Raw genomic sequence first — 72,089 nt, 5'->3', positions numbered from 1 at the left:
ACTCGGGGACTCACTGGGATTCTATCACACACACTCGGGGACACTCTGGTATTCCCTATCTCTCACACACACTCCGGGATTCCCTGTATCTCACACACACTCGGGGATTCCCCATCTCTCACACACACTCGGGGACTCGTTGGGATTCCGTACCTCTCACACACACTCGGTAGCTCTCTGGGATTCTCTATCTCTCACCCAGGCTCGGGGATTCCCTATCTCTCACCCAGACTCGGGGATTCCCTTACTCTCGCACTCTCTCGGGGATTCCCTATCTCTCACACTCGGGGACTCAATGGGATACCCTATCTCTCACGCACACTCGGGGACTCTCTGGGATTCCCTATCTCTCACACACAGTTGGGGACACTCTGGGATTCCCAATCTCTCACACACTCTCAGGGACTATCTGGGATTCTATCACACACACTCGGGGACTCTCTGGGTTTCCCTATTTCTCACACACACTCGGGAACTCTCTGGGATTCCCTATCTCTCAGACACACTCGAGGACTCTCTGGGATTCCCTATTTCTCACACACACTCGGGGACACTCTAGGATTCCCTATCTCTCATACACACTCGGGGACACGCTGGGATTCCCTAGCTCTCACACACTCGGGGACTCACTGGGATTCTATCACACACACGCAGGGACACTCTGGGATTCCCTATCTCTCACACACACTGGGGGACTCTCTGGGATTCTATATCTCACACACACTCGGGGACTCACTGGGATTCTATCGCACACACTCGGGGATTCCCTATCTCTCACACGCACTCTGGGATTCCCTATCGCTCACACACACTCGGGGACTCGCTGAGATTCCCTACCTCTCACGCACACTCGGGGACACTCTGGGATTCCCTATCTCTCACACACTCTCGGGGACACTCTGGGATTCCCTATCTCTCAGGTATACTCGGGAACGCTCTGGAATTTTCTATCTCTCATTTTATTCGGGAACTCTCTGGAATTCCCTATCTCTCACACACACTCGGGGATCCCCTATCTCACACACACACTCGGGGACTCCCTGGGATTCCCTATCTCTCACAAAGACTCGGGAACTCTCTGGAATAGCCTATCTCTCACACATACTCTTGGACTCTCTGGGATTCCCTATCACTCACACACAATCTGGGACACTCTGGGATTCCCTAGCTCTCACACACTCGGGGACTCACTGGGATTCTATCACACACACTCAGGGACACTCTGGGTTTCCCTATCTCTCACACACACTCTGGGATTCCCTATATCTCACACACACTCTGGGATTCACTATCTCTCAGCCAGGCTCAGGGATTCACTATCTCTCAGCCCCACTCGGGGATTCCGTTTCTCTCGCACACACTCGGGGACTCTCTGCGATTCCGTATCTCTCACACACACTCGTGGACTCTCTGGGATTCCCTATCTCTCACACACACTCCAGGACACTCTGGAAATCCCTATCTCCATCACACACTCGGGGACTCACTGGGATTGTATCACACACACTCAGGGACACTCTGGGATTCCCTATCTCTCACACACACTGGGGGATTCTCTGGGATTCTGTATCTCACACACACTCGGGGACTCACTGGGATTCTATCACACACACTCGGGGACAATCTGGGTTTCCCTATCTCTCTCACACACTCGGGGATTCCCTATCTCTCACACACACTCGGGGACTCGCTGGGATTCCCTATCTCTCACACACACTCTGGGATTCACTATCTCTCAGCCAGGCTCGGGGATTCACTATCTCTCAGCCCGACTCGGGGATTCCGTTTCTCTCGCACACACTCGGGGACTCTCTGCGATTCCCTATCGCTCACACACACTCCAGGACACTCTGGGATTCCCTATCTCCATCACACACTCGGGGACTATCTGGGATTCTGCATCTCACACACACTCGGAGACTCACTGGGATTGTATCACACACACTCGGGGACACTCTGGGATACACTATCTCTGACACACACTCGGGGATTCCCTCTCTCACACACTTGGGGTTTCCCTATATCTCACACACACTCAGAGAATCCCTATCTCTCACACACACTCAGGGACACTCTGGGATTCAATCACACACGCTCTCACACACATTCGGGGACACTCTGGGATTCCCTATCTCTCACACACACTCGGGGACACTCTGGGATTCCCTATCTCTCACACACACTCAGGGCCAATCTGGGATTCTCTCTCACACACTCGGGGAATCTGTGGGGTCCCTATCTCTCAGACACAATCGGGGACTCTCTGGCATTCCCTATCTTTCACACACACGCGGGGACTATCTAGGATTCTATCACGCACACTCGGGGACATTCTGGGATTCCCTACCTCTCACACACACTCGGGGACTCTCTGGGATTCTATCACACACACCGGGACTCCCTGGTATACCCTATCAATCTCACACACTCGGGGATTCCCTATCTCTCACACACACTCGGGGATTCCCTATCTCTCACACACACTCGGGGATTCCCCATCTCTCACACACACTCGGGGATTCCCCATCTCTCACACACACTCGGGGATTCCCCATCTCTCACACACACTCGGGGACAGTCTGGGATTCTGTATCTCACACACACTCGTGGACTCTCTGGGATTTTATCACACACTCCGGGACTCTCTGGGATACCATATCTCTCAAACACACTCTGGGATTCCCTATCTTTCACACACTCTCGGGAACTCTCACTCACTATCTCTCACCCAGGCTCTGCGATTCACGACCTCTCACCCAGACCCGGGGATTCCCTTTCTCTCGGACAAACTCGGGGATTCCCTTTCTCTCGCACACACTCGGGGGATTCCCTTTCTCTCACAACACTCTGGGATTCCCTTTCTCTCGCACACACTCTGGGATTCCCTTTCTCTCACATACATTCGGGGACACTCTGGGATTCCCTATATCTCACACACACACCGGGACACTCGGATTCCCTATATCTCACACACACACCGGGACACTCTGGGATTCCCTATATCTCACACACACACCGGGACACTCTGGGATTCCCTATATCTCACACACACACCAGGACACTCTGGGATTCCCTATCTCTCACACACACTCGGGGATTCCCTATCTCTCACACACACTCAGGGACTCTCTGGGATTCAATCACACACACTCGGTGACACTCTGTGATTCCCTATCTCTCACACACACTCAGGGATTCCCTATCTCTCACACACACTCGGGGACTCTCTGGGATTCCCTATCTCTCACACACACTCGGGGACATTATGGGATTCCATATCTCTTACACACACTCGGGGATTCCCTTACGCTCGCACACACTCGCGGATTCCCTATCTCTCACACACACTCGAGACTCTGTGGGATTCAATCACACACACTCGGGGACACCCTGCGATTCCCTACCACTCACACACACTCGGGGTCACTATGGGAATCCCTATCTCTCACCCACACTCGGTGACTCTCTGGGATTCCCTATTTCTCTCACACACTCGGGGACACTCTGGGATTCCCTATCTCTCACACACACTCGGGGACACTCTGGGATTCCCTATCTCTCACATATACACGGGAACGCTCTGGAATTCCCTATCTCTCACACACACTCGGGGATCCCCGATCTCACACACACACTCGGGGACTCTCTGGGATTCCCTATCTCTCACATATACTCGGAAAATCTCTGGAATTCCCTATCTCTCACACATACTCCGGGACACGCTGGGATTCCCTTGCTCTCACACATTCGGGGACTCACTGGGATTCTATCACACACACTCGGGGACACTCTGGGATTCCCTATCTCTCACACACACTCTGGGATTCCCTATCTCTCACACACACTTTGGGATTCCCTATCTCTCACACGCACTCCGGGATTCCCTGTATCTCACACACACTCCGGGATTCCCTGTATCTCACACACACTCCGGGATTCCCTATCTCTCACACACACTCGGGGAATCGCTGGGATTCCCTACCTCTCACACACACTCGGTAGCTCTCTGGGATTCCCTATCTCTCACACACACACTCTGGGATTCACTATCTCTCACCCAGGCTCGGGGATTCCCTATCTCTCACCCAGACTCGGGGATTCCCTTACTCTCGCACTCTCTCGGGGATTCCCTATCTCTCACACGCGCACAGGGATTCCCTATCTCTGACACACACTCTGGGATTCCCTATCTCTCACACACACACGGGGACTCTCTGGGATTCCCTATCTCTCACACACACTCGGGGACGCTTTGGGATTCTATCACACACACTCGGGGACTCTCTGGGATTCTATCACACACACTCGGGGACTCTCTGGGATTCTATCACACACACTCGGGGACTCTCTGGCATTCCCTATCTCTCACGCACACTCGGGAACTCTCTGGGATTCCCTATCTCTCACGCACACTCGGGGACTCTCTGCGATTCCCTATTTCTCACACACATTCGGGAACACTCTGGCATTCCCTATCTCTCACGCACACTCGGGAACTCTCTGGGATTCCCTATCTCTCACGCACACTCGGGGACTCTCTGCGATTCCCTATTTCTCACACACACTCGGGAACACTCTGGGATTCCCTATCTCTCACACTCACTCGGGGACTCTCTGGGATTCCCTATTTCTCACACACACTCGGGGACACTCTGGGATTCTATCACACACACTCGGGGACTCTCTGGGATTCCCAATCTCTCACACACACTCCGGGACACGCTGGGATTCCCGAGCTCTCACACACTCGGGGACTCACTGGGATTCTATCACGCACATTCGGGGACTTTCTGGGATTCCCTCTCTCTCTCACACACTGGGGGACTCTCTAGGATTCTGTATCTCGCACACACTCGGGGACTCACTGGGATTCTATCACACACACTCGGGGACACTCGGGGATTCCCTATCTCTCACACACACTCTGGGATTGCCTATCGCTCACACACACTCGGGGACTCGCTGAGATTCCCTACCTCTCACACACACTCGGTAACTCTCTGGGATTCCCTATCTCTCACACACACTCTGAGATTCACTATTTCTCACTCAGGCTCGGGGATTCACTATCTCTCACCCAGAATCGGGGATTCCCTATCTCTCACACACACTCGGGGACAGTCTGGGATTCCCTACCTCGCACACACACTCGGGGACACTCTGGAATTCCCTATCTCTCATTATATTCGAGAACTCTCTGGAATTCCCTATCTCCATCACACACTCGGGGACTATCTGGGATTCTGCATCTCACACACACTCGGAGACTCACTGGGATTGTATCACACACACTCGGGGACACTCTGGGATACACTATCTCTGACACACACTAGGGGATTCCCTCTCTCACACACTTGGGGTTTCCCTATATCTCACACACACTCAGAGAATCCCTATCTCTCACACACACTCAGGGACACTCTGGGATTCAATCACACACACTCTCACACACATTCGGGGACACTCTGGGATTCCCTATCTCTCACACACACTCGGGGACACTCTGGGATTCCCTATCTCTCACACACACTCAGGGCCAATCTGGGATTCTCTCTCACACACTCGGGGAATCTGTGGGGTCCCTATCTCTCAGACACAATCGGGGACTCTCTGGCATTCCCTATCTTTCACACACACGCGGGGACTATCTAGGATTCTATCACGCACACTCGGGGACATTCTGGGATTCCCTACCTCTCACACACACTCGGTGACTCTCTGGGATTCCCTACCTCTCACACACACTCGGGGACTCTCTGGGATTCTATCACACACTCCGGGACTCCCTGGGATACCCTATCAATCTCACATACTCTGGGATTCCCTATCTCTCACACACACAGTCGGGGATTCCCTGTCGCTCACACTCACTCGGGGATTCCCTGTCGCTCACACTCACTCGGGGATTCCCTGTCGCTCACACACACTCGGGGATTCCCTGTCGCTCACACACACTCGGGGATTCCCTATCTCTCACACACACTCGGGGATTCCCCATCTCTCACACACACTCGGGGATTCCCCATCTCTCACACACACTCGGGGACAGTCTGGGATTCTGTATCTCACACACACTCGTGGACTCTCTGGGATTTTATCACACACTCCGGGACTCTCTGGGATACCCTATCTCTCACACACACTCTGGGATTCCCTATCTTTCACACACTCTCGGGAACTCTCTGGGATTCACTATCTCTCACCCAGGCTCTGCGATTCACGACCTCTCACCCAGACCCGGGGATTCCCTTTCTCTCGGACAAACTCGGGGATTCCCTTTCTCTCGCAACACTCTGGGATTCCCTTTCTCTCGCACACACTCTGTGATTCCCTTTCTCTCACACACACTCGGGGACACTCTGGGATTCCCTATATCTCACACACACACCGGGACACTCTGGGATTCCCTATATCTCACACACACACCGGGACACTCTGGGATTCCCTATCTCTCACACACACTCGGGGATTCCCTGTCTCTCAGACACACTCGCGGACTCTCTGTCATTCCCTATCTCTCACACACACTCGAGACTCTGTGGGATTCAATCACATACACTCGGGGACACCCTGGGATTCCCTACCACTCACACACACTCGGGGTCACTATGGGATTCCCTATCTATCACACACACTCGGGGCCTCTCTGGGATTCCCTATCTCTCACACACACTCGGGAATCTCTGGGATTCTCTCACACACACTCGGGGACAGTCTGAGATTCCCTACCTCTCACACACACTCGGCGACTCTCTGGGATTCTGTATCTCACACACACTCGGCGACTCTCTGGGATTCTGTATCTCTCACAAACTCGGGGACTCTCTGGGATTCTATCACACACTCCGGGACTCCCTGGGATACCCTATCAATCCCACATACTCTGGGATTCCCTATCTCTCACACACTCGGGGATTCCCTATCGCTCACACACACTCGGGGACAGTCTGGGATTCTGTATCTCACACACACTCGGGGACAGTCTGGGATTCTGTATCTCACACACACTCTGGGACTCTCTGGGATTTTATCACACACTTCGGGACTCTCTGGGATACCCTATCTCTCACACACACTCTGGGATTCACTATCTCTCACCCAGGCTCTGGGATTCACAATCTCTCACCCACCCGGGCATTCCCTTTCTCTCGCACACACTCGGGGATTCCCTTTTTCTCGCACACACTCGGGGGATTCCCTTTCTCTCGCACACACTCTGGGATTCCCTTTCTCGCGCACACACTCTGGGATTCCCTTTCTCGCGCACACACTCTGGGATTCCCTATCTCTCACACACATTCGGGGACACTCTGGGATTCCCTATCTCTCACAAACATTCGGGGACACTCTGGGATTCCCTATCTCTCACACATACTCCGGGACACTCTGGGATTCCCTATCTCTCACACACACTCTGGGATTCACTATCTCTCAACCAGACTCGGGGATTCCCGTTCTCTCGCACATCCGGAGATTCCTTTACGCTCGCACACACTCGGGGATTCCCTGTCTCTCAGACACACTCGAGACTCTCTGGGATTCCCTATCTATCACACACACTCGGAGACTCTCTGGGATTCTGTATCTCTCATAAACTCGGGGACTCTCTGTGATTCTATCACACACTCCGGGACTCCCTGGGATTCCCTATCTCTCTCACACACACTCGGGGATTCCCTATCTCTCTCACACACACTCGGGGATTCCCTATCTCTCTCACACACACTCGGGGATTCCCTATCACTCACACACACTCGGGGATTCCCTATCTGTCACACACTCGGGGACTCTCTTGGATTCCCTATCTGTCACACACTCGGGGACTCTCTTGGATTCGGGGACTCTCTGGGATTCCCTGTCTCTCACCCAGGTTCTGGGATTCCCTGTCTCTCACCCAGGTTCTGGGATTCCCTGTCTCTCACCCAGGTTCTGGGATTCCCTGTCTCTCACCCAGGTTCTGGGATTCCCTGTCTCTCACCCAGGTTCTGGGATTCCCTGTCTCTCACCCAGGTTCTGGGATTCCCTATCTCTCACCCAGGTCCTGGGATTCACTATCTCTCACCCAGGTTCAGGGATTCACTATCTCTCAAGAGACTCGGGGATTCCTTTTCTCTCGCACACTCGGGGATTCCCTTTCTCTCGGACACACTCGCGGACACTCTGACATTCCTTATCTCTTACACACACTCGAGACTCTCTGGGATTCAATCACACACACTCGGGGTCACTATCGGATTCCCTGTCTATCACACACACTCGGGGACTCTCTGGGATTCTATCACACACACTCGGGGACATTCTGAGATTTCCTACCTCTCACACACACGCTTGGATTCCCTATCTCTCACACTCGGGGACTCTATGGGAGTCTCTATCTCTCATGCACACTCGGGAACTCTCTGGGATTCCCTATCTCTCAGACACACTCGGGGACTCTCTGGGATTCCGTATCTCTCACACACACTCGGGGACTCTCTGCGAATCCCTACCTCACACACACACTCCGGGATTCCCTATCTCTCTCACACACGCGGGGACTCTCTGGGATTCTATCACACACATTCGTGGAAACCGTGGGATTTCCTATCTCTCACACACACTCCGGGACACTCTGGGATTCCCTATCTCTCACACACTCGGGGACTCACTGGGATTCTATCACACACACTTGGGGACTCTCTCGGATTCCCTATCTCTCACACACTCTCGGGGATTTCCTATCTCTCACACACACTTAGGGATTCCCTATCTCTCACACACACTCGGGGATTCTCTGCGATTCCCTATCTCTCACATATATTCGGGAACTCTCTGGAATTCCCGATCTCTCACACACACTCGGGGCATCTCTGGGATTCCCTATCTCTAACACACACTCGGGGACATGCTGGGATTCCATATCTCTCACACACACTCGGGGATTCCCTATCTCTCCGACACACTCGGGGACTCTCTGGCATTCCCTATCTCTCACACACACTCGGGGACTCTCTGGCATTCCCTATCTCTCACACACACTCGGGGACACTCTGGGATTCCCTATCTCTCACACAAACTCGGGGACTCTCGAGGATACCCAATCTCTCATACACACTCCGGGACTCTCTGGGATTCTATCACACACACTCCAGGACACTCGGGGATTCCCTATCTCTCACACACACTCGGGGATTCCCTATCTCTCACACACACTCGGGGATTCCCTATCTCTCACACACACTCTGGCATTCACTATCTCTCACCCAGGCTCTGGGATTCACTATCTCTCAAGAGACTCGGGGATTCCCTTTCTCTCGCACACTCGGGGATTCACTGCCTCTCAGACACACTCGCGGACTCTTTGGCATTCCCTATCTCTCACACACACACGGGGACTCTCTGGGATTCCTAATCTCTCACACACACTCGGGGAGTCTCTGGGATTCCCTATCTCTCACACACTCTCGGGGACACTCCAGGATTCCCTATCTCTCGCACACACTCGGGGACACTCTGGGATTCCCAATCTCTTACTCAACTTCGGGGATTCCATATCTCTCACACGCACACTCGGGGACTCTCTGGAATTCCCTATCTCTCCGACACACTCTGGGACACTCTGGGATTCCCTATCTCTCACACCCACTCGGCGCCTCTATGGGATTCCCTATCTCTCACGCACACTCGGGAACTCTCTGGGAATCCCTAACTCTCACGCACACTCTGGATCACTCTGGGATTCCCCATCTCTCTCACACACTCGGGGATTCGCTATCTCTCACACACACTCGGGTCACTCCCGGATTCCCTATCTCTCACACACTCTCGGGGACACCCCGGGATTCCGTATCTCTCACGCACACTCGGGGACACTCTGGGATTCCCTATCCCCCTCACACACTCGGGGATCCCTATCTCTCACACACACTCGGGGACACTCCGGAATTCCCTATCACTCACGCACACTCGGGGACTCTCTGGGATTCCCTATCTCTCACACACACTCGGGGACACTCTGGGATTCCCTATCTCTGACACACTCGGGTCACTCAGGGATTCCCTATCTCTGACACACTCGGGGACACTCAGGGATTCCTATCTCTGACACACTCGGTGACACTCAGGGATTCCCTATCTCTCACAAACACTCGGGGACTTTCTGGGATTCAATCACACACACTCGGGGACACTCTGGGACTCCCCATCTCTCACACACACTCGGGGATTCGCTATCTCTCACACACATTCGGGTAACTCCGGGATTCCCTATCTCTCACGCACACTCGGGGACACTCTGGGATTCCCTATGTCTCTCAGACACTCGGGGACACTCCGGGATTCCCTATCTCTCACACACTCTCGGGGACACTCCGGGATTCCCTATCTCTCACGCACACTCGGGGACACTCTGGGATTCCCTCTGTCTCTCACACACTCGGGGACACTCTGGGATTCCCTATCTCTCACACACACTCGGGGACAGTCTGGGATTCCCTCTCTCACACACACTCGGGGATTCCCTATCTCTCACGCACACTCGGGAACTCTCTGGGAATCCCTAACTCTCACGCACAACCGGGGACACTCTGGGACTCCCCATCTCTCACACACACTCGGGGATTCGCTATCTCTCACACATGCTCGGGTCACTCCGGGATTCCCTACCTCGCACACACTCTCGGGGACACTCCGGGATTCCCTATCTCTCACACACTCTCGGGGACCCTCCAGGATTCCCTATCTCTCACACATACTCGGGGACACTCTGGGATTCCGAATCTCTTACTCACCCTCGGGGATTCCGTATCTCTCACACACACTCGGGGACTCTCTGGGATTCCCTATCTCTTACACACTCTCGAGGACACTCTGGGATTCCCTATCTCTCACACACACTCGGGGACTCTCTGGGATTCCCTATCTCTCACACACTCTCGAGAACACTCTGGGATTCCCTATCTCTGACACACTCGGGGACACTCAGGGATTCCCTATCTCTGACACACTCGGGGACACTCAGGGATTCCCTATCTCTCACACACACTCGGGGACTCTCTGGGATTCCCTATCTCTCACACACACTCGGGGACTCTCTGCGAATCCCTAACTCTCACGCACACTTGGGCACACTCTGGGATTTCCCATCTCTCACACACACTCGGGGATTCCCTATCTCTCTCACACACACTCGGTTACACTCCGGGATTCCCTATCTCTCACACAGTCGGGGACACTCCTGGATTCCCTAACTCTCACACACACTCGAGGACACTCTGGGATTCCCTATCTCTCACACACACTCGGGGACATTCTGGGATTCCCGATCTCTGACACACTGGGGACACTCTGGGATTCCCTATCTCTCACACACACTCGGGAACTCTCTGAAATTCCCTATCTCTCATGCACAGTCGGGAACTCTCTGGGAATCCCTAACACTCACTCACACTCGGGGACATTCTGGGATTCCCTATCTCTCACACACACTCGGGGATTCCCTATCTCTCACACACACTCAGGGCATTCCGGGATTCCCTATCTCTCACACACGCTCGGGGACACTCCGGGATTCCATATCTCACTCACACACTCGGGGATCCCCATCTCTCAGAGCCACTCGGGGACTCTCTGGGATTCCCCATCTCTCACACACACTCGGGCACTCGCTGGGATTCCCTACCTCTCACCCACATTCTGGGATTCCCTCTCTCTCGCACACACTCGGGGACTCTCTGGGATTCTCTATCTCTGACACACTCGGGGACACGCTGGGATTCCCTCTCTCTCACACACACTCGGGGACAGTCTGGGATTCCCTTCCTCACACACTCGGGGATTTCCTATCTCTCACACACACTCGGGGACACTCTGGGATTCCCAAACTCTCACTCACCTTCGGGATTCCCTATCTCTCACACACACTCGCGGACAGTATGGGATTCCCTCTCTCACACACACTCGGGGACTCTCTGAAATTCCCTATCTCTCACGCACAGTCGGGAACTCTCTGGGAATCCCTAACACTCACACACACTTGGGGACACTCCGGGATTCTCGATCTCTCACACACTCTCGCGGACACTTCAGGATTCCCTATCTCTCACACACTCTCGGGGACACTCCAGGATTCCCTATCTCTCACACACTCTCGGGGACACTTCAGGATTCCCTATCTCTCACACACTCTCGGGGACCCTCCAGGATTCCCTATCTCTCGCACACACTCGGGGACACTCTGGGATTCCCAATCTCTTACTCAACTTCGGGGAATCCATATCTCTCACACCCACTCGGCGACTCTCTGGGAATCCCTATCTCTCACGCACACTTGGGAACTCTCTGGGAATCCCTCACTCTCACGCAGACTCGGGGACACTCTGGGATTCCCTATCTCTCACACACAATCGGGGATTCGCTATCTCTCACACACATTCGGGTAACTCCGGGATTCCCTATCTCTCACGCACACTCGGGGACACTCTGGGATTCCCTATCTCTCACGCACACTCGGGGACACTCCGGGATTCCCAATCTCTTACTCAACTTCGGGGATTCCATATCTCTCACACACACTCGGGGACACTCTGGGATTCCCTATCTCTCACACACACTCGGGGACAGTCTGGGATTCCCTCTCTCACACACACTCGGGGATTCCCTATCTCTCACGCACACTCGGGGACTCCCCATCTCTCACACACACTCGGGGATTCGCTATCTCTCACACATGCTCGGGTCACTCCGGGATTCCCTACCTCGCACACACTCTCGGGGACACTCCGGGATTCCCTATCTCTCACGCACACTCGGGGACACTCCGGGATTCTCTATATCTCACACACTCTCGGGGACACTCCAGGATTCCGTATCTCTCACACACTCTCGGGGACCCTCCAGGATTCCCTATCTCTCACACATACTCGGGGACACTCTGGGATTCCGAATCTCTTACTCACCCTCGGGGATTCCGTATCTCTCACACACACTCGGGGACTCTCTGGGATTCCCTATCTCTTACACACACTCGGGGACTCTCTGGGATTCCCTATCTCTCACACACTCTCGAGAACACTCTGGGATTCCCTCTCTCTGACACACTCGGGGACACTCAGGGATTCCCTATCTCTGACACACTCGGGGACACTCAGGGATTCCCTATCTCTCACACACACTCGGGCATCTCTGGGATTCCCTATCTCTCACAAACACTCGGGGACTTTCTGGGATTCAATCACACACACTCGGGGACACTCTGGGACTCCCCATCTCTCACACACACTCGGGGATTCGCTATCTCTCACACACATTCGGGTAACTCCGGGATTCCCTATCTCTCACGCACACTCGGGGACACTCTGGGATTCCCTATGTCTCTCAGACACTCGGGGACACTCCGGGATTCCCTATCTCTCACACACTCTCGGGGACACTCCGGGATTCCCTATCTCTCACACACTCTCGGGGACACTCCGGGATTCCCTATCTCTCACGCACACTCGGGGACACTCTGGGATTCCCTCTGTCTCTCACACACTCGGGGACACTCTGGGATTCCCTATCTCTCACACACACTCGGGGACAGTCTGGGATTCCCTCTCTCACACACACTCGGGGATTCCCTATCTCTCACGCACACTCGGGAACTCTCTGGGAATCCCTAACTCTCACGCACACTCGGGGACACTCTGGGACTCCCCATCTCTCACACACACTCGGGGATTCGCTATCTCTCACACATGCTCGGGTCACTCCGGGATTCCCTACCTCGCACACACTCTCGGGGACACTCCGGGATTCCCTATCTCTCACACACTCTCGGGGACCCTCCAGGATTCCCTATCTCTCACACATACTCGGGGACACTCTGGGATTCCGAATCTCTTACTCACCCTCGGGGATTCCGTATCTCTCACACACACTCGGGGACTCTCTGGGATTCCCTATCTCTCACACACACTTGGGGATACTCTGGGATTCCCTATCTCTCACACACACTCGGGGACTCTCTGGGATTCCCTATCTCTCACACACTCTCGAGAACACTCTGGGATTCCCTATCTCTGACACACTCGGGGACACTCAGGGATTCCCTATCTCTGACACACTCGGGGACACTCAGGGATTCCCTATCTCTCACACACACTCGGGGACTCTCTGGGATTCCCTATCTCTCACACACACTCGGGGACTCTCTGCGAATCCCTAACTCTCACGCACACTTGGGCACACTCTGGGATTTCCCATCTCTCACACACACTCGGGGATTCCCTATCTCTCTCACACACACTCGGTTACACTCCGGGATTCCCTATCTCTCACACAGTCGGGGACACTCCTGGATTCCCTAACTCTCACACACACTCGAGGACACTCTGGGATTCCCTATCTCTCACACACACTCGGGGACATTCTGGGATTCCCGATCTCTGACACACTGGGGACACTCTGGGATTCCCTATCTCTCACACACACTCGGGAACTCTCTGAAATTCCCTATCTCTCATGCACAGTCGGGAACTCTCTGGGAATCCCTAACACTCACTCACACTCGGGGACATTCTGGGATTCCCTATCTCTCACACACACTCGGGGATTCCCTATCTCTCACACACACTCAGGGCATTCCGGGATTCCCTATCTCTCACACACGCTCGGGGACACTCCGGGATTCCATATCTCACTCACACACTCGGGGATCCCCATCTCTCAGAGCCACTCGGGGACTCTCTGGGATTCCCCATCTCTCACACACACTCGGGCACTCGCTGGGATTCCCTACCTCTCACCCACATTCTGGGATTCCCTCTCTCTCGCACACACTCGGGGACTCTCTGGGATTCTCTATCTCTGACACACTCGGGGACACGCTGGGATTCCCTCTCTCTCACACACACTCGGGGACAGTCTGGGATTCCCTTCCTCACACACTCGGGGATTTCCTATCTCTCACACACACTCGGGGACACTCTGGGATTCCCAAACTCTCACTCACCTTCGGGATTCCCTATCTCTCACACACACTCGCGGACAGTATGGGATTCCCTCTCTCACACACACTCGGGGACTCTCTGAAATTCCCTATCTCTCACGCACAGTCGGGAACTCTCTGGGAATCCCTAACACTCACACACACTTGGGGACACTCCGGGATTCTCGATCTCTCACACACTCTCGCGGACACTTCAGGATTCCCTATCTCTCACACACTCTCGGGGACACTCCAGGATTCCCTATCTCTCACACACTCTCGGGGACACTTCAGGATTCCCTATCTCTCACACACTCTCGGGGACCCTCCAGGATTCCCTATCTCTCGCACACACTCGGGGACACTCTGGGATTCCCAATCTCTTACTCAACTTCGGGGAATCCATATCTCTCACACCCACTCGGCGACTCTCTGGGAATCCCTATCTCTCACGCACACTTGGGAACTCTCTGGGAATCCCTAACTCTCACGCAGACTCGGGGACACTCTGGGATTCCCTATCTCTCACACACAATCGGGGATTCGCTATCTCTCACACACATTCGGGTAACTCCGGGATTCCCTATCTCTCACGCACACTCGGGGACACTCTGGGATTCCCTATCTCTCACGCACACTCGGGGACACTCCGGGATTCCCAATCTCTTACTCAACTTCGGGGATTCCATATCTCTCACACACACTCGGGGACACTCTGGGATTCCCTATCTCTCACACACACTCGGGGACAGTCTGGGATTCCCTCTCTCACACACACTCGGGGATTCCCTATCTCTCACGCACACTCGGGAACTCTCTGGGAATCCCTAACTCTCACGCACACTCGGGGACTCCCCATCTCTCACACACACTCGGGGATTCGCTATCTCTCACACATGCTCGGGTCACTCCGGGATTCCCTACCTTGCACACACTCTCGGGGACACTCCGGGATTCCCTATCTCTCACGCACACTCGGGGACACTCCGGGATTCTCTATATCTCACACACTCTCGGGGACACTCCAGGATTTGGTTTTACAAACAAATTGTGCACGTCAGAAAACACAAATTTGAACGTCCCAGTCCCGTGTTTGCAGTAAATGAGGAATTGCCTCAGCGCGGCTGCAGGCCTGAGTGAGCGCCGACATCTTTATTCGGGACAACGATTCACTGGAAACCTGCGCGGCCGCCATCTTTGTAGGGGGCAAGGTGCAGCCAGGCGCATGTGCAGACTTTCTCTGGTATAGAGTCATTGGGCTCATAGCAGCCAATACTGCTCTGATTCACCTCTGGGCTCCCTCACTACCACTTTTGTCAATATCTAGCTTCCTCAGTCTCGAACCATGGGTGTATTTTTGGTCTGTTTACTACTGTATTATTACTTTTATAGACCTTTGCAAATGAGTTTTTCGCTGCGGCCCAGCCCCTGACCATGTGCTGCTAGATTATCAGATTACTTTTTTCTTGAATATTTTTGACAGTCAAGAATTCTTTTTTCCAAAAAGCAAGTGTATTTTCCTTCCATTTCTGGCTGTCAAATTCTGCACCATTTTCATTCCCTGTAATCCATTTTGCACTCCATGAAACATCAACTGTGTTTCTCCTTCCACAGATACCAGTGATTAATGCCAAAGCCCTGTTGCTTGTGGAGAGGGTGATGTTTGACTTTCTTGTACAGCTGCAGTTTGTGTGGTGAAGGTGCTCCTACAATGTGGTTGGGTAAGAGACATTACAGAGTATTCATTACAGCAACAGTGATGATTTGAAAATAATGTCAAATCAACAACAGTTTGTATTTTTATTATCATGCTTATAATTTCACAAAAATACTATTGAGAACTTTAGACATAAGGCCAGAGATGGAGATATTAGGTCAGGTGACCAAAAGTAGGTTTTGAGGGATGTCTTAAAGGTGGCAAACAGACCTGTGAGATTTTGGTTGCGAATTTTAGACCATGCTGCTTCAGCAACTGTAGAAACAGCCACACAGATGAAGTAATGAATTAACAAATTGTTGGGAGTCTCAAAGAAAATGGGTTGTCGAGGTCTCAAAGTGTGTGTGGTGCAGGGAGCTAGGGATTATCACAGCCAGGAATTAAATCAAGTGTGAGAAATTTAAATTGAGGGATATTGGCCACATGCTGGCAGGTGAGACTAGATTGGGTTGGGATATCTGTTTGGCATGGATGGGTTGGACCGAAGGGTCTGTTTCCATGCTGTGCATCTCTATGACTCTATGTTGTTGCTTATGAATAGGAGACTTTTGATGAATCAACAAGCAGATATTTAGATGTTCTTGAGATTACAGGGAGGTTGAATGTGGGAAGCTGGCCAGGGAGTGAGTTTGGATAATGAAGTCTAGAGATAGCTCATATACTTTCATCACATTGTGTTGAGACAAGGGTGAAATCAGCTCGAAATAGTGATCTTGGAGTGGGGCTGAGCTATCACCCTCACCTCACCTCTGGGATTCAGCTGGTTGTCAGTTTGTGAATCAGGCCGTGACACAATCGTGAGCTCATTGGCCCTGGTGGAGCCTAAAGTGAGTGTCGCTCAGCTGGCTGTTGAAGAGCAGCTGTTGCTTGGTAGCCCTGGTGATGACATCTTCCATCACTTTACTGCTGATCGAGTGTGGACTGATAGATGGAAATTGCCTGGGTTGGATTGCCCTGTGTTTTTGTGTTGAACATCCCTGGGCAATGTTCCACATTGTCGGTAGATGCCAGTGCTGGAGCGGTACGTGGCTCGATGGGTGGCAAGTTCTAGAGCACAAGCCATCAGCATGATTGCCAGAATATTGGCAGGGCCAGTAGCCTTTACACTACTTAACCATTTCTTGATGTGATTCAAACTGAATCGAACTGGTTTAAAACTCACATCTGTGATGTTAGAAACCACTGGAGAAGGCTGAGATGGATCATCCCACTTTGCACTTCTGGCTGCAGATTGCTGCAAATGCTGTCATCTTATCTGGTGCATGGATGTGTGAGGCCCCTCCATCAGTAAAGGTGGGGATATCTGTGATGCTTCCCCCAGTGAGTTGTTTAATTGTCCATCACCGTTTACAACTGGATGTGGCAGAACTGCAGAGTTCCGATCTGTTCCATTGGATGTTGGATCACTTAGCTCTGTTGCTTGCTGCTGATGCTGTTTGATATGCAGGTAATTCTGTTTGATAGCTTCACCAGATTAGCACTTCATTTTTAGGTATGCCTGGTGCTGCTCTTGGCAAGCCCTCCTTTACTGTCCATTGTGATGGGTGAGAGCAGGATTTACAAACCCATGAGATTACAGATTGTGCTGGAGTACAGTTCTGCTGCTGTTGATGTCCCACAGTACCTTATAGATACCCTATTTGAGATTCTACATCTCTTCGAAGTCTGTCCCATTTAGAACGGTGATAGTGCCACTCAACACAGCGGAGGTTTTCTCAACTTTAAGGCAAGGCATTGTCTCCAAAAGGAACATGTGATGGTCGTTCTTACCGATAACTGTCATGGCCAGGCGTATCTGCACCTTGTCACCTGCACCATAACAATGAGATCAAGTATGTTTTTTTCCTTCTTGTTGGTTCCCTCACCACCCGCTGCAGACTCAGTTGAGCAGCTATGTCCTTTAGGACCTGGCCAGCTCAGTAAGTAATTCTGTTGCAGAGCCAGTCTCGATTGTGGACATTGAAATCCTGTACCCAGAGTATGTTTGACACCATTTTGTTGCCTCAGTGCTTCCTCCAAATGTTGTTCAATACGAAGGAGAACTGATCCATCAGCCAAGGGAGGACGGTACATGGTAATCAGCAGGAGCCATGAGACTCCCAGGGCGAATCCTCCCTGTCTGTACACCACTGTGCCACCACCTCTGTCTGGTCTGTGCTACCGGTGGGACAGGACATATCCAGAAATTTTAGGAGAAATTGAAGACTGCAGATGCTGGAGGTCAGAGTCGATAGTGTGGTGCTGGAAAAGCACACCAGATCAGACTGATGAAGGGCTGAGGCTCAAAACGTCGATTCTCCTGCTCCTCTGATGCTGCCTGACTGTTGTGCTCTTCCAGCACCACACTCTCGATATCTAGGATGGTGAAAGTGGTGTCTGGTCATTGTCTGTAAGGGATGATTCCGTGAATATGACTGTCAGGCTGTTTCTTGACTAGTCTGAGGTACAGCTCTCCACATTTTGGCATCAAAAACTAGATGTTAGTGAGGAGGACTTTGCACCATCGAGAGGGCTGATTCTGTGGTTGTAATTTCTGGTGCCTTGTTAGATGCCACATGGTCCATCCAGTTTCATTCCTGTGTTGAGACTTTGCAGTGATTAGTACAGTGAGTAGCTGGCTGGGCTGCTGTCAGGTTGGCAGGATTTTTTTTACCATTGACAATGGTTTCATGGAAATCAGGAGATTCCTAATTCCAGTTATTTTTTCGTGAATTCAGATTCCACCATCTGCCAAGATGGGATTCGAACCAGGACTTCAGTCGTTTGTTTTAATATTCTGGATAAAAGCTAAACACATCAGGTTTGTTCACTCATTTTAAATATCACTAACCCTGGATTTGTTTTTTTGTAAAACACTGTCCATCATCCTGTCTCCTCTATACTCCCCTCCAATAACATGAGTGAGGAGCACATGGAGTTTCTCTGTCACCATGACTGAGATAATCCGATCTGCTGCTTCCCTCCCTCCCACTAGCCCACCGAGCCAAACTGCCTCACGTGGTGTTCCTGGTTTTTGTCCTAAACCTACATCTTTCTCCAGTCTCTTGTTAAGCCTTATCAGAGCTCATCTTTACAATTTACCCAAAGCTTGCTAAACCACAGACTTTCCAACACTCTGTCTCCTCCTCCTCCTCACCGATTCACAGATATTGTTCCTTGTTCTGGCTGTCTGTCTTTTCTGGTTATGCCCTTCTCTCCCCTTCTTTGAAAAACTTCCTTTTGACCTCACGGTTTTTGGAAAATCCTGCTCCATTTCCACTCTCTCTTTCCTTTCTGAATTCCTTGCATTTGGTGTCCCTCCAGTATCTATCCTTGCTCTCTCCTGTATCTCACCTACATACTGCCAGGAGTTGACATTGTGAAAAAGCACCATGTTAGGTTTCACATGTACACTGACACTGCCCAGCTCTCCCTCCCCACCATCCCTCTCCATTGTTCCACTGTTACTCAGTTACCAAACTGCTTATCACATTCCCACTACTTGATTAGCTGCAGTTTCCTCCAATGAAACATTGTAACAGTTAAACCCATTGCCTTCAGTTGTTATTCCAAACTCCTTTCTCTTACTGCTGAGCCTCTCCCTCTCCCTGGTAACTGTCTGAGGCAGAAATACGTTCTTCACAATATTGCTGTTATATTTGACCCTAAGGTGACCTTCTGATCAGACATCTGCACAATCCCAAACACCATGGAATTCCAATCTCTGAAACATTGTTTGTCTCCACCTCACCCCAGCTCCATTGCTACTGAAACCCCTTACCCGCCTCTGTGTCGCCTTAAACTTGACGAATCTGAAGCAGAACCCTTGATTCCGCGACTGACCCAGAATCTGGTTCCAGACTCCCTTTTCAGTATTAACACTCGGAAACATCCACTCAGTATTTATCCTGTCAAACCCCTTAAGAATCCCATCTGTCTCAATGAGATCACCTCTCTTTCTCCAAAATCCAGTGAGTAGAGTCCCAACCTGTTCAGCCTTTATTTAAAAGATAATCTCTCCAAACCAGGGATCATCCCAGTGAATCTTCCCTGCTGAAAAATGTGTTGCTGGAAAAGCACAGCAGGTCAGGCAGCATCCAAGGAGCAGGAGAATCAATGTTTCGGGCATAAGCCCTTCTTCAGCTTATGCCCAAAACGTTGATTCTCCTTCTGCTTGGATGCTGTCTGACCTGCTGCGCTTTTCCAGCAACACATTTTTCAGCTCTGATCTCCAGCATCTGCAGTCCGCACTTTCTACGAGTGAATCTTCCCTGAAATGCCTCCAATAAAGTGACACATTTCCTTATCTAAAGGGACCAAAACTGCTCACATTACTCCAGATATGGTGGTCTCACCACCACTTCCTCACGTTACTCTCAGGTATATACTCCAAACTCTCATACTGAAAACCCTCTAAACAAAACATTCCATTCCCCTTCCTGATGACCTGTTGTAACTATGTACAGTAATCCTGCGCCACGAGGAGGGGATGGTGTGGGTTTCTAACTTGAACTGAGAGTGACAGATTTTATAAACTTGTATTACAGGATATTACAGGTGGACATTCAGATGGTAATCTCAGTAAATGTTCTGCCAAACTCTGAATTACTCAGTACATCAGGACCTGGATATTCGCATTGTGAGTATTGCGTTCCAGATCAATCCCTTTTGTTGCTTAAAAATTCTTCTTTGAATCATCACATTCTCTCAAAAGGTCTCCCCAAACCATCATGTGTCATGTAATCCTTTTATAATGATGTGATGAGTGTAAGGTTTATTATTCGAATGTGTAATTTTTGTACAAGGATGTCTCAGAGAGGGAGCTGAATATTCTTAAAGGGGAGAATAACCATTTTGAGGGGAGGCTGTTGTTTATTGGTATCAATGACACAGGAATAGAAGAGTTCACATTGTTGGATCATTCAAATCTCTTGTGGGGTAGAATTGACCTTCATTGTACCTGCACTGAAAGGGAAGAGTTGCTAGTTCTATTCAGGAGGCATTAAACCAGTGAAGGAATGGAGGTAAACTCAAAAGAGTGAGGAAAGAGCCAAGTCTGCGGCTGGTACAGTTCAGGCGTCAAACAGTCAAGGCAGGCAAGGGCAAGGCACAGAATGAGGTAGGACTGAGCAGTTACACTGCATTTATTTCAATGCAGGAGGCCCGATAGGTCAGGCAGAGGAGCTCAGGGTATGGTTTTGAACATGGCACTGGGATATTACAGCAATTACAGAGGTATGACTTAGGAATGGTTAGGACCAGCAGCTTAATGTTCCAAGGTATAGATGCTATAGCAAAGATAGAAAGGGGGCAACAGAGCAGGGGGGTGAGATGGTTTTGATGAGGGATAACATTATGGCTGGGCTTCAGGAGGATAATCCTGGAAGTACATCCAGGCAAGTTGTACAGGTGGAACTGAGAAATAAATAGCCAGCCGGGAATTGAGAAGCAAATTTACTAACAGATCACTTATCTGTAAGAATAGTATGATTGTATACAAGACTTGACCTTTTTTAATTCATTCACAGGATGAGGGTGTCACTGGCTGGGCCTCAAGGGCAGTTAAGATTCAACCATGTTGCTGTGGGTCTGGAGTCACATGCAGGCCAGACCAGGTAAGGATGGCAGATTCCTTCCCTGAAGGATATTGGTGAATCTCATTGTTTTTTTTTTGCAACAATCAACAATGGATTCATGGTCTTTAATAGATTCTTACTTCCAAATTTTTATTGAATTCACATTCCACTGTCTGCTGTGACGGGATCCAAACGCTGGGACCCAGAACGTTATCTGGGTGTCTGGATTATCCATCTAGCGATAGTATCACTAGACCATTGGGAAGGGTGAGTGACTGAGGTATCAGTGGGGCAGCACATCAGCACCAAATATCCCATGGTCTCTGTGGAACATAGAAAGGGCTGGGGAGGGAAATATATGCCTGGTGGTGGGGTCTGACTGTAGGTAGCGGAAATTGCAGAGGTTAATGCGTTGTATCTGGAGATTCGTGGGGTGGCAGGTGAGGACCGGTGGATTATATTCTTATTGTGGTTGGAGGGGTGGGGGGGAAGGTGGAGGTACGGGAAGTGGAGGATATGCATTGGAGGGAATTTTTGATCACGTGGGAGGGAAATGCAGTCCTTGAAATAGGAATCCTTTCTGGGATGTCCTGGAGTGGAATTGCTTTTCCTGGAAGCAGATATGGCAGAGGCGGAGGAATTGGGAGTAGAGGTTCATGTTTTTACAGGAATATACTCAAGGGAAATCAGATGAGCAAAAAGGGAACATGAAATATCTCTAGGAAATGGTTTAAGTAGAATCCAAAGCGCTTCTACAAATATATCAAGGATAAAAGAAAAAATAGACAAAGAATACAACTTCTTAAAGATCAAGAAGGCCATCTATGGAACAACAGGAGGTGGGAGAGATACTATGCTACTCTTTTCTGGAGAGTTTGGAGAACTTGATACTTAACAACAGTGATAACTTGAAAAGTGTCCATGTTACAGAGGAGGTGGTACTGGATGTCTTAAATCACATCAAGATGGATAAATCCCTGGGTCCTGATCAGGTGTATCCCAGAAATTTGTGGAAAGCTCGGAAAGCAGTGCCCCTCCCTGAGGTATTTATATCATCGTTTGTGACAGGTGAGGTGCTGGAAGACAAGTGTTGTTATTTTAAAAAGGTGGTAAGGAAAGGCCAGGGAACAAGAGAACAGGCAGCCTGAAGTCAGTGGTAGACAATTTGTTGGAAGGGATTCTGAGGGATAGGATTTACATGTATTTGGAAAGACCAGGAAAGATTAAGGATAGTCAACATGACTTTGTGTGAGTAATTCTCTCTTTCTAACTTGATTGAGTTTTTTTGAAGATGTGACAAAGATGATTGATGAAGGCAGACTGTGGACGTTGTCTATATGGACACTGAACGATGTTCCACAAAGCAGACTGGTTAGCAAGGTTAGATAACATGGAATGTTGGGAGAACGAGCCATTGGAATACAAACTGGCTTGAAGGGAGGAGGCAGAGGGTGGTGGTGGAGGGTTGCTTTGCGGACTGGAGGCGTGTGAGCAGCAGTGTGCTGCAGGAATGGATATTCGGTCCTCAAATAAATGACTTGGATGTAAATATGAGATATAGTCAGTGTGTTTACAGAAGACACCAAAATTGGAGGTGTAGTGGACAGCGAAGAAGGTTAGTTCAGATTACAACAGGATCTTGATCAGATGGGCCATTGGAGCAAAGAATAGCAGACGGTGTTCAATTTAGACAAATGCGAGGTGCTGCATTTTGGAAAGGCAAATCAGGGCAGGATTTATACACTTAATGGTAAAGTCCTTCGGAGTGTTGCTGAACAAAGAGACCATGGAGTTCAGATTCATTGTTCGTTGAAAGTAGAGTCGCAGATAGGCAGACTAGTGAAGGTGGTGTTTGGTCTGCTTATATTTATTGGTCGATGCATTGAATACAGAAGCTGGGACATCATATTGTGGCTGGACAGGACATTGATTAATCCATTTCAGGAATTCTGTTTTAAGTTCAAAATCCCCTGTTCTGGGAAGGATGTTCTGAATCTTGAAAGAGTTCAGACAAGATTGACAAAGACTTTGCCAGGGTTGGAGGATTTGGGCTACAGGGAGAGGCTGGGGGTAATTTCCCTGGAGAGTCAAAGATTGAGAGGTGACTTCATGTAGATTTGTAAAATCATGAGGGGCATGGATAAGGTGAACAGCCAGGGTCTTTCCCCCCAGGTTAGGTGGTTCCAAAACAAGATCACATGGGCTTAAGTCAAGAGAGCAAAGATTTAAAAGGGATCTGAGGAGCAAAGTTTTCAAGCTGTGTGTGGTGTGTGTATTGGATGAGCTGCCAGATGAAGTAGTGGAGGCTGATACAATTACAACATTTGAAAGGCATCTGATTGGGTACATGAATAGGAACGGTTTCGAGGGATACGGATCAATAGCTGGGAATAGAATTCCATTAGTTTAGGATTCCTAGTTGGCATGGACAAATTGGACCAAAGGTCTGTTTCTGTGCTGTACATCTCTATGACACGAATAAATGAAAATAAGATGTGTTCCTCTTTTGTAGAGAGCTATCAGAAGCACTGTCCTTGGAGCTGAGAAGGTTAAGCAGTGAGTTTGACCAGCTGCAAATTTGTGTCTAGGATATTTAATTTGCAGAGAGAAGGGAATTGTGAACAATGTCACAATTTTAGTAACTATTTTCAGGTAATTGGCAAATAATATGTGAACAATATTTTATTCAGTAAGGTCTGAGCATCTGGAACAGTCTGATTGGCAGCTGGACACAGACTCAGCAGTTATTCATAAACAGATTTGGAATTTTACTTTTTAGGGGAAGATTTGGGGGGCTATGGGCAAATGGGAAGGGAATTGCAGCATCTCCAGAGGGAGAGAGTACAGCCCCAATGGGCTGAATAGCCCCAGCCCCTGTGCTCTGTGATACTGCCCCATTCACTGTGAATGATGAACCTCATCCCATGCAAGAGAGAGGGAGGATCCCACCACTCACCTCACAATGGGTCTCGTGTGATTGATGTCAGCGCAGGCCAATAGGGGGCAGAGGGCAGTACTAGAGGACCAGGTCGTACCAGTTTGTCTTCCAACCAATCGGAGTGAATGAGGGCATCATCAAGGCTGGAACTAAAGAAAGGCACATATCGCAGAGATTTGAGAAACTGGAGGACATGAGATAGGGAGCGTTCTGTGGCTGGTGAGGAATTATATAAATAAGGAAGAGTTGTGAGGCTGGATAAGGTGACAGTGATCAGGAGAGTTGAGGATGGAGGAATTTAGAGTTAGTGAGGATTACAGTCATAATGTTATCCAGCAAGGAAACAGGCCCTGTGGTCCAACCAGTCCATGCCAACCATAATTCCAAACTGAACTAATTGTACCTGCCTCCGCTTGGTCCACATCCATCCAAATATTTCCTATTTATGTACTTACCTGAATGTATTTTAAATATTGTAACTGTATTCACAGCTACCACTTCCTCTGGAAATTCATTCCACACGTATAATTTTTTTTTAAACCCTAATGTCTTTTCTCAAACCTTTCTCATTTCTTTTCAAAATGAATGCACCCGAGTTTTGAATCCCCCTCTCCCCCGGCTATTCACCTTATCTACACTCTTTCTGATTTTATAAACCTCTAATAAGGTCACCCCTCAACCTCGTGCACTGCAGTGGAAAAAATTCCCAGCCTCCCCTTAGAACACAATCCCTCAATTCATGGCAACATGCTGGTAAATCTCTTCTGAACCTGCTCCAATTTAATAATATCCTTCCTATAACAGCACAACCAGAACTGGACAGAGTATTCCAGAAGAGGCCTCTCCAACATCCTGTACATTCTCAACATAACGTCCCACCTCCTGTATTCAAAGGTCTGAACAATGACGGTAAGTGTGCTAAGCACCTTCTTAACCACCCTGTCTACATGTAACACACACTTCCAAGACGTGAAGCCCTCTGTCTCTTCGTTCCCATATCACTACTCAAGGTCCTACTTTTAGTGAGTGTAAGTCCTACCCTGGTTTGTTTTATCAAGATGTAATATTTTGCATTTATTCCAATCCAAAAAATTTTCAAGTATAAAGGCAGTAGGAGTATAATTAAGAGGGAAATCAGGAGGCAAAAAGGGGGCGTGAGATTGCTTTGCCGAATAGGGTTAAGGATAATCCAAAGGGCTTTTATAAATACATTAAGAACAAAAGGCTAACTAGGAGAAAATAGAGATCAGCAAGGCAGTCTTTGTGTGGGGCTTCAGGCGATGGGTGAGATAGGGAAACAAGTACTTTGAATCAGTGTTTACTGTGAAGAAGTACATGGGAGATATAGAATGTGGGGAAATAAATGGTGACATCTTGAAAAATGTCCATATTACAGAGGAGGAGGTGCTGGATGAGTGGCTAAGGAGCTGGTGCAGGGGAAAATGATTCACATTTTTGCATCATTGTGATCTCCTCTGGAGTAGAGTTGACCTGCATAAGAAGGATGGATTGTACCTGATTTGGAAGGTGTCTAATATCTGGGCAGGGAGATTTGTTAATGCGACTCAGGAGGCATTAAACCAGTGAGGGAGTCGGTGTGATTGCAAATAGATAGTGAGAAAAGAGGTATGTCTGAGGCTGGTGCAGTTCTGAGGTCAAATAGTCAAGGCAGACAAGGGCAAAGCAGAGAATGAGGTCAGACTGAGCAGTTACACTGCATTTATTTCAATGCAAGAGGCCTGACAGGGAAGGCAGATGGGCTTAGGGTATGGTTTTGAACATGGCACTGGGATATCATGGGTATTACAGAAACGTGGCTCAGGGATGGATAGGACTGGCAGCTTAATGTTTCAGAGTATAGATGCTATAGGAAGAATAGAAACGGGGCCAAGAGAGGAGGGAGAGTAGCGTTTTTGATTAGGGATAGCATTATGTTTGTGCTTAGGGAGGATATTCATGGGAGTACGCCCAGTGAAGTTATTTGGATGGAACTGGGAAATAAGAAAGGGATGATCACCTTATTGGGGTTGTCTGCATGGATTTCATCCGGGTTCTCTGGTTTCCTCCCACAGTCCAAAGATGTGCAGGGTAGATTGGATTATCCAGGCTGAATTGCCCGTAGTGTTCAGGGATGTGTAGGTTGGGTGGCCCTGGAAAATGCAACGTTACAGGGGGAGGTTAGGAGGCTCTGAGCGTCAGTATCGATGTGATGGGCCGAATGGTCTCATTCCACACTGTTGGGATTCTGGGATTCTCGGATAATTCTACTAGTTTTAAAATAGTTACAGAAAATAATAGACCAGATTGTCCAATTTAGAAACTTAACTTTTCAAAGGTCAATTTTGATGGCACAAGGCAAAAACTTTCATCTGACCCCTCAAACCTGCTCTGCCATTCAATAAGATCAGAGTTGATCTTTTCATGGCCTCAGCTCCACATTCCTGCTCTCTCACCATAACCCTTAATTCCTTTCCTGTTCACAAATCTACCTTTTGCCTTAAAGGAAATAAAGTTGATAGCTCAACTGCTTCACTCAGCAGGGAATTCCACAGATTCACAACCCTTTAGCTGAAGAAGTTACTCCTGAACTCAGTCCTAAATCTGCTCCACCTTATTTTGACGCTATGTTCTCTATTTTCACCCACCCCTGGTGAAAATAAACTCCCTGCTTCTATCTTACTTACTCCCTTCATAATTTTGTTTTTTTACCCCATCCAACCTCCCATTCTTCTAAATTACAATGAGTATAGAACCAGTTTTCTCAATCTCTCCACATACACCAACCCTCTCAACTCCAGGCCCAAACTAGTGACCCTCCTCTGCACCCCCTCCAGTGCTAGTACATCCTTGCTGAAGTAAGGAGATCAAACCTGTACACAGTACTCCAGGTGTGGCCTGTACAGCTGCAGCATAACCATCCCTCGAGCAATGAAGCACAATATTCCGTTCATTGCCTTAATTACCTGCTGCACCTGCAAACCAATTCCTGTGAGTCATGCACAAGGACACCCAGCTCCCTCTGCACAGCAGCATGCTGCAGGTTTTCACCATTTCATCATCCAGTTTGCTGTTAGTTCAACCAAAGTGGATGACCCCACATTTCCCAACATTGTCCTCCATCTGCCAGATCCTTACCCACTCACTCAACCTATCTGTATCCCTGTGCAGACTTACGGTGGCCTCTGCACACATTGCTCTACCTCATCTTTGTATCAAATGTGAACTCTGACACCGTACACTTGGTCCTCAACTCCAAAACATTTGTGTAAATTGTAAACAGTTGTAGTGCCAACACCAATCCAAACACTCATTTATCCCCATTCTTTACTTTTTGTTGGTTAACCCATCCTGTATCCATGCTAATACATTACCCATAACGCCGTGCAGCCTTTATCTTATACAGCAGCCTTTCATGTGGCAACTTGTCGATTACTTTCTGGAAATCCAGATACACCACATCCACCGGGTCCCCCTTGTCCAACGCATTTGTGATGTCCTCAAATAGTTCAAGTAAATGCGTTAAACATGAGCTGCCTTTCATGAATCCATGCTTTGTCTGCTCAATGGGATAGTTTCTGCCCAGATAACTCGCTACTACTTCCTTGAGAGGTTCAAGCATTTTCCCCACTACAGAAGTTAAACTAATGGGTGTTTTTTTTTTAAAATAGTGGCATCACATTTGCAGCTTTCCAATCTGTCAGATACGTCCCAGAGTCCAGCAAATTTTCACGAATTATCATGAACACATTTGCTATTTTCCCGGCCATCTCTTTTAGCTCCTGGGATGCATTCCATCACGGCCAGGCACCCTTTTTACCTTTAGGCTGTTACCTTTCCCAACACTTCCTCTTTACTGAGAATGATTGATTCTCTGTCCATATCTGCCATTGCCTCCATAGACCTGTAAAAATGAGACAATGAGAGTACACAGACAGTATGTTCCTGTTAAGGGCAAGGCTGGGAGGCGTAGAGAATGCTGCCTGTCAAGAGAAATTGAGGCTCTGGTCAAGAAAATGAAGGAGGGATATGACAGGTACAGACAGCTGGGTTTGAGTGGATCCCTGGAGGAGTATAGAGACAGTAGGAGAATACTTGAGGGAAACCAGGAGGGCAAAAAGGGGACAAGCGATGGCTTTGGGAAATAGGTTTAAGGAGAATCCAAAGAGATTCTAGAAATACACTAAGGACAAAGAGTGACCAGGCAGAGAATAGGGACCCTCAAAGATCAACAAGACTGACTATGGAACCGCAGGAGGTTGGATAGATTCTATATGAATATTACACATTGGTTTTTACTGAAAAACGATATGGAAGCTAGAGAATTTGCACAAATAAATAGCGATAACTTGGCAAGTGTCCATGTTACAGAGGAGGATACCCTGAATGTCTTAAAATGGATAAAGGTGGATAAATCCCTGGGACCTGATCAGATGTATCCCAGAAATTTGTGGGAAGCTAGGGAAGTGATTGTTGGGCCCCTCCCTGAGATATTTGTGTCATCAATAACTACAGGTGAGGTGCTGGAAGATGTGTGCCATTATTTGAGAAAGGTGGTAAGGAAAAGCCAGCGAACTATAGACCGGTGAGCCTGAAGTCAGTGGCAGGCAAGTTGTTGGAAGGGATTCTAAGGGACAGGATTTGCATGTAATTGGAAAGGCAAATAATTGGGGAGAATCAGCATGGCTTTGTGCATGGACATCGTTAACTCGGACTTCAGGAAGACACAATGTTCCACATAACAACAGACTGGTTAGCAAGTTCAACATCATAGAATACGGGGAGAACTAGCTATTTGGATTTTTAAAAAAATGGCTGAAAGGTCATTCATCACAGAGATATACAGCACAGAAACAGACCCTTCGGTCCAACCCATCCATGCCAACCAGATATTCCAGCCCAATCTATACCACCTTCCAGCACCCGGCCCATATCCCTCCAAATCTTCCCTATTCATATACGTATCTAGATGCCTTTTAAATGTTGCAATTGTACTAGCCTCCACCACTTCCTCTGGAAACTCATTCCATACACGTACCACCCTCTGCGTGTAAACGTTGCCCCTCAGGTCTCTTTTATATCTTTCCCCTCCCACCCTAAACCTATGCCCTCTAGTTCTGGAAGCCCCCACTCCAGGGAGGAGACTTTGTCTATTTATCTTATTTATCCTATCCATGCCGCTCATGATTTTATGTACCTCTGTGAGGTCACCCCTCAGCCTCCGACACTCCAGGGAAAACAGCCCCAGCCTATTCAACCTCCCCTTGTCGTGATTTCGACCAGGAGCAGATTTGTCTCCAGGATATTTAGTTGACAGAGAGGGAAAGTAGAAATTTTGTCACAATTTTTAGTAACTGCATTCATGTAACTGGCAAATAATGCAAGGTAAAAATGTGAAGATTATTTTACTGAGTCAGTTCTGAGCATCTGGAACAGTTTGAACAACAGCTGAATGCAGATTCAACAGTTACTGTCAAAACAAATTTGGAATTCAACTTTTTAAGGAAAGATTTGGAGGGCTATGGATAGATGGGAGGGGAGTTGGGACAGATTTGCAGCATCTGCAGAGGGAGAAAGTACAGCTCAAATGGGCTGAATAGCCCCCAGCTCTTGTACTCTGTGATAATGCCCCATTCACTGTGAATGATGAAGCTCATCCCACCGCAGAGCCATCGAGCCATAGAGATGTACTGCACAGAAACAGACCCTTCGGTCAAACTCGTCCATGCTGACCAGATGTCTTAACCTAATCAAGTCCTATTTGCCAGCACTTGGCATATATCCCTCTATACCTTTCCTATTCATATACCCATTCAGATGCGTTTCAGATGGTGTAATTGTACCAGGCTCCACCACTTGTCCTGACCGAAAATTCCATGCATGCAGCATCCTCTGATTGACAGAAGTTGCCCCTTAGGTCCCTTTTAAATATTTTCCCTGTCAACTTAAACCTATGCCCTCTCGTTCTGGACCTGTCTATTTATCCCATTCATGCCCCTCATGGTTTTATAAAACTCAATGAGGTCACCCTTCAGCCTCCAACACTTATGGGAGGATCCCACCAACATGACACAATGGGGCCCAGGTGATTGACAGCAGCTGCAGACCAATAGGAGAGTTGGCGTGATCCTCCAGCCAATAGAGGTGAATGAGGGGTGTGGCCAGCAGGCCAACACGTGACCATGAGCTGTGCAGGCGCAGTGTCACTGTGAGGGGGGGACTCAGTGAGTGTGATGGGAGTGGCATAGACTGGGAGAAAAATGGAGTTTGCGGGTACTGGGGCGGTTTATAAACACACGGTGTAGGCTGCTTGACATGAATTACAAGCTCCCGCTAAATAAAAACCAGAAAAAACTGTGGATGATGGAAATGATAAACAACAACCAGAAAGTGCTGGAAAAGCTCAGCAGGTCTGGCAGCATCTGTGAAGACAAGTCATAGTTAACATTTCTGATCCTATGAACCTTCCTCAGAACTGATGTGACTGAGGAAAAAATGTTGGTTTATATGCAGAAGGTATAGGTTAAAGAGTAAATGATTGGGAATAGAGCCCAAAGAGAGAGAGAGGAGAAATTGGACAAAGGAGTGTATATCGATCTGGCTGGGGGAGGGTGAATAGTTGTTTATGGGGACTGTTAGTGGCTAATCACAGATAGTGTGTAATAGCAGGCTATGTAATAACAAGGCCTGGTGTGTGAGGTAGGGGGCTAGGATGCTAGGACGTGGGAGAGTTCAGGATCTAAAATTATTGAATTTGATATTGAGGCCAAAGGGCTGAAGGGTCCCCGGTTATGAGGTTTTCTTCTTCCAGCTTCATTAACATGTGGCACTGGAAACGCACAGCAGGTCAGGCAGCATCCAAGTAGCTGGAGAATCGACATTTTAGGTATATGCCCTTCATCAGGAATGTGCGGTGTGGGAAAGAGTGCTGAGAAATAAATAGGAGGGGGTGTGTAGGTTGGGGGGGAAGGGAGCTAGGAAGGCAATAGGTAGATGCAGATGGGAGGTAATGGTGAGAGGGTGGAGTGGATAATGGGGAAGGAAGATGGACAGATGGGTCAGTTCAAGAGGCCAGTGCCGAGTTGGAGGGTTGGAGCTAGGATAAGGTGGGGTGAGGGGAGATGAGGAAACATTGATGCTGTGTGGTTGAAGGGTCCCAAGGCGGACAATGAGGTGTTATTCCTCCAGGCTTCGGATGGGTCGATTTGGCGATGGAGGCAGCCCAGAATCTGCATGTCCTTGGCGGAGTGGGAGGGGCCGTTGAAGTTGTCGGCCACAGGGCAGTGTGGTTGGTTGGTACGTGTCCCAGAAATGTTCCCTGAAATATTCCGCAAGTTGGCGTCCTGTCTCCCCACTGTAGAGGAGACCACATCGAGAGCAAAGGACTCAATAGGTGAAATGTTTGAATGTAAGAACTATCTCTGCTGAATGTGGAAGGATCCTGTGGTGCCTTGGATGGAGGTGAGGGGAAGGTGTGGGCACAGGTTTTCCACCTCTTGCTATGGCGAGCGAAGATGCTGGGAGTAGAGGATGGGTTGGTGGGGAGCGTGGATCTAACAAGGAAGTCACAGAGAGAATGGTCTCTGAGGAATGCTGAAAGGACTGGGGAGGGAAATATATCTCTGATGGGGTCTGATTGTAGGTGGTGGAAATGGTGGAGGATGATGTGTTGTACCTGCATGGAATGTGAGGACTTGGGGGATTCTATCCTTGTTGCAGTTGAAGGAGTTGGGTTCAAGGGCGGAGGTGTGGGAAGTAGAGGAGATATGGTGGAGGGTATTGTTGACCACATGGGAGAGCAAATTGCTGTAATTAAAATAAGGAGCCATTTGCTATGTTCTGGAGTGTTCTGCCAGTTTGTATCAAGCTTCACTGGAACATTGCAGTAAGTATGAGACAGGGATGTTGGCCAGGGAACAGGCCCGTGTGTTGAAGTGGCAGGCAACTGGAAGCTCAGGGTCTTTTTTGCGGCAGAACGTACATCAGCCACCATTTCCATCCCATCCACTGAGATGCTGCCAGACACCGGTTCCTGTTCCCTCCATTAACAGCTATGCACTCTCCCAGCCAGATCGCTATCCAGTCCTTTTTCTTTCCAGATGTTCCTTCGGGCTCTGTCCCCAACTATTATTCACTCTTTAACCCCTATCTCCTTTGCCATTGCACTGGGAGCTAAATTGCCCATAGTTTTCAGAGATGTGTAGGTTAGGTGCAAGATAAATATTTGTCTTTACTATTCATCCTGCACTGACTGTGAGTGTTGTTGTGTGAATTCATTTTATGGGATATTAATTGAGACTGGGATCTCAAAAACAGGTTTTTACAGTCAGCAGAGACATCAGGACCTGAATATAATTGGCATTTAACTGTGGAAACAGAAAGGTTTGTCTGTTATGTCTGTGAGAAAATATCTTCAATACTTTTGTCAAGCAAAAATCAGAGAGATGGACAAATTTGTGGCTGGATCACCCTTTGGGTGTGTGCTCTTTTCTGGGCCCTGCAGCTGAGGAAGGAGATATTGGCCTGAGAGGGAGCACAGATTTATCCAAATTGCACCTCATCTCTTTGCAGGAACTGTCAGATTTAGTCCCCAATCACCCACTTCGTAATGTTAACCTGTAAACTCCTTATTTTCAATTCTCTGCAAATTACCCATTAAAATTCCTTGTGGACTAAAATTCCAGCATCTTTTCAGGTGGAATGTTCCAGATTCTGACAACTGAAAATGACAGGGCTGCACTGAGAGTGCTGCTTGGCTCAGTGAGTGTGTTTTGGAGTTGGGTGAAAACAATGAGGTGAGACAGGGAGAAGGTGAAGCTGAAACTCTGGTTTAATTCAGGCCATTCAGAAATTCACATGGCCCCAATGGGAATAGCCAATTTTTATGAGATATCTGCTGAATATTTTGTAACAGATTTTAAAGTATAACATATCAGCTTAAGTAAAGGTCGGGGCTTCAGATTATAATGGACATGCTTGAAGTGAAGAAAGGCTGCTAGCTCATTTAAGTTCTCGCGATAGGAGAGCTAGCTGAATCTAGAGAGACATTGTTACAGGAGACCTCAGATCCGCGGTGTTCTCCTCTTGTACAATGTGGGAAATAAGGGATGCTTCCAGTGTCCCTGGCGACAATATGTGCAGGAAGTGTGCCCATCTGCAGTTACTGGGAAACTGCTTTTCAGATCTGAAGCTGTGAGTGGACTCACTGTAGCTCATCTGCAATACTGAGGATGTTATGGACAGCACGTTCAGTGAGTTAGGAAAGGGAATGGATGACTATCAGATCAAATAAAAGGCTCAGGAAGGAAATGCAGGAGTTCCCAGTGATCATCCCGTTATCAAACAGATACTGTATCCCGCTTTGGATTCTGCACAGAGCAGGAGGAAAGAGAGTGACGGGGATTCAATAGTCAGGGGTACAGACAGGCACTTCTGTGGCCACAGGCATGAATCCAGGATAGTATGTTACCTCCCTGGTGCCAGGATCCGCGATAGCATGGATAGGTTATTGGACATTGTGGAGCTGGAGGGTAAACAGCCAGTGGTGGTGGAATCCTCTCACTGTGCAGACCGTGTATCATTTACATTCTCCACTGCTTCTCACTCATGTCTGCTTCAAAAAGAGGGAATCACTGAGAAACACGGAATAAAATGGGGTCAGAGTCTCTGGTATTAAACTGTTGAACACAATGCCCCCATCTTATCCATATTGGTCATCAATCTCACATGCCCGCTGCGATCATCTAATACCTTTTTGATATTAGAATAGATGATAGATGATTGGTTAATGTTTTGGGGAGGCAAATGAGCAGAGAGGTTTAGTAGGAAATTCTGGAGCTCAGGGTGCAGGAATCTGAGTTAAAAATGGGCTATCCTCAAGGCTGGAATTACAGAAAGGCACTTAGCAGAGAGATTTGTGGGGATCAAGATTACAGAGATAGGGAGGATTGTGTGATTGGAGGATGTTACAGAGATGCTTATGATAGCAGAGATAAGGAAGAGTTGTGAAGCTTCATGAGGTGACAGTGATAGGGAAAGTTGTGAACACGAAGACACCGAGAGTTAAGAGTTTCAAACTTATATATCATGGAAATGGACCCTGTGGTCTAACCAATCCATGTCGACTATAATTCCACCTAAACTAATCACACCTGCCTCTGCTTGGCCTATATCCCTCCAAATATTTCCTATTTATGTACTTATCCAAATATCTTTTAAGTATTGTAATTGTATTCACAGCTACCACTTCCTCTGGAAGTTCAACCCATAAGTGCAAAAATAGAAAAACTCATGTCTTTTTAAAATCTTTGTCATCTCTTCTCAAACTGTATGCACCGGTGTCTTGAATCCCCCTCCCATGCAGCCATTCATCTTATCTACACACTCCATGATTTTATAAATCTCTAATAAGGTCACCCCTCAACCTCCTGCTCTCCAGTGACAGACATCCCAGCCTATCCATCCTCTCCTTCTAAAACAATCCCTCCGTTCATGGCAACATCCTGGGAAACATCTTCTGAACCTTCTCCAATTTAATGACATCCTTCCTCTAACAGGGGGACCAGAACTGAACACAGTGAAGAGGCCTCACCAACATCATGTATAACCTCATGACAGTGTCCCAACTCCTATACCTAAAGGTCTGAGCAGTGAAGATAAGCGTGCTAAACACCCACTTAACCACCCTGTCTACATGTGACACAAACTGCAAAGACCTGAACCCCTCGGTCTCTTTGTTCCACATCACTACTCAAGGCCTTACTTTTAATTAGTGTAATTAATTAATGCGGCTAAAGGAGATGTTTGTTTTCTTAAAATATAATATCTTACATTTATTCAAATTAAATTCCATCTGCCACATTTCAGCCCATTCACCCAATTGATCAGGATCCCTCTGTATTCGTGGATAACCTTTTGTTACTGTCTACCTTAACAGTTTTTGATGTCACCCACAAACAAACCATTCTTTGTATATTCTAATTCAAACCATCTGCATACATGACAAACAAAAATGGACCCAGCACCGATTCCTGGAGAACACTGCTGGTCACGGGCCTCCGTGTGAAAAACAACCCTCCACTATTACTGGCTCCTATTGTTAAGCTAATTTTGTATCCAGTTGGCAAGCTCTTGCTGAATCCCATGGGATCGAACTTTACAACTTCGTCTCCCCTGCACAACATTTTTAAAGGCTTTACTAAAGTCCAAGTAAACAATGTCTGCCACTCTGCCCTCATCGATCTTCTTGGTGACTACCTTAAAAATCTCAATCAAGTCTGTGAGACACCCTGTTAAGTAACCATGTTGAGTGTCCCTAATCATTCCTTAACTCTCCAAATACATGCAAATCCTATCCTTCTGAATCGCCTCCAACGGCTTACCCACCACTGAGGTCTACAGGTCCTGGGCTGCTCCTTATACCCCTTCTTTAACAAAGGTACAACATTAGCCACTCTCCAGTCATCAGGCAGCTCACCTGTAGTTATCGATTACACAAATATTTCTCCATGGTGTCCACAATTTCCTCTCTCCCAAACTGTTCCCGTTCTATCACTTCAGTCACTTGCCCTGTCTGATCAGACAAGAAAAGGGCAGGTGTTGCTTGCTTCCTGATAGGAACATTTAAATATTGATAAAGAACATTTCTTTTAACCCATTCTTTACCAACCAAACCTTTCACACTATCGTAATCACCTACTACTATAACCTTATTGTTGTGACTGTATATCGGAGATCTCTCTGTATATTTGTTCCTTATATTCTCCCTGATTATTGCAGCGTCTATAGTGCCATCTGACCAAGGTGATTTTTTTTAAAGTTTGAAAACACAATTTTGTTTTTAAAAAAGCTTTCCTCTGCGATTGAAATATAAATCTCTTTTTGTTTATTCACTCAGATGTGGATGTTTACCCTGAGGGCAGTTGAGAGTTAACCACATTGCTGTGGGTCTGGAGTCACATGTTGGCCAGACCGGGTGAGGATGACAGTTTCCTTCCCTAAAGGGCATTAGTGAACCAGATGGGTTTTTTCCTAACAGTCGATAATAGTTTCATGGTCATCATTAGCCTTTTCATTCGAGATTTTATTGATATCAGATGCCACCATCAGCCATGATGCTTCCATCTAACCCTAATCCTTGGAAGATTGCTCATTTTACTCGTCTAGCAAGAATATCATCTGGCCATTGCCTCCCTTTTTAGCAATGTATTATTTTTAAAAAAGCTCCATCATTCTCCGTGTACAATTTGAGGTAAAATTACACACATGCAATTTCTGAAGCCGGAGGGGGATTACAGAGACAGAGAGGGATGTGGGTCTAGTGGGGGATTGTTGTCCAAACATCACTGTGGTGTACATGGACTGCAGCATTTCAGGGAGGCCGTTCACCACCACTTTCTCCAAGACACATAAAGGTGGCCAATAAATACTGGTCTGGGCAGCAAAGGCAACCTCCAGTGAATAAAACCGAGCAGTGACCTCTCCCAGCTGACTGGTTGTGAAGGTATAAACCGCTCGGAAATGCAGCTTGGAGAAAAGAGAAACAAACAGTGACATTTCACAGCTGCCCTCCGAGAGACCTCGCTCTCTGAGCTGCTCACAGCCGGATCAGCTCAGTGGGTTTCAGTCTCTTGAAATATCAATTTTAGACGGTTTTATTATATTAATAGTGAGAAATGTGAGGGTTTTTTTTCATGTCTTTCGGTCTGTTGTTTAAATGTTTAAAATATAAAGCGTAAGCATTAAGTTATTCTCGGGCAGTATTTTTCGAGCAGTAAGACTGTGCCTTTGTCTTGGTCTGTAGATTGTTAAGGCGGAGATATGGCCTGTTGTAGAGTGGTGTGCTGTTCCTGTCGGATGTTGGGAGATTAGAGAGAGTTTCAATGATCCTGATGATTGTGTCTGCAGGAAGTGTGTTTGCAAATCCTATCAGATCACATGGATTGGTGAAGGAGTGATTAAAGGCAGTGAGGAATTGACAGGAGCCGGGGGGTGTGATAGGTGGCAGTCTCAGGATTGCAGGATACTGCAGATACAGTCAGGTAGATGGGTTACCTCTAGGAAAACTGGGAGGGGTAGGCAAGTACTGCAGGAATATCCAGTGGTTATCCCCAGCTCAAACAAGTGTACTGTTTTGGAAAATGTAGGGGGTAATAGATTTTCAGGGGAATATAGCACTGACAGCCAAGTTACTGCAACTGAGACTGGCTCTAACATAATGTAAGGTATACCCAGTTCCACGCAAACGATGGTGATAGGGGACACTCTAGTCAGGGGCACAGTCTGCCATTTCTGCAGCTGACAGTGAGACATCAGAATGGGGTGGTGCCTCCCTGATGCTAGGGTCAAGGATGTCTCACAGAGGGAGCAGAATATTCTTAAAGGGGAGAATAGCCAGTGGGAGGACATTGTACATTGGTACCAATGGCATAGGAAGGGGAAAGCATGGGGTCCTGATGAGCAGAGAGATTTGCTAGTTCCACTCGGGAGGTATTAAACCAGTGAGGGAGTTGGGGTAAATCTAAAGAGATAGTGAGAAAAGAGGTATGTCCGAGGCTGGTACTGTTCAGATTAGACTGTCAAGGCAGGCAAGAGCAAGCCACAGAATAAAGTGGGACGGACCAGTTACCCTGCATTTATTCCAGTGCAAGAGGCCTGACAGGTCAGGCAGATGGGCTCAGGGTATGGTTTTGAACATGGCACTGGGATATTATAGCAATTACAGAGGCATTACTCAGGGATGGATAGGACTAGCAGCTTAATATTCCAGGGTGTAGATGCGATAGAAAGGGGGCAACAGTACAGGGGGAGTGGCGTCTTTGATTAGGGATAACATTACAGCTGGGCTTCGGGAGGATATTCCTGGGAGTACATCCAGGCAAGTTACTTGGGTGGTACTGAGAAATAAGAAAGGGATGACCATCTTACTGGGATTGTATTATAGACTCTGTCCCAATAGTCAGCGGGGAATTGAGACACAATTTTACCAGGAGACTTCAGTTATCTGTAAGAATAATATGGATGCAATGATAAGGGGTTTTAACTTTACCAACATAGCCTTGGAGTGCTGTAGTGTTAAGGGTTTGGATGGAAAGGTATTTGTTCGGTGTGTACGAGAACGTTTCAGATTCAGTTTGTAGGATGTACCTACTAGAGAAGGAAAAAAACCTGACCTGTTTTCTTTATTCATTCACAGGATGAGGCTGTCACTGGCTTGGCCAGCATTTATTGCTTCGTTTAACCAGAGGGCAGTTAAGAATCAACCACGTTGCTATAGGTCTGGAGTCACATGCAGACCAGACCAGGTAAGGATGGCATTTTCCTTCCCTAAAGGTCATGAGTGAACCAGATGGGATTTCCCAACAATTGACAATGGATTCATTGTCGTCACAAAATTAATTTTTCCAGATATTTATTGAATTCACGTTCCAAAATCTGCTGTGATGGGATTCAAACCCAGGTCCCCAGAATGTTATCTGGGTCTCTGGATTAATTGTCTAGCGATAATTTCACTCCGTCATCACTGCCTCTTAGGAAATGAGGCAGGGTGAGTGACCGAGGTATCAGTGGGGCAGCACATCAGCACCAAAGATCCCACAGTATTGTGGCTTAGTGGTTAGCACTGCTTCCTCAGCACCAGAGACCTGGGTTTGATTCCAGCCTCTGGCGACTCTGTGTTGGAGTTGGCACGTTCTCCCCAGTGTCTGTGAGGGTTTCCTTCGGGTGTTCCAGTTTGCTCCCACAGTCCAAAGATGTGTAGGTTAGTTGGATGAACCATGTTAAATTTCCCATAGTGTCCAGATGCAGTCGATGAGGTTTTGGGATGCGCGGAGAAATCTCTGCCTGATGTGAAAAGATCCTTTTCGTGTCTTGGACAGAGGTCAGAGGGAGGTGTGGCTGCATGTTTTACATCTCCCGTGGCGGCAAGGGAGGGTCAAGGGTGTGGAGCATGGGTTGGTGGGAGGGGGTGGGCCTAACAAGGGTGTTGCCGAGGGAATGGTCTCCGTGGAACGCAGATAGGGATGGAGAGGGAAATATGTCTGTGGTGGTGGGATCCGACTTTAGGTAGCAGAAATAACAGAGAGGTTAATGCACTGTATCTGGAGATTAGTGGGGTGGAAGGTGAAGATTGCAGGGTTATAATCTTATTGTGGTTGAAGTGGTGGGATAAAGGTGGAGGTGCGGGAAGTGGAGGGTATGCATTGGAGGGCATTGTTGATCAAGTGAGAGGGAAATTGTGGTCCTTGAAGTAGGAGGCCTTTCTGGGATGTCCTGGGGTGGAATTGCTCCTCCTGGGAGCAGATATCGCAGAGGCAGAGGAATTGGGAGTACAGGATCATGCTTTTATACTTGAAGGAAATCAGGAGAGCAAAAAGAAGACATGAAATAGCTTCAGGCACTGGTTTAAGTAGAATCCAAAGAGATTAAACAAATATATCACAGACAAAAGATTAACTGGACCAGAGAATAGGACCCCTTAAAGATCAACAAGGCTGTCTATGGAACCACAGGGAGTGGGAAAGATATGCAACTATTTCTTGCCATCTTTTACTGGAGAAGGATATGGAAGCTCGGGAGTTTGGAGAAATAAACAGAGATAACTTGAAAAGTGTCCATGTTACAGAGGAGGTGGTACTGGATGTCTTAAATCACATCAAGGTTGATAAAGCCCTGGAACCTGATCAGGTGTATCCCAAAACTTTCTGGAAATCTAGAAGTGATTGTTGGGCCTCTCCTGAGGTATTTGTATCGTTGATAGCGACAGGTGAGGTGCCATTATTTTAAAAAGGTGGTAAGGAGAGGCCTTGGAACAAGAGAACAGTGAGCCTGAAGTCAGTGGCAGGCAAGTTGTTGGAAGGATTTCTGAGGGACAGGATATCCATCTATTTGGAAACATAAGGAATGATTAGGGAGTGTCGATGTGCATGTACAAAGCCACAATCATGTCTCACTAACTGGACTGAATGTTTTGAAGTGACAAAGAAAATTGATGAAGCCAGGCGGTGAACGTTGTTTATATGGACATTCAACAAGGTTCCACAAAGCAGACTGGTTAGCAGGGTTAGATAACATGGAATGCAGGGAGAGCAAGCCATTTGGATACAAAACTGGCTTGAAGGTAGGATACAGAGGGTGTTGATGGAGGGTTGCTTTGCGGACTGGAGGCCTGTGAGCAGCAGTGTGTTGCAAGGATCGATATTGGGTCCTTAAATAATTGACTTGGATGTGAATGTGTAAGGTATGGTCAGTAGGTTTACAGAAGACACCAAAATTGGAGGTATAGTGGACAGTGAAGAAGGTTAGTTCAGAATTCAACAGGATCTTGATCAGATGGGCCAATGACGCAAGGAATGGCAGATGGAGTTCAATTTAGACAAATGTGAGCTGTTGGATTTCGGAAAGGCAAATCAGGGCAGGACCTGTACACTTAATGGTAAAGTCCTGGGGAGTGTTGCTGAACAAAGAGACGTTGGAGTGCAGGTTCATAGTTCCTTGGCAGTCGAGTCACAGGTAGGCGGGGTAGTGAATGCAGTGTTTGGTACACTCCCCGTTATTAGTCAATGCATTGAATGCAGCTGTTGTAACGTCATATTGTGGTTGTACAGGACATTGATTAATGCTCTTCTGGGATTCTGTTTTCAGTTCCAATCTCCCTGTTCTCGGAATGATGTTGTGAAACTTCAAAGGTTTCAGAAAAGGTTGGCAAGGACTTTGCCAGGGTTGGACGGGTTGAGCTATTGGGAAATGCTGAATAGGCTGGGACTATTTTTCCTGGAGAGTTAGAGACTGAGAGGTGACCTTATAAATGTTTATAAAATCATGATGGACCTGGATAAGGTGAGCAGTCAGGGACTTTTTCCTGGGTTCTGTGGGTTCAGAACTAGAGGACACAGGCTTAAGATGAGAGGGAAAAGATTTAAAAGGGATCATTTTTCTCAATGAACAGAGTTATCAGAATCTGGAACATTCCACCTGAAAAGGTGCTAGGATTTGAGTCCATAAGGAGTTTACAGGTTAACATTATGAATTGGGTGATTGGGACTAAATCTGACAGTTCCTACAAAGAAATGAAGTGCAATTTGGATCATTCTGTGCTCCCTCTCAGGCCAAAAAAGACCCTGAGCTCCCGGTTGCCTGCCACTTTAACACACGAGCGTGTTTCCTGGCCAACATCTGTCTCATGCTTACTGTAGTGTTCCAGTGAAGCTTGATGCAAGCTGGCAGAACACTCCAGAACATACCAAATGGACCATATTTCAAGGACTGCAATTTCCCCTCTCGTGGTCAACCCCAATGCCCTCCAGTGTATCTCCTCTACTTCCCACACCACTGCCCTTGAACCCCACCCCTCCAACCTTAACTCACACACATTGTTATCACATTGCCTGCCATTACACACTACCCACGATTAACCACTAACTGTCTCCGTTGACAGCTATTCCCAACCTATATCACTCCACAATTAGAGCTGCCAAGGACACAAACCTCTGGAGTATCCTCCCTAACCCCCTCTGTCCTCCTTTAAGATTGTTGGGCCTCTCCTGAGATATTTGTATCATTGATAGCGACAGGTGAGGTGCCATTATTTTTAAAAAGGTGGTAACGAGAGGCCATGGAACAAGAGAACAGTGAGCCTGAAGTCAGTGGCAGGCAAGTTGTTGGAAGGGATTCTGAGGGACAGGATATACGTGTATTTGGAAATGATGAGGGAGAGTTAAAGTGGCTTTGTTTGTGCAAAATCGGGTCTCACTAACTTGAGTGTGTTTTGTTTCTTGAAGAAGTGACAAAGATGATTGATGATGGCAGCCTGTGAACGTTGTCTCCATGGGCATTGAACAAGGTTCCACAAAGCAGACTGGTTAGCAGGGTTAGATAACATGGAATGCTGGGAGAACAAGCCATTTGGATACAAAACTGGCTTGAAGGTAGGAGGCAGAGGGTGGTGATGTAGGGTTGTTTTGTGGACTGGAGGCCTGTGAGCAGCAGTGTGCTGCAGCAATGGATATTGGGGCCTTCAATAAATGACTTGGATGTGAATATATGAGATATGGTCAGAAGACACCAAAATTGGAGGGGTAATGGGCAGTGTAGAAAGTTAGTTCAGAATACAACAGGATCTTGATCAGATGGGCCATTGGAACGGAAAATGGCAGACTGAGTTCAATTTAGATATGTGAGCTGTTGTATTTTGGAAAGGCAAATCAGGACAGGACTTATGCACTTAATGGTAAAGTCCTGGAGAGTGTTGCTGAACAAAGAGACCTTGGAGTTCAGGTTCATTGTTCCTTGAAAGTAGAGTCGCAGGTAGGCAGACTAGTGAAGGTGGTGTATGGTATGCTTATATTTATTAATCAATGCATTGAATACGGAAGCTGGGACGTCATATTGTGGCTTCACAGGACATTGATTAAGCCATTTCAGGAATTCTGCTTTCAGTTCGAATATCCCTGTTCTGGGAAGGATGTTATGAAATTTGAAAGGAGTCAGACAAGATTTGCAAAAACATTGCCAGGGTTGAAGGATTTGGGCTACAAGGAGAGACTGGGGCTATTTTCCCTGAAGAGTCAAAGACAGAGGTGACTTTATGGAGATTTATAAATCATGAGGGGCATGGATACGGTGAACAGCCAGGGTCTTTCCCCCCCAGGTGAGGTGGGTCCAAAACAAGAGCACATGGGCTTAAGTTGAGAGGGCAAAGATTTAAAAGGGATCTAAGGGGCAACGTTTTCAAGCTGAGTGTGGTGTGTGTGTGGAATGAGCTGCCAGATGAAGTAGTGGAGACTGATACAATAACAACATTTGAAAGGCTTCCATGAATGGGATGGGTTTTGAGGGATAGGGCCCAATAGCTGGCAAATGGGACTCCAGTAGTTTAGGATTCCGAGTCGGCATGAACGAATTGGACCGAAGGTCTGTTTCTGTGCTGTCCATCTCTATGACACTAATAATTTTGTGGAGACCTAGCAGAAGCACAGATAATTGTCCTTGGAGCTGAGACGGTTAAGCAGTGATTTGGACCAGGTGCAGATTTGTTTCCAAACAATTAATTTGCAGAGAGAGAGGAATTGTTAGCACGATCACAATTTTTCGTAACTACTTTCAGGTAACTGGCAAATAATGCAGAGTGAAAATGGGAACATTATTTCACTCAGTAAGTTCTGCGCACCTGGAATAGGCTGAACGGCAGCTGGACACAGATTCAGCAGGTGTTCTCAAACAGATTTATAATTTTACTTTTTAAGGAAGGACTTAGTGGGCTTTGGGCAAGTGAGAGGGGAGTTGGGACAGATTTGCAGCATCTCCAGAGGGAGAGAGTACAGTCCCAATGGGCTGAATAGCCCCAGCCCCTGTGCTCTGTGATACTGCCCCATTCACTGTGAATGATGAAGCTCATCCCAGGGCAGAGAGAGAGAGGATCCCACCGCTCACCTCACAATGGGGCCCGGCTGATTGATCTCAAACAAGTACATTGTTTCGGAAAGCGTCGGAGGTCACCCTCTCAGGGGCATATCGCACTGACAAGCAAGGTACTGGTACAGAGACTGGCTCCAATGTAATGTGAGGTATATGAGGTTCCTGGTGATCGATGGTGATAGGGGATTCTCTGGTATAGGGCACAGACTGCCGTTTCTGCAGCTGACAGTGAGACATCAGAATGGGTGGTACCTCCCTGGTGTCAGGGACAAGGATGTCTCGGAGAGGGAGCAGAGTATTCTCAAAAGGGAGTATGATCAGTGGGAGCTCATTATACATTAGTACCAATGACATCGGAAGAGGAAAGGATGAGGTTCTGACGAGAGAATATAGCAAATTATCCAGGAGGATAAAAAGTAGGTCTTCGTGGGTAGTAATATCTGGATTACTCTTTGTGCCGCATGCTAGTGAGAGTAGGAACAGCAGGATAGAGCAGATGAATGTGTGGCTAAGGATCTGGTGCAGGGGAGAAGGATTGCCATGTTTGGATCATTGGAATCTCTGCTGGGGTATAATTGACGTGCATAAGAAGGATGGATTGTACCTGAATTGGAAGGTGTCTAATATCCAGGCAGGGAGATTTGCTAGTGCTACTCAGGAGGCATTAAACCAGTGAGGGAGTGGGGGGTAAACCTAAAGAGATAGTGAGAGAAGAGGTATGTCTGAGGCTGGTACAGTTGAGAAGTTAGACAGTCAAGGCAGGCAAGGGCAAGGCACAGAACGAGGTGGGACAGAGCAGTTTCACTGCATTTATTTCAGTGCAAAAGGCCCGTCAGGGAAGGCAGATGAGCTGAGGATATGGTTTTGAACATGGGACTGGGATATAATGGATATTACAGAAACGTGGCTCAGTGATGGATAGGACTGGCAGCTTAATGTTCTAGGGTGCAATGGGAAGGATAGAAAGGGGGACGAGAGGAGGCAGAATGGCGTTTTGGATTAGGGATACCTTTATGGTTGTGCTCAGGGAGGATATTGGGAGTATTTCCAGTGAAGTTACTTGGATAGAATTGGGAAATAAGAAAGGGATGATCACCTTGTTGTGGTTGTCTGCTTGGGTTTCGTCTGGTTGCTCTGGTTTCCTCCCACAGTCCAAAGATGTGTAGGATGGGTGGGTTATCCAGGCTGAATTGCCCATAGTGTTCAGGGATGTGCTGGCCAGGTGGATTGCTGATTGGAATTGCAACGTTATAGGGGTAGGGTAGAAGGCTCGGATGTTCAGTGTGGATGTGATGGGCTGAATGGCCCGCTTCCACGCTGTCTGGATTCTCTGATAATTCTACTAGCTTTAAAATAGTTACAGAAAATAATAGACCAGATATAATAGGTAGCCTTCTAAATTGGACAATTTCGATGGCACAAGGTAAGAACTTGCAAAATTTGTTTGCGGGAGGTTATTTCCAGGGAAAGGGATGGCTGGACAAAAGAGTAACCAGGCAGAGAATAGCAACCCTCAAAAATCAGTAAGGCTGTCTATGGAACCGCAGGCGGTGGGAGAGATTCTGTAAGTATTTCACATCAGTTTTTACTGAAAAATGATATGGAAGCTAGAGAGTTTGGAGAAATAAATAGTGATAATTTGGCAATTGTTCATATTACAGTGGAGGAGGTACTGGATGTCTTAAAAAGCAGAAAGGTGGATGAATCCCAGGAATCTGAGCAGGTGTATCCCAGAACTTTGTGGGAAGCCAGGGAAGTGATTGCTGGGCCCCTCGCTGAGATATTTGTATCATCAATTGCCACAGACAAGGTGCTGGAAGATGGGTGCCATTATTTGAGAAAGTTAAAAATCACACACCAGGTTATAGTCAAACAGGTTTATTTGGAAGTGTGCTTCCAATTAAACCGTTTGGACTATAACCTGGTGTTGTGTGATTTCTAACTTTGTACACCCCAGTCCAACACTGGCATCTCCAAATCATTATTTGAGAAAGGTAGTAAGGAAAAGCCAGGGAACTATAGACCGGTGAGCCTGAAGTCAGTGGCAGGCAAGTTGTTGGAAGGGATTCTCAGGGACAGAATTTGCATGTCATTGGAAAGGCAAGAAAAGATTAGGGAGAGTCAGCATGGCTTTGTGCATGGAAGTCATTAACTTGGACTTGAGAAAGACACAAGGTTCCACATAACAGGCTGGTTAGCAAGTTCAACACCATAGAATACAGGCGGAACTAGCTATTTGGATACAAAATTGTTTGGAAGATCAAAGAGTCATAGATGTACAACACAGAAGCAGAGACCCTTCGGTCCAACCAGTACATGCTGACCAGATATCCCAACGCAATGTAGTCCCACCTGCCTGCACCCGGCTCATATCCTTCCTATTCATATACCCATCAAGATGCCTTATAAATGTTGCATTCGTCCAACCTCCTCCACTTCCTCTGGCAACTCATTCCATACACGTACCACCCTCTGTGAAAACGTTGCCCCACAAGTCTCTTTAAAGTCTTTCCCCTCTCACCCTAAACCTATGCCCTCTAGTGCTGGGATCCACCACCCCAGGGAAGAGACTTTGTCTATTTATCCTATCCATGCCCCTCATTTTATATACCTCTATAAGCTCACCTCTCAGCTTCCGACGCTCCAGGGAAAATAGCCCCAGTCTATTCAAAATCTATTCAACCCCCAGCTGAGCTCAAATCCTCCAATCCTGGTAACTTTCTTGTAAATCTTTTCTGAACCCTTTCAAGTTTCACAACATCCTTCCGATAGGAAGGAGACCAGATTTGTACGCAATATTCCAATAGTGGCCTCACCAATGCCCTGTACATCCACAACATGACCTCCCAACTCCTGTACTTAATGTTCTAACCATATGCTGCCTTCACTATCCTATCTACCTGTGGCTACACTTTCAAGGAGCTATGAACCCGCACTCCAAGGTCTCTTTGTTCAGTAACACTCCTCAGGACCTTACCATTAAGTGTATAAGTTCTGCTAAGATTTGATTTCCCCAAATGCCACTCCTCAGCCCATTCACTCATCTGATCAAGATCCCGTTGTACTCTGAGGTAATTGTTTTCACTGTCCACTACACCTCCAACTTTGGTGTCATCTCACTAACTATGCCTGCTATGTTCACATCCAAGTCATTCATATAAATGACGAAAAGTAGTGGATCCAGCACCGACCCTTGTGGCACTCCACTGGTCACAGGCCTCCAGTCTGAAAAACAACCCTCCACCACCACCCTCTGTCTTCTGCCTTTGAGCGAGTTCTGGATCCCAATTGGCTAGTTCTCCCTGTATTCCATGAGGTCTAACCTTGCTGAGCAGTCAGTGTCTTGGTGGAGGGTACTTTTAGGACTGGAAGCCTTTGGTGAGCAAAATGCTGTCAGGCTGGGTGCTGGGTCCACTGCTTTTTGTCATTTATATCAATGATTTCCATGTGAATATAGGAGCTATGGTTAGTAGGTTTACAATAGACACCAAAATTTGAGGTGCAGTGGACAGTAAAGTTACCTCAGAGTACAATGAGACTCCGATCAAATGGGCTGAGGAGTGGCAGATGAAGTTTAATTTTGATAAATGTGAGGTTCTGCATTTTGGAAAAGCAAATCAGAGCCGGACTTCTACACTTAATGGGAAGGTCCTGGGCAGTGTTGCTGAACTAAGAGATCTTGGAGTGCAGGTTCATAGTTCCTTGAAAGTGGAATCATAGATAGGCAGGGTAGTGAAGAAGGTGTTTAGTATTCTTGCCTTTATCGGTCAGTGCATTGAGTACAGGAGTTGTGACGTCATTTTGCGGCTGTACAGGACATTGATTCAGTCACTTCTGGAATTCTGCTTCAAGTCCTGGTCTCCCCACTATCGGAATGATATTGTGAAACTTGAAAGGATTCAGAAAAGATGTGCAAAGATGTTGCCAGGGTTGAGGGATTGAGCTATAGGGAGAGACTGAATAGACTGAGGCTGTTTTCACTGGAGAATCGGATGCTGAGGGGTGACCATAGAGGTTGATAAAATCGTGAGGGGCATGGATAAGGTAAACAGTTAGGGTCTTATTCCTGTTTAGGTGAGTCCAAAACTAGAAAGCACAGGCGTGAGGGAAAAGATTGAAAAGGGATATTCGGGGCAAAGTTTCAAGCTGAACGTGATACGTGCATGGAATAAGCTGCCAGAGAAAGTGTGGAGGCTGGTACAGTTACAACATTTAAAACGCATCTCATTGGATATGTGATTGGGAAAGGTTTAGAAGGCTATGGGCCAAGTGCTGGCATATGGGACGAGATTGATTTAGGATATCTGGTCGGCATGGACAATTTGGACTGAAGCGTTTGTTTCTGTGTTGTACATCTCTACGACACTAATAAATTAAAATTAAGATAGGTTTCTCTTTTATGGAGAGTTAGCAGAAGGTCAGACAATTCTCCTTGGAGCTGGGAAGGTTAAGCAGTGATTTCGACCAGGAGTTGATTTGTTTCCAGGATATTTCATTTATAGAGAGACAGAGTGAGAAATTGTTAACGTCACAATTTTTAGTAACTACTTTCAGGTAACTGGCAAATTATGCAGGTTAAAAATGTGAAGATTATTTTACTCACTAAGTTCTGAGCATCTGGAACAGTTTGAAAGACAGCTGAATGCAGATTCAGTAGCTATTGTCAAAACAAATTTGAAATTTAACTTTTTAAGGAAGGATTTGGAAGGCTATGTCCAAATGGGAGGTGAGTTGGAACTGACTGTTACCATCTCCAGAGGGGGAGAGTACAGCCCCAATGGGCTGAATAGCTCCCAGCCCCTGTGCTCTGTGATACTGCCTCATTCACTGTGAATGATGAAGCTCATCACAGGGCAGAGCTGTAGAGATGTACAGCATGAAAATACACCCTTTGGTTAAACTGGTCCATGCTGACCAGATATCCCAACCTAATCTAGACCCATTTGCCAACACTTGGCACATATCACTCTGCACCCTTCCTATTCATATACCCATCAAGATGCCAAATGGTATAATTGTACCAACATCCTCCACTTCCCGACAGAAGATTCCATACACGCACCAACCTCGGTGGGAAATAAATTGCCCCTCTGATCCATTTTAAATTCTTCCCGTCTCATGTTAAACCTATGCTCTCTCATTCTGGACTCACCACCCCAGGGAAACAACCTTGTCTATTTATCCTACCCATGCCCCTCCTGATTTTATAAACCTCTATGAGGTCACCCTTCAGCCTCTGATGCACCTGGGAGGATCCCACCACTCAGGTCACAATGGGGCCTGGCTGATTGACACAGCTTCAGACCAATCGGAGAGTTGGCATGATCCTCCAGCCAATGGGAGTGAATGAGGGGTGGGTCCAGCAGGCCAACACATGACCATCAACTTTGCAGGCAGAGTGTCACTGTGAGGGGAGACTCAGTGAGTGTGAAGGGAGTGGGAGAGACAGCAGAGACTGGGAAAGAGATGGAGTTAGTGTGGACTGGGAGGGTTGATAAACACTGTTTCAGTCTGCTAGAGCTGAATTAGATACTCCGGGTAAATTGAAAGAACTGTGGATGCTGTAAATCACACACAACAACTGAAAGTACTGGAAAAGCTCAGCAGATCTGGCAGCATCTGTGAAGTGAAATCGGTTCGCATTTTGTATTCGGTGACATCCTCAGGAACTGATGTTACTGAGAAAAAAATGTTGGTTTTTATGCAGAAGGTAGGGGTTAAGGAGTAAATGATAGGGGGGGAATAGAGTCCAAAGAGAGAGATAGGAGCAGTTGGACAAAGAAGTGGATAACGATCTGACAGCGGGAGGGTGAATAGCTGTTTATGGGGACTGTTAGTGGCTAACCATAGGTAATGTGTAATGCCAGGCTATGTAATAAAAAGGCCTGGTGTGTGGGGTAAGGGGCAAAGACACTAGGATGTGGGAGAGTTCAGGACCTAAAATTATTGAATTTGATGTTGAAGCCAGAGGATTGTAGGGTCCCCGACTGGGAGATGAGGTGTTGTTCTTCCAGCTTGTGTTAAAGTGTGGCGCTGGAAAAGCACAGCAGGTCAGGCAGCATCCAAGGAGCAGGAGAATTGACATATTGGGCATGTAAGCACTTCATCAGAAATGTGGGAGTTGGGGGAAGAGGGCTGAGAGATAAATAGGGAGGGTGTTTGGAGTTGGGGGCGAAGGGAGCTAGGAAGAGACTAGGTAGATGTAGATGGGGCGTAGTGGTGAGAGGGTGGAATGGATAATTGTGAAGGAAGATGGACAGGTGGGACAGTTCAGGAGGCCAGTGCCGAGTTGGAGGGTTGAATCTGTGATAAGGTGGGGGAGAGGAGATGAGGAAACCTTGATGCCGTGTGGTTGAAAGGTTCCAAGGTGGAAGATGAGGTGTTCTTCCTCCAGGCGTGGGGTGGCTTGGATTTGGGGGTGGAGGACACCCAGGACTTGCATGTCCTTGGCAGCGTGGCGGCAGAGGGGATGTAGCTGAAGTGGTCGGCCACAAGGCGGTGGGGTTGGTTGGTGCATGTGCCCCAGAAATATTCCCTGAAATATTCCACAAGTTGGCGTCCTGACTCCCCAGTGTAGAGGAGACCACATTGAGAGCAAAGGACATAATAGTTGAGGTGTTTGGGTGGGCAGGGAAATCTCTGCTGGATGTGGGAGGATCCTTTGGTGCCTTGGATGGAGGTGAGGGGGAGGTGTGGGCACAGGTTTTACACGTCTTGCAGTGGCAATCGAAGGTGCTGGGAGTGGAGGATGGGTTGGTGGGGAGCATGGACCTAATCAGGAAGTCACAGAGGGAATGGTCTCTGTGGAATGCTGAAAGGGGAGGGGAGGGAAACATATCTCTGATGGTGGGGTCTGATTGTAGGTGGTGGAAATGGCAGAGGATGATGTGTTGTATCTGGGTGGAAGGTGAGGAGTGGGGGGATCCCATCCTTGTTGGGGTTGGAAGGGTGGGGTTCAAGGGCAGTGGTGTGGGAAGTGGAGGAGATTCACGGGAGGGGAAATTGCAGTCCTTGAAATAGGAGACCATATAGTATGCTCTGGAGTGTTCTGCCAGCTTGTATCAAGCTTCACTGGAACACCGCAGTAAGCATGAGACAGAGATGTTGGACAGGGAACAGTCTTGTGTGTTAAAGTGACAGGCAACTTGAAGCTCCGGGACCTTTTTGCAGCCACAATGTAACTCATCAGTCACCATTTCCACCACCGCCACTCAGATGCTACCAGGTTCCTATCTCCTCCACTAACAGCTTTCCACCCTCCCACCAGATCGTTATTCACTCCTTTGTCTTTCCAATTGTTCCTATCTCTCTTTGCGCTCTGTCCCCACCTATTATTTCCTCTTTAACCCCTATCTCCGATCGTCTAAAGATGGGCAGGTTTAGTGAATTGGCCCAGCTAAATTTCCCGTAGTGTTCAGGGATGTGCATTAGTCCGGGGAAATAGAGAGTAATAGGGAGGGGTATGGGTCTGGGTGGGATGAACTTCGGAGGGTGGGTGTGGAATTGTTGGGCTGAAGAGCCCGTTTCCACGCTGTAGGGATTCTACTTTTCCCAGCTGTCACTGGTTCCGAGGAAGGGTCACGGAACCCGTGATGACCGTTGGTGTGTGCAGGAGCCGGAAAGGAGACAGTGGCAGCAGAAACCGGATGAAATGTATCAGTGTGGACTGGGAGGGTTTAGTTGCACTCTGTGCAGGTCGTTAATCTGAATTAGAAAATCTTGGTCCCATGTTTGCAGCAAAGGGGAAAACAGCTGTGGGCCTCAGGCAGTGAGAGGACCTGGGTTATGGCCGCCATCTATATTTGGGGCAAGGTACAGCAAGGCGCATGCACGTATCCTCTTTTAGGGGGGCGATTTGAAGATGAGCGTTTACATATCAAACACATACCAAGAGAAGTATTCGCCTTCACTATTCATCTTGCACTGACTGTGAGCTTTGTTTTGCGAATTCATATTAATTGAGAATAATTGAGACTGGGATCTCAAAAACAAGTTTCTACAGTCAGCGGAGTCATCAGGATCTGAATATCATTGGCATTTAACTGTGGAACGAGAAAGGTTTGTTCAGTCTGGGAAAATATCACCAATAGTTTTGTCAAGCAAAAATCAGAAAGATGTTCAAGTTCATGGTCAGATCACCCTTTGGATATGTGTTCAATTCTGGGCCCTGCAGCTGTGGAAGGAGGTATTGGCCTGAGAGAGAGCACAGATTTATCCAAATGCCAGATTTAGTCCCAGTCACCCACTTCATGATGTTAACCTGTAAACTCCCTACTTCCAATTTCCTGCAAGCTTCTCATTGAAATTCCTTGTGGACTCAAATTCCAGCACCATTTCAGGTGGAACGTTCCAGATTCTGACAACTGTCTGTTCATCCAGAAACTGCTGAAGTCCATTTTGACTCTGGGGTTACAAAGGGCTGAATTGAAAGATGAGATGCTGTTCCTGAGCTCCCATTGAGATGCATTGGAACAGTACAGGAGGCTGAGGGCAGTGTAGATGTGAGAAGGCAATGAAGATGACAAGGCTGTACTGAGAGTGCTTCTTGGCTCAATGAGAGTGTTTTGGAGTTGGATGTAAACAGAGGGAGGTGAGACTGGGCGAAGGTGAAGCTGAAACTCAGGTTTAGTTCAGGCCATTCAGTAATTCACGTGGTCCCAATGGGAACAGCCAATTTGTCAGTGATACCTGCGGAGTATTTAAGGTTTTAAAGTATGACATATCTGCTGAAGTAAAGAGTTTTTTTATTATAATGTACATGTTTGAAGTGAAGGAAGGTTGCTCACGCGTTTAAATTTTCTTAATGGGAGTAACGAGATGAATGTAGAGAGATGTTGTGATAGGAGACCTCAGACCTGTGGTGTGGTCCTCTTGTACAATGTGGGAAATAAGGGACGCTTCCAGTGTGCCTGACGGCTCTGTGTGCTGCAAGTGTGTCTATCTGCAGTTACTGGGAAACTGCTTTTCGGACCTGGAGCTGTGAGTGGACTCACTGTGGAGCAATACTGAGAATGTTATGGACAGCACGTTTAGTGAGTTAGTCACACTGCAGGTGAGGGCTACACAGGCAGAAAGGGAATGGGTGACCATCAGATCAAGTAAAAGGCTCAGGAAAGGAGTGCAGGGGTCCCCAGTGGTCATCCCCTTCTCATACAGATACTGTATCCCGCTTGGGATTCTGTAAGGGCGGGAATGGGTGGGGTGGCCTCTCGGGAAATCAGCACCAGCTAGGGTCATGCCACCACAAAGAGCTCCGCTGCACAGAGTTGGAGGAAAGAGAGGAAACGCGGCTATAGTGACAGGGGATTCAATGCTCAGGGTTAGGGCGGGCACTGCTGTGACCATAGACGTGAATCCAGGATGGTATGTTACCTCCATAAAGCTAGGATCCGCGATATCATGGAGTGGCTGCAGGACTTTCTGGAGCTGGAGATTAAACAGCCCATGGTGGTGGAACACACAGATACCAACAACATCACTAAACAGAGGGATGAGGACCTGAAAGCTAGATATAGGGAGAGCAGAGATGCATTAAAATGTAGCTCCTGAAATGTAATAAGGTCAGACTTACTCTCAGTGCCATGTGCTACTGAGAGCAGGAATAAGAGGGTAGATCAGCTGGATGTGTGGCTGGGGAAATGGTGTACCAGAGAAAGGTTTAGATTCTTCAGGCACCGGGACTGTTTCGGATTAGGTGGGACCTATACCAGCCTGACCAGTTACCCCTGGGCAGAGCTGAGACAAATCTGATGGGGGCTTTTGCAGTTCCATTGGTGAGGTTTTAACTAGTCTGGCAGGGGGTTGGGGAACTAAAGTGTTGGCTTAGATGGGTCAGATTCAGGTCAGGGAATGGGAGGTAGAATATTAGTGATGTAGTCAGCAGCTCAGAAAGCCAAAGAGAAGGAGGATTAAACGAGGATTGAGTCCCTCTTCAGCCATCAGTCCTGCCATCTCAGAAATGTGAGTCAACAAAATATGGAGCTGTATACATATCTATGACTCTATGTGCTTCAGCAAAATGGTGGAAATCTGCAATAAGAACATAAATTGCTGGACGTCCTCAGCAAGTCTGTCAGCATCTGAAATGGTGACAGATGCTGGAAACATTGCAGCCTTGAAGAAGTGTTAAGATGATCACACCAAGCACTACAATATCGGTTACACACTGAGTGCCAGAACGTGGGACTAGAATAAATAGGCGCTTGATGACCAGCATGAATACGATGGGGCTGGAAAGTTGATGTTTTGGGTCAGGACTATTCATCCGGACTGACAAACTGTCCTGACCAAAACATCAACTTTCCTGCTCCTCTGATGCTGCCTGACCTGCTGCATTTCCCCAGATCAACATTGTATAAACTCTGACTTCCAGCATCTGCAGCCCTCCACATCCCAGGACTCAGACTGGTGACCCTCCTTTACTCTCTCTCAATAACCAGGATAGGTCTCCTTGGGAAAGGGGAACAAAGGTACACGGAGTACTCCAGGTGTGGTCTCACCAAGGCCCTTCCAGAAAGGAATCCCTGCTCCGGTACTCGAATCCTCTCACTAGGAAGGTCACACATCATTTACATTCAGCAGTGCTTCCCACAAGAGGGAATCTTAGAGAAACACGGAATAAAATGGGGTCAGAGTCTCTGGTATAAAACTGTTGAACTCAATGGCCCCATCTTCTCCATATTGGTCATCAAGCACACGTGCCTGGTGTGATCATCTAAACACTTCTTCAAGGCTGCAATGTTTCCTACATCTGTCACCATTTCAGATGCTGCCAGACCTGCTGAGGATCTCCAGCACTTTCTGTTTTCTCCGTTGTAGAGTACTGAAAGGGGGGATTTGCAGTTGAGAAATTCAAATTGAATTTCATGTTCAGTTTTGATAGTTACTGGATCCGTGCCGATCTGGATATCATTGGCCTTTTCATCTGGAACGAAAGGTGTGCATTCTGCCCGTGGACGAATATCTCAAATGTCAGTGTGACTGGAAAAGTACTGAGACAGCAAAGTCCATGTTAGTGTGATGACTGTAGAGAGAGATTTCATTGGTTTTTGAAAGTCTAAAAAATCATGGCACGTTTCCCAGGAACAGTTAAGCCACAGATTGGTTTTGTATGAGGGCAATTTACCATGAAACCAGAAAGACAAAAGGATTCCTGCATCATGGAAAAAGCTATGAAAATGGGATTGTTGTAACGGAGTGAATTATCGATCATGGATTGTAATCCATTGGCGTTGTCACGTTGGTTCCAGCACCGTGGGGAAACACTGGAAATGTGATGGATGCAGTGTAGGTTTCAGTTATTCAACTGGAAAGGTGCAGAAGAAATTTACAAGAATAATGCCAGGTCTCAGGGGTCTGAGTTATAGGGAGAGGTTGGACAAGCGAGGACTTTTTTGTTTAGAGCAGAGGAAACCGAGGGGGAATATATTAAAGAAGTGTATAAGATCATGAGAGGCATGGGTAAGGTGAATGCACTCAGTCTTTTTCCCAGGGAATAAGGACTGGAGGGTATCAGTTTAAGGTTAGAGGAGAAAGACTAAAAGGGAAGCTGAGGGGCAACTGTTCTACATAGAGGGTGGTATGTATATGGAATGAACTGCCAGTGGAAGTGGTTGAGGCGGGTCTGTTAACAACATCTAAAGGGCATTTGGACAAATACATGGATAGGAAAGTTTCAGAAGCAGATGAGCCAAGTGCAGGGAAATGGGGTTAGCGTGGATGGACATTCTGATCGGCATGGGCCAGTTTGGGCCAAAGGGCCTGTCTCTGCTGTAGGATTCTATGACTAAGTGCATTTGCTATTTCTCCCCCTAACTCTCTTGGTATCTTGGGATGTATTCTATCAGGGCAAAGTGACTTGTCTACCTTTAGCTCCATTAGCTTACCCAGCTCTAACTCTTTCATGATAACGGTTATTTATAGGTCCTCACCTTCCTCAGTCTCCTTATCAATTACTGGCATGGTCTTCGTATCCTCCACTGTGAAGTCTGACTGCTGTGTACTCATATTCCTGAACCCTGCTGGGTAGGAATAACTGGGCACAGAACTCTGAGAGGTCTTCTTTTTGAGTCTTTATTGATGAGACATGGTAGTTACGTGCAAAATGCCTTCAGACAACATCAGGTAACTCCCCGTCTGTCCAGTGTACGCCTCCCATTTTTCTACCTTTGTGGTTTGTGACTTTGAATAGAGACTGTCTCTCAGGACTATCTCCATGGCAACAGCAGTTAAAAAGTCTAGTTCAGTTCAGCACTTTGTGGTTAAACCACACACCCCTCCCCCCACGCCCCTTTGGCTCCCTCAAGTGCCTGACAGGCGCTTAAGTTTCAGTGGGGCTGTCTATCAGGATTCTGATGTGGAGGAGCCGGGGTTGGGGTGGGATGGACAAAGTTAAAAACCACACAACACCAGGTTATAGTCCAACAGGTTTATTTGGAAATACAAGTTTTTGGAGTGTGCTGTGATTTGTAACTTGATCATGATTGTCCCTATGGTAACAGTTAAGTGCTTCAACAATTACAGAGGCCATATGTTCCCCACACAATAGGTTCCCCTCCAGCAGTGTAAACTGCTATTCTGGCCCTGGAGATAGCTACTCATTACATTTTATCCCGAATCCCATCAAGCTTTCTGTTAATCTTTGAAGTTTTTCTAATCTCCTGGTTTCTCCTTGGTCTTTACCAATTTGTATGCCTTCAATTTCAATTTGACAGACTCCATTATTTCCTTAGCCACCCATGGCAGATTACTCCTTTTCCGACAGTCCTTCCTTTTCACTGATATATGTTTTTACTGAGCACTTTGAAAAATTGCTTTGATATTCCTCCACTGTCGGTCAACTGTCCCACTGTAAAGTCTTTGCTTCCAGTCTGCATTAGCCAACTCCTGCCTCATCCCATTGTCATCTCCTTTGTTTAAGCACAGGATATTGGGATTGGATTTAATCTTCCCGCTTTCCATTTGTGTTCTAAATTCAACCAGACTTCTCAAGTCTTTTATCAGATTGCGTGGGGAGGCGGTGTTTTGGGTTTCATTGTCAAAGACCTTGGCTTTGTAGTACAGTATAGGATAGACTATTCTGGACGCTGTGAATGTCCTACACAGTCTAACACCATAAATCACTGTCTCCCCTCAGTTTAAAATTGCAAAATGATTATCTCCTACTCGCTTCCTCACTATCTAAGTTTGGAACGCTAATCCACCTGAGTATCCTGCATTTTCTGAAGGTGGTGAGTTTTGGGTTCAGCTTTCCAGTTATTACTGTAAGAAGATAAGCACTGGGTACAGGAGAGTCAATGCAGCCCTTCGAACCAGCTCCACCATTTAATACGATGATGATTGAGCTCACCTCGGTCTCAGCTGGATTTTCCCACCTGCTCTCTCTCACCCTTCAACTCATTGCAAATTCAACATCTGTATCTCTTCATTAAGTTTGCTCATTGTCCTGGCATCCACTGCATTTTGAATAGGGAATTCCACAGATTCAGAACACATTGAGATAGGTACATTCTTCTTCATGAGAATAGAATAGAGTCCCTATAGTGCAGAAACAGGGTGTTCATCCATCGAGTCCACACCAACCCTATAGTGAGCATCCCATTTAGACCCATCCATTCCCTGTAACCCTGCATTTCCTGTTGTTAATTGTCTAACTGGCACATGCGTGGACAATTTAGCATGGCCAATCCAGCAAACCTGCACATCTTTGGACTGTGGAAAGAAACCGGAGCACCCAGAGGAAACCCACGTAGACAGAGGGAGAATGTGTAAACTCCACACAGTCGCCTAAGACTGGAATCAAACCCGGCTCTCTGACGCTCTGAGGCAGCAGTGCTAGCCACTGAGCCATCTCTCTTAAAATTTGCTGCCCCTTATTAACCTCCCCACCCCGCAATTGGCTGAATGTATATTCCTTACGTCAGAACTCGGGTTGTCTAAGCAGATGTCTCAGTAAAACCCAGTGACAGCCCACATGTCCTGTGTGTCTGAATGGGGATCCAACACCCTCCAGCCCACAATTTTCATTCACTTTCCAGAGGCTTCATGGGGACAACAACTCCCACAATCCCTGAGGCAGGGACCACACATGTGTAGGGAAACCCGGCACTGTACATGTACGGAATGTGGGCGTGTTTTGGAGCATTTGTTTTGGGTAACTAGCGGAAAGCATTTCACACTGACTGGCTGGAGAAGGGACGCATCTACTTATAGTATTGATCGGTTGGGGGGGGGGAGGAGGGGTCAATGTGCCATCACACCCACGTGGAACCAAGTTCCATCCCCAACTTGTTGTAATGCTGGGAATCGACCAATGGGAAACGAGGAAGGATCTGACCCATTCTCCCAGCCGGAAGGTTCCTCTTCTGTCCAGGATCTGCCACCTCCCTTTCTGTTTCCTTTTGTTTCATTCTGCTGTTACATTATTGACTTGCAGCAACTGAAGGGAAAGGAAGTGAACCCAGAAAGGGTGCAGAGTCTCACCAGGGACGGGAAGGGGTGGCATGGATCTGTTTATCAGCAACTCCATGAGAAGGGAGTTGCTGATAAACAGAAGGAGGGTGCATTTTAGGGGGTAGTGGAGTCAGAATGGTGGGAGATAGTAAGTGGGCAGGAGGGTTACAGTATTGGGCGAAGAAAGTGGAAAAAGATATTCCAGAGAAACTAGAATTGTCTGTTCTGAATTTCTAATCTGTACATATTCATTTATACAGGGTGCTAGATGGTGAGGATTTGCAGACTGAAATCTCAAAATTATGTGCAGATCGTGATTAAGTTAACCAGCGTTTGAAGAACCAAAGATAGAGACTCACTCGGCCAAAATCCTGAACACTGTCCCTCCCAGCATTGTTGGTCTCTGCACCAAATGGACTGTGAATGGTTCAAGACAGCAGCTCACTACCATCTTCTAAAGGGTAGCTAGAGATAGGGTATAAATGCTGGCTGAGCCAGTGATGCCCATATCCTGGAAATGGGTTCTCTCTCTAGTTGCTGAACCCCAGTTGATGTTCCTGCAGGATGATGAGGGACGCTGAATACATCCTCCAGGAGGCAGCACCATCACATAGCCCCTGTCTACACCCACAGAGTAACACGTCACTGAAACAAAAGGTGGTGAAGCCAAAGGAGGACTTCAATGAATTTACCTCGAAGAACTATATCTAAGGGGATTGGGACACAGCAGGAACAGGTGATGGATGGTCAGCTGGTTCCCATTGGTTGGTGGAGCAGGATTGAAAAGCCGAATAGCTGCTTCTTGCTATCTCCCAGGTATGTATATAGCCATGGAGCCCGAGTAGGAAGAAGTAGGCAGGGCAGGGATTCTCCTGGAGATTGCACCTCCACATCAGTTTTCAGTGAGGGAAGGTTTGATGGATTTTATTTAATATTTGTCTTTTACATTAAAAAAAAATAAATTTGCAAACCTTGTGTTCAAGTTTATCCCAGAATAAAAGTAAAAGAATCGAAACGATCTGAATATAACAGTTTTTAAAATTTCAAATGCCCTGTAAAACAAAATCCTGTCTATTCCCGGACACCATCACTTCCCAGTTGCTCAAACTCCAGGGAAATATTCCCTCCCTGTCTGAACCTTTGATTTGATTTAACTGCTTTTCAGTTCTCGTTCTGTGAGCTGTGAAGCGTTCTTTTTCCCCCCATTCCTCTGACCCAGAAATGTTATCTCACACAGCTGTGCAACCTTCCCACCATCAACATCATCATTTCGCCATTTTCCTTTTTGTTACCAGCAGTAAGTCACCCGTGTAACCAATTGAATATTTCCAAACAAGACCCCTTACAGGCAAAGCAAACCATTACAAGTGACAAAGTGAGAAGGGACTAAATCAAGGTAGAGTTGTAGGGAGGGGGCAGCGACAGAGATAAAGCACGTATCCTGTGCGGTGCCCACCTCTGTCTAAAGGCATTGAGAGCATTGATACACACCACATGCTCCTTCTCCAGGGACACCCTGCTGTGTAGCGTTTATCCTCAATCATAGAATAAAATCCCTACAGTGTGGAAGGAGAGCATTGGCCCATCAAATCCCACCGACCATCTGAAGAACATCCCACCCACTGCACTCCATCCCTGTAACACTGCATTTCGTATGGCTGATCCACCTAGTCTGCACATTCCTGGACACCATGGGCAATGTAGCACGACTGATCCACATAACCTGCACATCTATTGACTGTGGGAGGAAACCAGAGGACTCACACTATCATGGGGAGAATGTGGAAACTCCACACAGGCCGTTGACCAAGGCTGGTCTCTGACCTTGTACTTGGTGCTTTGAAGCAGAGATGCTTCAATCCCAATATAAATCAAACTAGATGATCCCTGCTCATTGTCACATTGCTGTTTGTGTAGCCTTGTGCTCAGAGAGACATCCTGAGGTTCAGAAAGTGGCTATATAAATTCAGTCAACTCCAGCCCAGTTAATGTGGTTAACACCAACAACAACATGAATATTCGAACAGTGTCATCGTGTACAAGGTCCGGTCCTGACTCTGATTAACAGTAACTGAAGAATCAAAGTCCTGCAGTGATGTGTGTACTCTACCCCACACGGAGCAGAGGGATGACCACTTCCCTGTGTGCACTCACTGGTCTCTCAGTCATGTTGAAGATGCAGCAAATCCCTTGTCACACAGAGGTAAACAACTCCTACCCAGTGTGAACCCTCTGGTGTATCAGCAGGAGGGATGAATCACTGATACACACTGAGCATCTGAATGGCCTTTCCCCAGAGTTGGCTCACTGGGGTCTCAGCAGATCAGAAGACTGGGTGAATCCTTTCCCACACGTGGAGCAGGTGAATGGCCTCTCCCCGGTGGGAACGCACTGATGTCTCTGCAGGAGAGAGATTTGAATGAATCCTTTCTAACACATGGAGCAGGTGAAGAGTCTAAATCCTCTGTGCCCTCTCTGGTGCCTCAGCAGATTGCAAGAGTGAGTAAATCCCTTCCTGTACATGGGGCAGGTGACCAGCCTCTTCCCAGTGTGACTGTGTCAGTGAGTGTCCCACTGGGAGGGGTAAGTGAATTCCTTCCCACAGTCCCCACGTTTACACAACCTCACCCTGGTCCCGTCATAGTGGTGTCTTCCCAGATCACATGACCAGTTAAATCCTCATCCACATGCACAACACGAATGGTTTCTCTGGGCTGGGAATACTGCTTTCCCCTTCCGTATTATGTATAATGTTCGGGACCTGCGGAATTGGGTGCGTTAAATGTGATGTTAAAGCTGAGTTTCCCATCTGTGAACTCTCTCTGTAAAACAAATTTATCTCCTTCGTAACTACAGCTCCCAACACCAACTCTCCCTTTAGTTCTCCTGAAATTCTAAATTTGGACTAATGCAATAATGTGGCTTTCTCTCACTTGTTTCTGAAAGTAAATTAGAATGATTTTGAATAACTGGACCTTACTAGCCAAACTCGTTCCTACTCTATCATATACGACTTCTAACCCATGGGAAATGTGTTACCAGCTTCGATGACCGTTATAATGCTCTGACCACTTCTATGGAGTCTGTATAAGTTGATTCTAACAATTATCAATAGATTGTATCTAAACAGGATGCCCACACAACAGTAGGCGCTCTGACACTCAATGCCCGTAAGTTAAGTTATTTTTCGGAAAGCCCCACATGTGTCTGGCAATCTGGCAATACAATTGAAGATAGTTTATACAATAACCTTACAGTCTTAGTTGCCAATTCCAATCCATGAAGCAGTCAGTAACATTCCCCAGTGAATTGAATTCTATTAGCAGCTTTGTCCTGTCAGGAGAGATTGAGGACATGAAGCTGTCTTCTCTGGAGGACTGAAATATGAAACACTTGAAATGAACAAAATTCTTCAAGAGCTCAATAGGATAGATATAGGACGATGTGCACCCTGGCTGATATGTCTTGAATGAAATAAGCACTAACTGCGGTGTCTTTACACAGCATCCCCTTTAGCTGCATAAATGTTCAAGATTTATTTGCTGCGCTAATTCCACTCTCTTATTGAATCCCATTTATAACTGCTGTAATGTTGGTTGCCGTGCAAATTGGTAACATTTGATTCAATCTATCCTGAAACCTCTCTGTATCTGTGTCTCGCTTTTGTTCACCAAGACCTTCATTCAATCTGACCTCTTTACAAACCCTGCCCTGATATTTTCTTAGAGGGCTCAGAATTAAATGTCCACAGAATTGTTACTGCACAAACGCTGATTGGCTCATCAGCTCTCCAAAGGATCACCTCACCGAATGCTATTCTTCTACCTTTACCCCATAAACTTTCCTATTCGTCCTCTTCCAATAACTGTTCTGTTCAATTCTATTCTCTTCATTATACCTGGCTCCCATTGTACTCTTTGGCAGTGCATTCCTGACCATAAACGTTCTCTGCATGAAAACACTTTGTATCGTGTTACATGTGCTTCTTTTGTCAATCCCTTGACATCGGTGCCTCCTCATTATTGATTCTTTCATGAAAGAGAGCAGTTTCTCCTGGTCTACTCTCAATAGATCCCTTTTGGAGGTATCTTTACCCAGTATCCCTCGGGATGGTGAATATCATCTCTCCGATCACAGGAGACCAGTGCGAGACCATTAAGTTGCTTTCGCTGTGGGGCTGGGTTCAGGACACCATCCAGCCTCACTGCACTCCAGCGAATATACATTGGGTTAGACCATTCACCTGCTCTGAGTGTGGGAAGCAATTCACTCAGATATCCAGCTTGATGAAACACCGGCGAGTTCACAAATAACCACAGCGATTGGATTTATTTTGTTTGTTCATGGGATCATGGCATCACTTCCTGGGGCAGCATTTGTCATCCATTCTGACTGCCCAGAAGATGGTCCAGGGTCAACCCCATGATTCAGAGTCTGGATTCACATGTAGGCTGGTAAAGGTCAGAATTAACACAGTTTCCGAGACCCAGTGACATGAAGAGGGAAAACACTCAGACACTGACCAACCCATCTGATTGTTAACTCAGACAGAAAGACAGAAAGAAAGATGCACATTTAGATAGCACCTTTGATGACCTGGGGCAATAAAACATGCTTCCATCCCAATGATTTCAACCACAAATCTCTGAAAACACAGGCACAAAGCTTCCTACTTGTACCAGGTTGTCTCTCAGCCTCCTCTTAAGTTTTAAGCTGTTTAGACTTTCCTGGTGATTATAACCTCTGTGTTCCTATAAGATTTGTGACTGAACCTTTATTTTCCTGTTCCTTGTGAGTGATGCCAGCAGCAGAAACAGTTCTTGACCTGTGCGAGTTTCGATTGGAGTATTTGTATTTAAAAATTCATTCTCACCCTCATGTACAGTGTGAAATTGCTGTAAAACAGAAGGAAAGGATTGAGTGAGCACCCACAGAAACACAAAGGCAGCGTGTGTACCTGAACTGAATGAACCTGGCATGAGGAAAACGTGACGACAATCACAACTAGTTAGAATCACAGAATCTCGTAGGTGCAGAAAGAGGTTATTCGGTCCATCAAGCCTGCAATGAACTGCTCTCCCACCCTCCCTCCATAACCTCTCATTTACCATGGCTAACCCAACCTGCTAAACCTGCACACTACAGGCCATGTTAGCACAGCCAATAGAGCAAACCTGCACATCTGTGGGAGGGTCACAGATTACATCCAAATGCTCAGAATTGTGGATGAATTCTCACGAATATTTGACTCTGATACAAATGCTCTGTTTTTAAAAATAAAATCTGGGGCAAACTGCAACCCGAAAGATTTCCAATTATCTCTGGAGGAAGAGAATTCAAAACTCGTGCCATTGACCCAGGGAACACAGTGAAGTCACAGAGGTCTGGGAACTATCAGACATTTAACAGATTGTGAGCAAGGTGGGGGTGAGACAAGGACAAACAGACAGTCTGTCACACAGGGGAAGGCAGGAGAGATTAAACAGCAGAAATGGTAGTCCCTCAAGGCCACAGGGAACAGAGTTCAGGCTGAGATTGAAGCTAGAAAACAACGTGTGCAGCTGTCAAAGAAATACATTGTAAAACAGATAATAAGAACGTAGAGGGCAGAGTTCACAGTCTGAAATTGTTGCTGTCAATGCTGTAAAGCCTGGATAGTTCTATTACAACCAACACATACAGGATGGGCCAAGTGGTCGCGATCTGTGCTGTAACTTTCTGATAAATTTATTCCGACATTTGGATATCAAGTCTGATGATGCTCATAAATTCTCAAATTCAACTTGAGTTTAATATGCTGGAGAAATGTCAAATAAATCACATTGATCCCATTCTGCAGACTTTAGTCCGCAGCCCTGCATGTTCCAGCATCTCAGTTACATCCATAACCTTTTGTCCTAATGTGATGCTGGTTACTGCCTCTGCCACCCCATCAGTGAGTTCCTGCTCCTCACCATCTCCGAGTGAAATGAAGTCTCCCCTTCTTTCTGAGAATTAGTTTCAATCTAAAACCTTCAGTTTCTGACCTCTCTGTTAATGAATAGCTCCTCCCTATCCACTCGATCTAGATTCTTCAGCATTTTATCACTTCAATTAAATCTCAGCTCATCCTCCTCAGAAATCATCCCCAGTCTATCCAACTTTTCCTCAGAGCAGAAATTTCTAATCGGAGAAACATTCTGATCAATCTCCTCTCTGGTGTGATCACATCAACCCTGGAATGTGGGGATCAGAAATGTGTGCAGTACTTTAGCTGTGGTCAAACGAGTGTTCCTGACATTTCCCGTGTCACCTCCGTGTTCTTGTGGTTGTCGCTCACACAAGACGTGTCTTGGATTTCCCACATGGAACTGGATGTGCACTCCATGAGGCTGGGATATCCTACCATGTGTTTATTTGTTAACTAATCCTAAATTAATTTCAGATTCACTGTTACAGTCACTTGAAGATTATCTTTACCTTCAGCTACATTTGGTCAATTGAACATTGATTGTAAATATATGAATATCAAAAGGACTTGAGTTTTATGATGATTAATCCAGTCTGACATTCTTGTTGGTTAATATCTTGAAGAGAACTGTTCTCAGAACTCCAGCTATGCTCTGACTTCATTGACAACAGTCCATGGCTGGACTGCAGATCTTCGATCTATTCTGTTGTTTCCCGGATTGCTTCACTCTGTCTATCACTTGCTGCTTATGCTGTTTGGAACACAAGTAGTCCTCTTTGGGAACTTCATCAGGTTGACACTTCATTTTTAGGTATTCATGCTGCTTTTACTGTAAGTTTTGTTGGAGTATAATTTTACTGCTGTTGGTGGAAGGAAAGAGCTAAAATCTTACACTGTCGGCCCCATACCCAAGAAGCTACATGCAGTATCATGAACACTGAAAGGCCAAGACATGAAATACGAGCAACTCTGTACAATGATGCAGGATCACAACTGCAGCAAGGGGAGTTTAAGATCCAACCCGACATAGGAGTATGGAACGAAGCAGCTGATCAGATTGTCTCATTCAGAGTCACAAAGAGACTCTGTGAGATTATTGTACTGTTGGGGGTGAGGATAGAGGAGGTTGGGGAGATGGAGAGCCCTTCAAAAGAAACTAATCTGCCTGAGAGTTATGGGATTGACTTGATTGCCATGCATTTAACAGAAAGCTAATTGAAACTGTTTTTATCCCCGTTAGATAACAAGGCATCAGAAACAAAGCCCAGAATACATGGTTCCGAGATGGATGTCAATAGCCCATCAACATCCAACTCTTGCAATGAATAAAGGAAAATAAAAGTCTCTACCCAGTGTGAATCTGCATGTTCAACGATGTTGTGAACATTTCCAAAACTAAGTTCTCACTCTGCAAAACTTTATGAACTGCCAAAACCATTGTTCATTACTTGGTGTGAACAAGAGAAAACAAATCCTTCAACTTGTGGTTATGAGTAAATTGACTGGTGTCTCAGCAGGATGGATGCCTGAGTGAATCCCTTCCCACCCCCCACCTCCCCTCCCACACACATACACACACACCCACACACAGAGAAGGTGAACAGCTTCTCCCCAGTCTGACTGGTTTGGCCACTTTCCAGGTGGGATGGGTAAAGAATTCCCTTCTGGCATTCCCCACATTTCCAGAGTCGGTCCCTAGTGTGGCTGCACTGGTGTTTTGCCATTTCAGTTAAATGCTGGCAGACTGTTATACACACCGTTACACCCCCCTCCCCTTCCCCACCCTCGAACCCAGTATAAAACAGTAAACATTATCTCCTGCTGTGGAGGGACAGCCTGTATTAGTCTGTGTCGGAACACTGAGCAGATTTACCTCAATGACAATTTAATCGGTGACCAGAGCAAGTTAAGTAGGTCCAAATAAAATGCATGACAGCACAGAGAGAGACCCATCAAATCCAAGCTGGCTCTGTGCAGCAGAATCTCACATTCTCATTCCCCATACGTACCCCAAACTCTGCAATTTTATTTCCCTCAGAACTGATCTAATTGTTTTTATCAATTATTCATCTTCTCCTCTGCCTGCACCACCATAATAGGCAGTATGTTCTGCACATTTCCAGCCAATACAGACAGCAGAAACAATGGCTCATCTCCCACTGTCTCAAAGTGGGGGTGGCGTTTTTGCCGGTTTGATGGTGAGTTTGGGGAAGCGCAGTGGTAGTTTGGCGCACTGATCTTTACACTGCTGAGGCTAAACGCCAGCTCACAGATACCTCCTCCTCCTTCCCCCTTGACCATGACCCCACCACTTCCCACCACCAAACCATCATCTCCTAGACCATCCATAACCTCATCACCTCAGGAGGTCTCCCATCCACCGCCTCCAACCTCATAGTCCCACAACCCCACACCGCCCGTTTCTACCTCCTGCCCAAAATCTACAAACGTGACTGCCCCGGCCGACCCATTGTCTCAGCCTGCTCCTGCCCCACTGAACTCATCTCTGCATACCTCGACACGGTCCTGTCCCCCTTAGTCCAAGAACTCCCCACTTACATTTGGGACACCACCCAAGCCCTCCACCTCCTACATGATTTTTGCTTCTCCGGCCCCCAACGCCTTATCTTCACCATGGACATCCAGTTGCTATACCCCTCCATCCCCCATCACGAAGGCCTCCAAGCCCTCCACTTCTTCCTTTCCCACCAACCCAACCAGTACCCTCCCACTAATACCCTCCTTTGACTGACTGAACTGGTCCTCACTCTTAACAACTTCTCCTTCCAATCCTCCCACTTCCTCCAAATCAAAGGAGTAGCCATGGGCACCCGCATGGACCCCAGCTATACCTGCCTCTTCATCAGATATGTGGAACAGTCCATCTTCCGCAGCTACACTGGCACCACCCCCCACCTTTTCCTCTGCTACATCGATGATTGTATTGGTGTTACCTCGTGCTCCCACGAGGAGGTTGAATGTTCATCCACTTTACTAACACCTTCCACCCCGACCTCAAATTCACCTGCACCGTCTCAGACTCCTCCCTCCGCTTCCTCGACCTCTCCATTTCTATCTTGGGCAACTGACTCAACACAGACATTTACTATAAACCGACCGACTCCCACAGCTACCTAGATTACACCCCCTCCCACCCTGTCCTCTGTAAAAACGCCATCACATATTTCCAATTCCTTCATCTCCGCTCCATCTGCTCCCAGGAGGACTAATTCGAATACCGAACAACTCAAATTGCCTCCTTCTTCAAAGACCGCAATTTCTCCTCCGACGTGGTCGATGATGCTCTCCATTGCATCTCCTCCACTTCCCACTCCTCCGCCCTTGAACCCCACACCCCTCCAATCGTCACCAGGACAGAACCCCACTGGTCCTCGCCTTCCATTCCACCAACCTCCGGATACATCGTATCATTCTTCGTCATTTCTGCCACTTCCAGACAGACCCCACCACCAGGGATATATTTCCCTCTCCAACCCTATCAGCATTCAGGAGAGACCACTCCCTCTGCGACTCCCTCGTCAGATCCACACCCCCCACCAACCCAACCTCCACTCCTGGCACCTTCCCCTGCAACCACAAGAAATGCAAAACATGCGCCCACACCTCCCCCCTCACCTCCCTCCAAGGCCCCAATGGATCCTTCTATATCTGTCGCAAATTCACCTGCACCTCCACACACATCATTTACTGTATCCGCTACAGCCGATGTGGTCTCCTCTACATTGGGGAGACAGGCCGCCTACTTGCAGATCTTCAGGGAACCCCTCTGGGACACCCACACCAACCAACCCAACCGCCCCGTGGTGGAACACTTTAACTCCCCCTCCCACTCCGCCAAGGACATGCAGCTCCTTGGCCTCCTCCATCGTCACACCCTGGCCACACGACGCCTGGAGGAAGAGCACCTCATCTTCCACCTCCAACCATGAGGGATGAATGTAGATTTCTCCAGCTTCCTCATTTCCCCTCCCTCCACTTATTCAGCTCCGCCTTCTTGACCTGCAATCTTCTTCCCGACCTCTCCGCCCCCACCCCCTCTCCGGCCTATCACCGTCACCCTCACCTCCTTCCACCTATCGTATTCCCAGCACCCCTCCCCAAATTCCCTCACCCCTACCTTTTATCTCAGCCCGCTTGGCGCACTAGTATCATTCCTTCAGAAGGGCTTATGCCCAAAACATCGATTCTCCTGCTCCTCGGATGCTGCCTGGCCTGCTGTGTTTTTCCAGCACCACATTTTTCAACTCCCGCTGTCTCAAAACCTTACATCTGATCTTAATTCTTATGCCATCACCTATCGAATACAGATATTTTTGTCTGCTGTGTCTAGGTCTGTTGTAATCTTATATGCTCTATCAAAAATATATTCTACATCTTCACTTCAAAGAAAATAGCAATTTCTTCAAATCAACCCAGTGACAGCATTTTCTTCATCAGTGAACCACTCCAGTAAGTCTGTACTCTATACTCTGAAGATCACTCATATCCTTCATTGTTGATGTCTATTTTGTTCCACAAATCCAGACGACGCAAGTTTTCTGCACAACAGCAGTAGCTTTATTATTGGACAGCCGGCGAGAGCTTCAAAGCATCTCTAAAGTAGCTGAGTGTCTACTTGCAGAGGCTGTTCTTCCTGAATCTCTGCCTTACCCACAGAGACAGTATATTTAATAGGAATTAGACAAAGGCATATCAGTCACATGGGCGATTGTCAACAGGTAGTTTAAAGTAGGTAATTATGACCTTACAAAGCTTGATGAATGGCGATGTCCTGTGATAACGTGTGATGGATTACAGAAACTGATTATCGTATTGTTCATGTTTATGTGTTGATGGGAAGAGATTAAGGCAGAAGGGTTCTTCCTTCAGTTAATGGGGGATTCACTTACCTATGCTCATATGGAGGGGAGGTAAGATAATGGACCGGGAGGCAGTTTAACAGGCTTGTGCCCAGGACTCTCAGTCTTGTCTGGCAAGGGCAAATTCGTCTGTCTGGGGTTATGGTGGAATCCACATGTCCTGAAAGAGAAGCAAATTATGGAACTGGCCCCTCTGTGGTATTTTAATTTCCTCATTCTGATCAGGAATCTGTTGACCAGAATTGGATGCAATGATTGACTGTGACCTAACTAGAGCTTTGTCAAGGGTTAGCATCTTTTCCATGTACAAAGTTAAAAATCACACAACACCAGGTTATAGTCCAACAGGTTTAATTGGAAGCAGAATAGTTTTCGGAGCGACGCTCCTTCATCAGGTGATAGTGGAGGGCTCCTGATGAAGGACCGTCACTCTGAAAGCTAGTGTGCTTCCAATTAAACATGTTGGACTATAACCTGGTGGTGTGTGATATTTAAATTTGTACATCCCAGTCCAACACAGACATCTCCAAATCACAACTTTTCCGTGAGTTTGTTATCATTCCCCGTATTAATGAAGCCGAGCATCGCATATGTTTTCCTCAAAACAATTTATGTTCTCTTTCCGTTAATGATTTGTACACTTTGTTCCCCATTCCTGCTGGCACGCTCTCTGTATCTGTGCCATTCAAATTATATATTCCCTTTCTACATTGCTTCTCTCAAAATGCATCAACTTACTGTATGTTCTAAAGAAGAAACATATTCCATTCAAAATATTCTCTCGCTCCACACATTCTACCCCCTGGAAAACAGAACAGCACAGCACAGGAATAATCGGCCCACCATGTCTGTGCAGATCATGATGCTATCCCAAACTAATTCAATCTCCCTGTATATGATCCATATCCCTGACAACCCATGCCTGCTTATGTGTCTGTCCAAATGCCTCTTGAACGTTGTGATTGTTTCTGCTTTTACCATCTCTCAGGCAAGTACATTCTAGTCACTTACCACCTTCTGCTCAAGAAACTTGCCTGACACAGCTTCCTTTAAACTTGCAAAGATGTTGTTGGAAATGCTCAGCAGGTCATGCAGCATCTGTGAAGACAACTCAGTTATTGTTTTGGTTCTGGTCACCCTTCAACAGAAACATTAACTCTGATTTCTCTTCACAGGTGCTGATAGAACTGCTGAGTTTTTTTCCAGAAACTTCTGGTTTTCTTTCTGGTTTACAGCATCTGCTGTTCTTTTGGTTTTCATTTCCTTTGAACTTCCCCCTCTCCCCTTAAATCTATGGCCTCTAGAATTTATCATTTCCACCATGGAAAAAGATTCAGATTATTCACTCTGTCTGTGCCTCTCGGATTATTCCGCAGCCACTGACTTTCCAAAGGCAGCAATTCAAGATTTTCCAATCTCTCCCAATCCAGGCAACATCCTGGTAAACCTGTTTCCACCCTCTCCAAAGCCTCCACATCCTCCTTATAACGTGGTGATCCAAACAGCACAAAATCCTCCAAAGGTGGCCTAATGACAGTTTTATATTCACTCCCCTGACAGAAGAAAGCTTTACTCCTGATGAAGGGCTCTTGCCCGAAATGTTGATTTTCCAGCTCCTCGGATGCTGCCTGAACTGCTGTGCTCTTCCAGCACCACTAATCCAGGAGAAGGCAAGCCTGCCATCCAGCTCCTTCACCACATTCAGGGAGCCGAGAACTTGCACCTGAAGATCCCTCTGTATATCAATGCTGCTCAGGGTCCTTCCGTTTAGTGTATACATTCCTCTTACAATAAGCCTCCCAAAATGTATCACCTCACACTTATCTGAATTAAAATCTATCTGCAATTTCTCCACATAACCTTCCAACTGCCCTCTTCCTTGCTGTATCCTTTCACAACATCCTTCATGATTCACAACTTTGTGAGTTTGTACAATCTACAAACTTGCTAATTAAATTGTTTACATTTTCAAAGTAATCATTTATATATTACAAACAACAGATGTCCCAGTTCTGATCCTTGTGGAACAGCACTAGCCACAGACCTCCAGCCGGCAACTTGCCCCAGCACAACTGTTGCTAGGAGAAATATCAAAGAGGAGCCTTCAGTTCTGTGCTGTGCAGCACGACCGACGTTTATTCAGAGCTCCTTACTAATGCATGATGGGAGAGGTCCATCTCTGGCTCCCCCAGCCAAGTCCAGCGTTTTGCTGCATTTCCTTCATACGTTCCGGTAATATAT

General features: G+C 47.1%; 1 protein-coding gene across 12 annotated transcripts; it reads left to right on the top strand.

Annotated features, from left to right (window-relative positions):
* The first annotated feature begins 16,265 nt into the window (after positions 1-16,265).
* LOC148138007 (uncharacterized) lies at positions 16,266-66,357 on the top strand. 12 transcript variants are annotated; one of them, XR_015754077.1, is made up of 7 exons: positions 16,266-16,668; positions 19,382-19,464; positions 21,191-21,282; positions 22,172-22,258; positions 25,962-26,066; positions 39,349-39,457; positions 59,279-60,093. XR_015754077.1 is itself a non-coding variant. In XM_087981980.1 (5 exons), the coding sequence occupies exons 2-5, from the start codon at positions 19,400-19,402 to the stop codon at positions 66,305-66,307; spliced, it is 360 nt and encodes a 119-aa protein (XP_087838106.1). In that variant the 5' UTR covers positions 16,266-16,668; positions 19,382-19,399; the 3' UTR covers positions 66,308-66,357. The 12 variants fall into 12 exon arrangements, 2 of the variants coding, with proteins under 2 accessions (XP_087838106.1, XP_087838107.1); XR_015754083.1 differs by lacking the exons at positions 22,172-22,258; positions 25,962-26,066; positions 59,279-60,093 and adding exons at positions 37,051-37,128; positions 66,209-66,357; XR_015754086.1 differs by lacking the exon at positions 19,382-19,464 and having other exon boundaries at positions 59,279-60,098.
* The last annotated feature ends 5,732 nt before the right edge of the window (positions 66,358-72,089 follow it).

This window comes from Chiloscyllium plagiosum, unplaced genomic scaffold, assembly GCF_037043375.1.
Source record: "Chiloscyllium plagiosum isolate Xiang-an unplaced genomic scaffold, Cpla_swu_hap1 HiC_scaffold_42, whole genome shotgun sequence".
Lineage (NCBI taxonomy): Eukaryota > Metazoa > Chordata > Chondrichthyes > Orectolobiformes > Hemiscylliidae > Chiloscyllium > Chiloscyllium plagiosum.
Note: the sequence above shows the minus strand (reverse complement) of the source record. Positions and strands in the feature narration are given on the sequence as shown.

Bases quoted from the DNA above. Each gene is read 5' to 3' on its own strand.
- LOC148138007 (XM_087981980.1), top strand. From the start codon at position 19,400: ATGGGATTCGAACCAGGACTTCAGTCGTTTGTTTTAATATTCTGGATA. The intron at 19,465-22,171 runs GTTTGTTCACTC...ATTCATTCACAG, and splicing joins ATAAAAGCTAAACACATCAG to GATGAGGGTGTCACTGGCTG. The intron at 39,458-66,208 runs GTAAGGATGGCA...TATCCCCGTTAG, and splicing joins TCACATGCAGACCAGACCAG to ATAACAAGGCATCAGAAACA.